This window comes from Neopsephotus bourkii, unplaced genomic scaffold (genome assembly GCF_033783945.1).
Source record: "Neopsephotus bourkii isolate Nb327-2 ecotype Australia unplaced genomic scaffold, CSIRO-AGI_Nbou_v1 NB_882, whole genome shotgun sequence".
Classification (NCBI taxonomy): domain Eukaryota; kingdom Metazoa; phylum Chordata; class Aves; order Psittaciformes; family Psittacidae; genus Neopsephotus; species Neopsephotus bourkii.
Window position 1 is genome coordinate 2,702,987 of NW_026901376.1, and position 61,450 is coordinate 2,764,436.

The window sequence follows — 61,450 nt, forward strand, 5'->3', positions numbered from 1 at the left end:
AGAAGACATAAGGTGAAACAAATTACAGTTTTGAATTATAGTTGTAATGCACATTGTCATAATAAATTCTATCCTCACCCAAAAGATCGATGAGGGATTCCTTCTGTGCCACACCATGTTTTCACAAGTCAAATGCAGCCACTTGTTCAATTTATAGCTTGCTTTCTGCCGCACATGATTCAAAACTATCTGGTTAGAAACACCGTGTTTCTAGATAATTCAGGCTGAGATTCTCTAGGTAGCACAAGGGATTTTCTACCTAAGTCAGAGGCACTGAGGTATCTGAATCCTCTGGGCAGCATGTCAAGCCATAATCTTCTCAAGGTGTTGCTCTACAGCTTCTTTCTACAGCTAAAACTGCAAGAGGAAAGGATGCTGAAATGATAGTCAAAACAACGCTTTCATAAGGAAGATCAGCCATTTTCAAAACATTAGTCCTTACCGGAGTTGTACTGTACATTGATCACCAATCACTTTAGCTCCATTTGCTATTGCTACAAAAGGGGATGACAATTTAAACAACTGCTTCTGGAATAGGTGGCTGGTGTGCACAGCTTTGCTCTGAACAAGATTTCCAGTGAAAAATTAATCCATTTAGACACAATGGCTACACATTTTGCCATATCTTTATTGCACTTTTACCACGTTGCAAACAATTCCACAAAAATGCTGCAAAAGTAAGCCTAGAGCTGCTGAAAGCAGCTTTTTACCCATATATGTATATATTTACACAAAACTATCAAAAGCAAAGTTGAAAAGTAGCAGCTTAGCTATGATAGTCTAGAAAGATAAAAGCTGCCACCTCCTTATGGACAAATGGTACAACTTGTCATTTTACATCACTTTGTAAAACCAACATTCAAGTATTCCTGTCAATGCACAATTAGTGAAATTCCCTTCTGGTAACCACTGTATTTATTATTATTATTATAATTATTATTTTTTGCCTTTAAAAGTTCATAGTGCCTTAACCCTTTAAATGCTGAGTAGCTGGAGAAAATAAAAAGCATTCAATTCAAATAAGATACAGTGGATTAGAGCACTTAAAGGGTTAACACAAAATACTAAGTGGACTGTCACCACAAATAAAGTGTGAGTCACAAAACTATGCCGTCCCTCTCAGTTAAATTTGGTAGGTAGGTCTGGGGTTTCATAGATATAGCATATATAAATACAAAATATTAAGTAAAGGCCTCCTTTCTATACAAAAAAGGACAGGAGGTGTTTTGCTATCAGACTGTTGCCTGTCAATGATCTGAGTATTTTCTGAATCTTTTCATAATCTCTCTTTACGAACTAATGAAAAGCATCACATTAGACTTATTTTTCTTAATGAACTAATCCTTTGCAGAGTCTACACTTTACCTACTTTGGGAACAATTATATCTCATTTCTGAATTCACTGAATTCACAAAATGGCATACACAGTCTTTTGCAAGACTCTATTTTTTTTTTTCTTTTTCCTCTTTGAATCTTCTTTACTTGGCTGGTAAAAAAGTAGTCTTGCGATTTCACTACCTCTCAGTCGTAACAGTGTTAACATCAGTGTTAAAGTCATTTTCAACCACATTGTCATAACCATCCTTTTCTATACAGTCACTAACAGCCTTGAGGACAATCCGCAGCCGCCTGTCCATTGCCTCCAAGTGAGGCTGGTAGAGAATGGGAGCTATTTTATCTTTTAGTAAAGATTCCTTCATCAAGAGACTGAGTTTGTATTCCTCCTTGGCTAACAACTGTAATCGCAGATAGGTAGACTTCCTTATTCTAAGAGAAAAAAGAGAGAAAAAATGCAAATTAGTGCTTTCCTCACTATTGATCTTGACAGGGCTAAAAGGCTTATAGTTAGCATAGCAGTAATAGCTTAAAAACCTTATTATGTGATCTGAAATGATGAGAACCAGGCACTGACACAGTCCTAATGAGCAGCTGGCACTGTCATCTGGTCAGTGACCTTTAGGAGCCCTTTGAGGTGGAGAGGTTTTGGAGTACAGCTCTACAGCCAAGTGCAGACAGCCTTCTGGTTCCTTGGCTGGGTACAGCACCAACTGCATTCGGAGCAGCATTCATATGAACATGTCCACCTTGGCAATGGCACACATGACACACGTGGCATTGAGCTGGGGCATGGGAGACAGCAGTGGGGGATCCTGATAGCTCACCTTGCAGAGACACCTAGAGCCCCTGCAGACACAGAGCTCACCCTGTGTTCCAGTTGTGCTAAGCTAAAACTCTAATGTTACCTGAAAATCCTGGCCACGGGCACTGAGGAAAGCTGCTGTGAAGCACCTGAACAAGCCGGACTAAGCTTTGCCACTTGGGTTCCATGGGATGTGTATTTTGTCTTAAAGCCTCTCTCACAGCAGCTCACAGCCATGCTCCTGCAAGGTCCTGATCTCAAAAAAAGCACTTAACCTGCTAGTGCCAACGCTAAGGGTCAGCTCGGGTCAGGGTCCCTGTGCGGGATCATAACATCTCTGCCTCTTCATGGTATGCAATGAAAGATTAACTTGAACATTTCAGTGGGAGCAACTGTATAAAATAGGAAACAACTCCAGAGGTGAGGCGTACCTGCAGCACTGGTTTAAAGGCACCAATATGGAAAGTTCGTCATGGGAATATTTTCCAAACCTATTCAAACATAAGAGCAAGAACATGATAAAGGCTGTTTTAAAGGCTAATTTCCACCCCCCCTCAAAAGATTATTAAAAGTATTTACCCTCTTCCATTATCTAAGTGGATAATAAATGTGTCATTTCCAAACTTCTCAAAGGTTTCATAGTGATGTCGATCCATGTTACCTATGGAATAAAGAGAGAAAAAAAAGACCTTTCTCACTGTGGCCTGCAGGTCAGGGCTTTTGCCATGGTTCAGGAAGAAGCCCAGCACTCCTCAAAGCTCTGCAGGGCAGAGAAAACACTGGATCTACTAGTTTATTTGCTTCTACTGTGGAAATCCCAAAGTGTTTGATAGTGGAAGATGGGCTGTTATGCCTCTGGAAGCTTTTCAAGCTCTCTGTAGCTTTTATACTTAAGCTCTAGAGGACTTATCAGAAGACAAAGCCAACAATCCCACCTTCCAGCAACCCCTCCTAGGATACGCCAAGGAAGTCCTTCTCAAGTACGATGGCATCTCAACTGTTTGGGGAGCCTGGTCATCCATAAGGTAGCTATGTCCTAAGCCAGCAGAGCTTCACTGGTGAAAATGAGCCCTGCTGCTCCAGCTGTGGGTCAGTATGGTGTGGAAAGGGGCCATGGTATAGATACTGGATGTGAGGCTTAGCTTAGGGAGAGGAAAATATATCCTTCAAGCAGGGATGTTAATCCATAATATTGTATTAGTATTATTGTTTGTCAATATTGTATTAAACTCTTTGAACCATGACTAAACATGGTTCCTGGTTTTCCTCTAATAAGAACTTTGGACAAAGTTCTGTCTGCCTGCAAAGCCAAAACAATGTTATGGCTCTAACATATGGATCAGGGTGCTATTGCAGTGATAGACCTGAACAGTTCTCTTTGGGCACCCATGACAGCCAGACACGTGATCTGCTTTTTAAGGTCAATGTGCAGAGCACTGGTGCCAAGTTATGAATGGTGGGGGTCTTGAGCCACTTAGAGATGCCACATATGGCTCTTGAGCTGTGATTTAGCCTCTCTTGCTGCTGCCTATTGCAGAAATCTCAGTATTGGCAATGGCCAAGGATATGTCCATGCTGACATGTGTCCAAGGATCAAGTACGTATGTTGGCTTCTTACAGGTTATAATTGCAGCAGAACAGGTTGTGTGTTAGAATGTCTTGATGTTAACCACTGAGTAGGTTTGGAATAGGTCACTATCACCTGCTTGTTAATAATGTATTTCATTCCAATCAGGTTAATAAACAGAAAAAAACCTGATACGTACCAGAGTTGCTTTTGTGACAAAGCAACACCTCTTGTATTTTTTTTCCCCTCTGACAGTTTATAGAACAAACAGCAGTGAATGCTACTGCAGGCTGAAAACAATATGCCAATAATGAATAGACTTCGCATATACATCTAGCAGCTATACACTACAATGGTAAAGCACTCACTAAAGCCAGCTATGAAGCCCTTAATTGTTGTGAAGGAGACTAGCCTGACCTGGCCTCATCATCACTCTGCGTTTCTGAACATCTCTGTTCCTTTAATCTGCACTGATGGGAATACATAACCATGTAAATCTGCATTTTCTCATAATCACCCAGAAAAGCACATACAGTAAATTCATCTTCAACCATGCTTTAGCAAAATGCTGAGCTATGCAGAGCACTGTAGAAAGAAATAGTTCTTATTCTAATCAAATGTTGCATTTAATTTTTGAAAGAGATGAAACATACCCATTAGGAAATCAAAAACTGTCATATCCATTATATCCAAAATTCTGGTCCCACTGTCATACGGGGGTGTTTGTTTAACCTCTTCACAGTAATCTGGATCAACTTCCCATCTGGAAAAGCCAATGTTTTGATATTTTATGTGACATACAAAGCTTACTGAGTATTAAAAAAAAATGTTGTTTTGCAAACATCTAGTTGTATCATGTTCGATTGAGGACAGGGTCAAGTAGCAGCAGCAAATTTTGAAGGCTGCTTCCAGTAATGCAGGCAACTGACAAAGACTGACTGATGAAAAAGGAAGAAAATCACAAGACTCAAAACTATCTGGCTAATAGCTTCAAGATTTAGGAAACCAGCTGCACCATCAGTCATATGATGAAAACATCTGAGACTTTTGTTTAGGGCTGCTGATAGCAGTGAATCTTTCTCCCTCTTATAGGACTCAAGCAGGTCCCGTTGCATCCTGTCAAAGCCACTGGAGATTATGCCATTGAAGGTCCTTTCAGGTTCAGGACCATAAGCTGGAGCTCCTTGCAAGTGTAAGCACTCTGTTCCTTCCCAGAAGCTGGACCAGGTGAAGAAATGCAGATGTTCTCCTAAGTCTCAATGCTTTAGACCAGGCAAGGTCATGAACCACTGTTGTATTTCCCTATTGCCCTTTGCAGCTGGCAAACCCTTTGCTCACCACTACTCACTCTGCTTTCTTGCGCTTGTGGTAGGAACGTCTCCAAGGGTTTCTCCAGGTTTTCCTTTTAGCTAAAGACAAATCAGGTAGGAAAGCAGCCAGGGACCCTTCGATCTGATCTGGTTTTCCACACAGGGCATGCTCTGTTGAGCAGTAGTAGGAGCATTCCCCATAGAAGCAGATGTTGTTGGCTGGAAAATAAAAGAGTTTTAAAACTTATGCTTAAATTAGTGTTCAAGAATTCATAAAAGCACTGAAGTTTGTATGAGCAGAAATAAATCTCAGACCCAAAACTCTGCTACCACACATAGTTTTCTTCCACTGAAACCACTAGAAAGACATTCATTTCGGTGGCTGGGATCATACCCTATGCTGAGCTCTCTCTGACTATTTCCAGTCTATTTATATTCCAAAAAAACAAATGTAAGGGTTTTGGGTTTTTTTTATTCTTTCCCTTCTCCTTTCATTTTCCCAGACTGATACATCCTTTGGGAATATTTCTTATGCCAGGCTGGAACCCCAAATCCCACAGCTGAACAAGTGGCACGTGCCCAAAATTAAGTCACCTTTCAAAATCTTGGCTCGTTTAGGACAGAAAACAATGTTTCATTCATTTACTTGCTGGTATGAGAAGAACTGGCAGTTTTACTAAGGAGAATTATTTACCATGAAGGCTCATGTGGGGGTATGTGTGGAAGGTGGAAATAGCACAGATGTAATTCTGTCAGCATGCATCCCAAACACAAATTTCTTCTCCAACAACCACACAAAAAGAACTTGCAGCAGGTTTTGGAGCATGTGTTACTTTAAAACATCCCCAAAGTTGCCACCACATATTTCTGTACCAACAGGAACAGCCACTTCTTTAAAAGAACACTCTTCCCATGTGAATTCACTGATGGTGGGAGAGATCAGCTCATCCCCCAGTCCCAGCATTGGAATATGAACAAGAATAGGAGCACACCACTGATATTCTTGTCAGTGTGCTACAACTCTTTTGGCATTGCTTTATGCACATAAAATGTCATTAGAGGAAGACTGTCCCTTTCCTTATGGTTATGCATGAAGCTGAGAAGTCACATTGCTTCCTAATTCCCCACAAGGCCTCTAAATTCAAACACTGCTTCTGAGCTGACCTCCCTTTGGGCAAGCTCAGCATAAATGAGGCAGGAAGGGCTGGTGAATTTTCTGCCTGCCACAGGAGACTCATGGCTTGGAGAGGTAAGCTGGTGGGGTTTCATTGCAGTGATGTGCATCACAGCACCCTGCACATCACTGTGATGTTCCCCCCCGGCCCACACCTGACCTGTGGCCAGCAAAGCACCTGGTGGAGACAGTACACTGCTGGTGGGCAATACAAGGGAGACAATGAGTCAAGAGGACAGGGAGCAAGCCTGGTCCCAGTGCTCTGGAGATCACAGAAGGGAAGGAGAAGCACAGCAAAGAGCTGCAATCAGGGAAGGAGGAGCGGGAGAACCTGGAAAAACTGTAAGGACTTGTGATGTTTTTTATTATATTAATTAGCTGCATTATCTGGGACTGACTGCTGAGCATAGAATTACTATAATTGGACTATAAGACTGATGTGTTACTTCTGGACAGTTTGTCTCAGCTTTTCATTTCCAAGCCTCTATTGATGGCTATCGGATTTGTCCATTAAACTGTGATTACTTTACTGTGGAGACAGCCTTTTCAAATCCTTTTGCTGTGACTGACTCATAAGGACCACCCATCTATCTGTGCTCAGGAACAACTCCAACCCAAACTGTATATTTACATTCACAGGGTTGGCTCATACCAGTTAAATATATCCTGACTCAGTCCAGAAATACTTACCCTGTGGTCAAAAACCTTGTTGACAATTACTAAAAGAAAAGCATTTCAGGAAAGAAAATGAAGAACAGAAATTACAAAAGGAAGGAAGGGAGCACTCAGCATGACTGTACTTCTAATTTTGTAATTTAAAGTGTTTTAGCATGCAGAATATCCTTAAAAATTCTTTCAAAAGCTTTTCATTACATACAAGGCATACTTAGTCCCTTAACATTTTAATTAAAAGCACAGTAGTTTGAGACTTCCCATGAGCTAAGAAGAGATCGTGTCCTTGGCCAATAAGCCACTTGGCTATTTCCTATGAACCCCAACACAAGTCTTGTTGCTGCTCATCACATAATACACCTAATAACGTCGAAACAGAAACCCCACTCATTTTTCATTTTAAGTAACTCAGTAATACATATCTCTGAAAGCGAAGTTTTGAGAACTTTTTACAAATTGTATGCAGAAAAAAGCCAATCACAGTTAGGGAAACTTGGGCTGGAAGAGACTCTGGAGGCCTCTGGTCCAAGCTACAGCTTCAGGACAGCTTTTCCAGGTTAAAAACCACCTGAAGCCCTCAGTTTTAACTTGTTCATTAGATGCACGAGCTCCAGGACCATCTCAGTGGCTCTCCTTCAGACTTGCTCATTTTAAAATGAAGTATAAAGTCAACATCTAGCCAAATCCAACCTAACACAAGCTCTGGGCGCTCTGCCCTGCACTTTATGACCTCTCATGGGTTTCCTTTTCAAAAATGCTATCACAGCATGGACTTGGTATAGCTTTTGCAAGGCTAACACAGGTGCCTCAACTCTGCCTTTGATCATCCTGGCAGAAACCAGGAGGGCTTCAAGACTCCTCTGAACCTCTTCCATAATTCAGGATGAAAGCAAAGAGTTGTCCAAGCACTGTGGGCAGCACTGCCAGCTACAGGTGGCCTGCAAGCAGAGGATCATACTGGACCTTCAAGAAGGTTGGGATATCCTCAGCCAGTAAAAACTGGGGAAAACCATCTTTGATTTATACTCTTAGAAGAAATGACTGCAAAGTATTTCAAGGGCTGCCAGGCTCCCATAAGGGATGATTTATAAGAAAACGCACACAAATAATGCTTGCTGCAGGTTAGCACAGGAGAGTTAGGAAATATAGAGCTCCCTTATTTCTCAGGTGGTGGGAAGGGCTCTCCCTTGCGCTTCAGTGAGGGTTTATGCTTTCACTGAATTGAAGCTGCTTGTGCTTCAGTTCAGCTGTGTCAGCATCACCCGCTCATCTGTGGAGGGAGGGAACCCACGCATATTTATCTTGATCACCTGAGACAATTTCTCTTCCCAGGTTTCTATGACCTGGCTTCCACCTGGCAGCTGGAAGCCAATGCTGGGTTATCTGCCACCGTAACCAGCAATGCCCCTTGCATGCTATCGCAGCCTCTGCTGCTCACTATGTAAATCTGACCTTTCAAAAAAGGAATTGTATTAAACACAGCATTTTGCACAGTGGGAAGATAAATACTGTGTTTAATAGTTTGCTTCTGACTTTAGCATTAGGAAGAATGAAGCCCTGCTCCATATTGTCAACAAAAGCAACTGGGACTAATCATTTGACAGTAATCACACATTTGTACCCAGATGAACCTTCAGGAAGGTTCTGGGGCTATGGCAGCGATGGCATTCGCTGCTGCAGTGACACAGCCAGCATGTGTGCTGCCTGTACCATGCCGGGCCATTCATCCCTACTCCTGCTGGGCTCCTCTAGCTATTGATTTTCCCACAGAGCCCCCAGTGCCTGCAATGGGAGTCCAGTCCTCCAAGCTACGGTAAAATGTGTCTTGTCATTAAGACAGCAAATTTGCTGTAAAACCACAAATGTATTTCTTAGTGAGAAGTTACTTTCAATGGCAAAGCTTTTTCTGCCAGCTGTTAACTCTCCCTGTGGTCCCAGACCTGTGGTACTTACTCTCCACTGCTCCCATCCGATTTCTTGGGGTAGTGGAGTTGAAAGGATGCTGCATCTCAAGTTTCTATTAAAGAAATGAATTGCTTTGATTGATGCAGAACAGGCATCTTGATATGTCTATCCTAGTTCTTCTATACAGGCAGTGAGATGAAGTAGCCTGAATTCTCTGGGGAAACATTCATTTTTAAGGTTTCTCAAAAAAAAAAAAAAAAGAAAAAAGTACCAAATATAGAAAAGCACAGTTCTCATTTAAGACTTCAAGGTGCGGTAGCAAGTCTCTCGAAACCCTAAGTAGGTGACCCACATTCTGCACAGCAGGCTGAGGGTGAAATTACAGCTACAGACACAAGCCCAGTGCTGCACCAGCAAATCCATGCTGAGAGCAGGGTTTGTCCTTTTGAAGGCAAAAATAAGAGGGAAAGGGGAAAATGAGTTCTATTGGATTGTGGTCTTTCTCCTCCCGTTAAAATTGCCCAGCCCCTACAGTCTTCTCTCATCCAGTAGAGGTGTTTCTGTACATAACCCTCTCCCTAAGAACACCTGCAAAAGAAGCAACCACCAGAAATTTGTGCTCCTGCAGAATGGGTAGAAACAGCAACAGCAGCAGTGCTGGCAAACCAGAAAGGAGGGATGTTCATACATGCTGAAATGTGCAAATTTGCAGTGTGCAAACTCCTGCTTCATCACAAAATGAAACTGTTTCTCCAAAGCACTAGAGAGGCCAGAGAATCCCAAGCAGTGTTTTAAATGTCTGATTTTCATTACCTGAAGATGAATGGATGCAATTCGTAATGATATCCATGCAAAAATCATGGTCTGGTGATTGAAACTCCAACTAATCGCAACAATTAAAAACCAGAGCGTCTGTGTACTCATCTGCACATTTTCTGTGTGTTATCCCCATAGCTGAACAATAATTCTTCTCAGGAAGAAAAGGAACAAGTGGAGATACCTTAAAGCAAATTGCTTGGCAGAGCAATTCTTTTATTGAGATTTGCATGACTGTTAACAGAGAACATTCAGCAAGCTTGTGCAATTGGAGTACTGGAAAGAATCCTGAATATTTACTAAAGCAATGCATGAAAAGATCTTTCTCTTACCTGCTCAAAATAATAGGTAATTCAGAATTGCTATTGTTTGCTGAGAGGGAAAAAAAAATCCATAATCCCTTGGAATTGGTTAATATGAACAAAAACATAGCGCTTACTAGCTGTGTAACATTGATTTCTCTAAGCTGCTGCCTCAATTACTTCCAAAACGAAGGCTGACATGATTAATATGTCTCTTTTTTTCCTAGCAAATTACCATTCATTTGTAAGAGTAGCAGGGCTACTGCAGTCTGCCCTGCTGCAAAGGATGTAAAATTAATTTAAATAATTACTGACCTAATTCCATTTCTCATGTTTAGTCCAAACTGCCTGGAAGTGCACTTTTCTGCAATCTGCTTTCCCTCTGATTGCAGCCTAATGCATCAACCGACCTGCCCATTCACAGCCATTTCCACTTTCCAGTGGAAGAAAGGATGCTGCTTTGAAGCTACAACTGCCTTCAGCTTCCTGGCCCTGATTTCCATTCCGGATGGACAAGTGAGATGGCCCAGGCATCAAAATGCAGTGAGGCTTCTTCCAGTATGTTGCCATTCTGGTCCAGGGAGTAACACAGTGTACTGATGAGCATCATCAATATTTACCTTTTGAGGGTTTCCACTGCAAGCAGTGGTCTCCCAGCCCAATGGGAACAGCTTTCTGTAAAACCCATTACATTTGGTGCTCCTTGGGTGCTTGGAGAGGGATACATTGCCAGCAGGCCCCATGTGTCCCCGTGACCATTGTCACTAAGCACCTCTGGGGATGCAGATACAGAGACACAGCCACCTGAAAGGGAATCCCAGAGTGGCCTCAACAGCTTAATGTGGGTGCACAGACTTGCAAGTATCTCTGTGTCATACCTTGATTTCTCAGCTTTGTAACCAGTTCTCCCCCAAAACCAACTGAATTTGCTGTCCCTCATCTACCAGAGGGACCAAGTCAGCCTGTTCCAGTCTTCCCCCTGCTCCCTCTCCATCTTCACCTTCCCAGGCCATGTGGCTCTTCCTAGCATCCTCCTCTTTCTAGCCTCAATCTGCTGCTTCAGCTGCCTGCTAGGTTTATGAATTTGTTTCTAAATGCTTAATTTAGGAAATTTATTACTTCTTCATTAAGCATTAATTAATGCCTGCCTTTTAAGGTCAGTACAAAATACAAGACAGAGGTTGGGCATATATTAATGAAAATCCGACTAATTATATTAGGGGCTTGTAAAGAAGAACTCTGACAAGTAACCAACATGATTTAAGCAAAGTATATTGATTTAGGAAATGTAAAATTGAAAGAAAAATTAATTGCTTAAGTGTTTTGTTCTCCAAAAAAGCCTGATTAGCTAATCAAATGTTTTAATTAAATTTATCTGAGGCCTCTAAATAAATCTGAATAAAGGATTATGCTTGGATCATCCCCTCGATGTCTGGAATTTCATAATTACAAGATAAAGATCTTCATCCAAACCAACAGCCTTAACTCTGCATTGCTCTGGCTGCTGTAAGCTGCTCAGTACTTGAGCACAGTTTTGTACTTCTCAGATCTCATTCAACTTCACCCCTAAGTCTTGATATATAAGCTGGGAAGACTAAAAAGGAAGCAAACCTACTAATCCATGCCTTACTAGCTAAAACAGGAGTAAAATAGCTTATATTTCAAATGAGTCAAAGTAACTTGTGTGCATAAAGCTACAAGGGTTTTTTTGCCTTGTTTTGTGTGTGACTGCCTACAAAACCCCAAGCAAACGCCTTCATCACGTACTGTCACCACATCTGTACATGTAAAATTGGAGCACTCATAACACAGGGTAAGATGAAGCCTTTTGTAATTATGTAATGTATTTTACAAGTGAAGTTACTGGAATAAATAACTGCCTGCTCAACTGTGTCCTGCACAGCTGAACATCAATATGAGGCTAAAAGTGACAGCCATAATAATGACTTTATTGGTGATCACACAAGTGTGATAAACATTTTAAAAGTGAAAGCTCTGCAAAGACAGGGCTCTGGTTTCTGGCTAACAGCAGCAAATTACAGTTACATCAGGAGAAACTGTAATTAAGTCTTTGGACCTTGACTTAGGGATAAATAGCTTCTGGCCAGTCACACACAGTGTGAGGGAGAGATCTCCAGAGATTTCTGCTCCAGATTGCCAGTTACACAAGTCACAGCCTGAGTTCAGCAAAGCACATTTGCACACAGCTGAAATAATATGAGTTGCACCCACTGGAACATAGCTACATGCTTTACATTGAACGTTTCCCTATATATGCCCCTATATATGCTTTCTCTAAGAAGATACTTAAGCATGTGTTTTTGTGCCATAACTCAGATCCTTAATTTCTGTACCTCTGCATCCTAGCTGCTAAACAGAGATGGTATCACTTTCTCCCACCCTTTGCCCATCTTTATCTATTCCAGTTGCATATTCTGGTGAGCTGGGCAGGGTTTTACCTTGTGTCTGCAAAATCCCCACCATGTGGAGCTACATCCTTGGCTAGGGCCATGAGATGTGGTGAAACAATGAAGAATAATAGAGAGTGGTGTTGGTTCCTGGGGTCAGCCCGCAAAACAAGAACAAGGACTGGGAACAATTCAGGTCATTCCCACCCTGGCCTCTACCCAGTGGAGAATTTGAGCTGGAAGCAGGACATCTTACACATCTATTTGCTTGGGTTTTTTTTTCAAACTCCTGTTGTAAAAAAACCTGAAGTATGTGACTTTGAGAAAATTAGGTTTTGGTCCTCCAGTCAAAACCAAGAAATAAATGCATCTGACCAACAGAAGTGATAGATCACATTGCAGTAGAAAAAAGAAGTTCAAATAACTAATGGGGTAAGTAATAAGATTTGGGGTAAACTGAGAGTAACAGAAGAAATCACTTTAGAAATTGCTCTACATAAAACATTTGTTGAATACATTGCTTTTGTGAACATAAAAGCCTGTCTCTGTGGATAATTTGTCAAGGGGAAAAGGCATTCAATTCAAAACAATAAAGTCTTCTTTGTAGGCTGTGTCTCCACATTTATTTTTATTCAAAGGTCTAGAAGACAGTTCTATTAGAAATATCTGAGCAATTAAGCAATCTACACATCGTTCCCTTAAGTACGTGTTCAGCACGATAGAAAGAATATAGAGTTATTTTGAAGACTACCTGGTGAGATGAAAAATGTTCTCCACAGCTTCTTGTCACGAGTAACATCTCGTATTTCTCTCGTCATGTTAACCAGTCTACCTGCAACTGGTGGCACACGACGGAAATCCAGGATCCTGGAAGTGAAAGAGAAGAGGTAGTTTATGTAAAGGATTAAACTGTAATGATAGTGATAGTTTTTAGGAAGGCTCATTACACTCTGAAGGGACATTTATCTGTGGTCTTCAAGGAGTAAAAAGCCCATCAGCTTTAAACTAGATAATCCTTTGTATAATATATTACAAATTATGTCCTGAATATGATTAGCTCTGACTTGCCTACATAGTATGGAGAAGATGCAAAATACAGAAGAGTATGAGGACACATTGTTCCATGAAAAAGGTGAAGGTACATAAAATTCCAGATAGTAGAAACTTATTTTTGTCTTTTTGCTGCTTCAGGATTGTTATAACATGCACTTTGCTCACCACAAGTGACTTGAGGAATGGGATTTCAGCCTCTTTCTTCCATAAGCTCTTTTCTGACAGTCTTAGTAATTGTTTGATTTATTTCTTTCTGCTCCTGTCTTTTAATACCCTTATACCAACCTAAACAACCTTCCTGAGACCAAAGATTTTCCTGCTGGCAAAGGCTGAGTGAAGAGCCTTTTTCTACTCCAAACTTCCCTGCCTTAGTAGATTAAAAATTCCCTACAAAGCATTGCTGTTAGGTACAGTAAATGAGCAAAGTCCCTATACAAAGCCTCGCCACAGGTGGTATTTCTATGTCCGCTGTCCGCTGGTAAGATTTTCTACATTGGGTAGCAACTGCTTTTTCTGCTTAGTGTGTGGATATTTAACATTTCTTCCTGTAGGTACTCCATTAATGGTTTTCTCCTACAGCACCATCTGCTTAAAATGGCAATATAAGATGTAAAGCAGAAGGGGTCAACACCAAGGTCAACAACAATAATATATGGAAGATCCTTGAAGAATCAGACCAGCATGGCTCTTAATGGCAAACCTACCCTGAGTCAGCTGCTCATAGTTTTCCTCATCCTAACCATCAACCCAGAAGGCAGCAATACTACCCCCCAAATAATCTGTGGCCCTGAAGCCTCAAGCTTTTGAAAGGATATTTCTTAGCACTTCAGGGTGTGAAAGAAGCTTCAGTTCTAACAGCCTGTGAAATGGCATGGTTTCTACCCATAGTGTCCTTACTTCATCATTAATTCCCACTCCTAATCCAGGTAGGCTGAGGGGACTGTAGTCTCTTGCCAGTCTTGGGGTATTCACTGTACCCTGCACTACCTCTGCCCAAGGGGACATTTTCAGCAAATAGGAGTATGGGATGACTACCATAGCCCTCTCCTTCCCATTGTCTTGTGACCTGCTCCTGATATGGACAGCCCTAGCTTTTTGCTGTGAACCCAGACCTCCCTCCCTATCTCAATTATTCCTCTTTGAACACTTACACCATTCCCCATGTCTTGCTTGGATTTGCATGCCCTGGAGCTAATTGGGGTGAGCCAGACTCCTGTTACACTTATGTGACATATTCCCCGGGAGATGGGTCCTCTCCGTATGCACTTCAAGATCACAGGGGAAATTCATTTTTCATCTTCCCTTCAATATAATTTCTCTTTCTTTTTGAGAAGTACTTATTGCCAGGTTTCTCATTCCCAAAGAAAGTCACACTTCCTAATAATTAATCTACCCTTTCATCAACTGCCATTTCATTTATTCATGACATTTGCCCACATTTGTTTCATTTTCCCCTCTTTTAAAAGTAATTCAGTTACAGGGCTGGCCAACTGTAGAACTGATCACAATATTTCCACTTTTCTTTTAATGCAAACCCGTTTTACTTGCCTGTCCAAATGAAATGCTGCTATTTCTGCATTATGTCTTTCATAGTCTGAGAAATAAAAAAAGTCTGGTGGGGTTTCTTGTTCTCTGGTTTGCCTGCAAAGAAAAACAAGGAAAGTGTTTTAATGAAGGGTTAGCATTTCTAAGGAGCAGTACTCAGTCATTAGCATGTTATTCAGGAGTTCAGTATTGTTTGCTTAGTGGAAGGCCTTTAAATACATCATGTGTGCATTATTTGCCATGTAGCCTTCATTTTATCTACTTTTTTAAACTACTGCAACAAAAAATAGGAATTCAAGACTTGTACATGCGGGCCGCTGTCACAAAGCTATTCCACTCAAGACTCTTCGCTCTATTTAACAAGATCTGCTTTATCACTCTCAAACATTTCATTAGTGGTAGTGGTGAAGACAATGTTATTTCATTAAATCATCATTAACTGTAATTATGAAATATCCAGAAGTAATAACATTTTTCTTTTGTCTTTGGCAGCCATGCAACTGTTATCTAAAATATGACTCTCCCTTTGTATTAGGAGAGCCGAAAGTGACATGTTTTTCTTATTTCAGAAGAAATGGGATCATTGCAGTTTGATGGCCACGACACATGTCATGTTTCAAAGAACATTAACAAGAACATGCTCCAGAGAGGATGAAGAATTTGTTGTTTCTTCAGTTTGAGAACCAATAAAATATGTCATTCTGATGGAAATAGGAAGGCTAAGGATACAATACTGAACACCATGGAAAATAGAAAGCTCTGCATAACAGACGAGCAAACCTGTCTCACTTTAGGCAATTTTCAGTTCTGATGGCCTTTGAATGGAGCACGACTCGTGAAGTTGACCAGTACAATGTCTGTGCCTCACCTCAACCTGCATTGTGCCCTCTTTTGAAATCTTAAATGGGAGACAAGCACTGCAAAGCTGCTCTGCAGAGCATCTGCAAGGGAGGACAGTTCCGCAGAAGAGGAAAACGAAGCTCTTTCTCATTCCCCACTGACACAGGTGGCCAGCTGACAGCTTGTGCGTCACCCATGTTATACACTTAAAACACAGCAGTTAAAAGAGTTTCTGCACTGGAACCTTGTTGCCTGGAAGGCTTTGGGCTTGTTCAGAACTTGCTGGTTCAGAGCGCAAACCTTCAGAGAATTCGCAGTAAGTCCCAATTATGGGGCTTGTTGGGAATCCAAAGCTGTGCTCATCCACCACCATGACTACCAGGACTGGTATCTGCCCAGGAGCCCCCCTGTATCCACATTGTTGAAGTAACTAGGTAAGTCTTGTGTGTTTTGGCTATATCAAGACTTTGCTATGCAACCATCAGGGTTTGAAAGGCTGACATCCTTTCTCAGACATTCTTCTTTATATTAGTATCTTGGCAAGGTATTCTATCTCACCCTAATTGATGAACAAGTGCCATCATAGAAACAACATCAAGGTACTTGACTTGTATCCAATGTAATTCAAGGTCAGAGGGGCCTCCAACACCCCAGTGATGCTCTAGCCAAAGTAGCACTGGTTGCTGTCATAGAAGTGGTCTCAGAGGTGGCCAACACTTGGCAGAAGCCCCAGTAGGATTCTGCTGCGGCTGCAAGGGGTTCACAAGCAGACAAGCTAAAAGTAAGCCTGGCATAAAATAAAAAATATTTTGCTTTGTCTTCCTAATAAATGCAAAAATGGAAGGAGCTCACCCATAAAGAGAAACAGGGCAGAGCCAGAAACCTATGGCATGTTACACAACACACCATGCAACCAAGCCAAGAGCTAGGAGAGCTGCAACCTTGTTATGAATATACCCTTCAAAAATGAAGAAACAAGCCCTAAATATAAATTCAAAGGAAAATATTAACATATTTCTGTTGGGCAGAAAATTACGCATTTGTATGTAGCTTTTCTCCCCTCCAGATTTTAAAATATTTAATTACATGAACAAGTCAAAGAGAGAAAGATTCATCTGAAGCTTTTGCAAACTTTACAAATATCAGCACAGCTAGTAAGTTGCAGAAAATATTAATGATTAGTTAATCAATGCCATCTGCTTTTTATCTCCCGAAGACTTTAAAAAAATCATACTGTTCCTTTACAAGAAAATCTTGCTCCAGAAAATCAGACTTAAATAAGGGCTAGATCTCAGTCTTGCAAGCACAGCTATACCCCCAGCCCAGCTCCTCTGAGCCGCAAACTTGACATGCTGGGCAGTCAGTACATCACCTCCGGGATAGTCCGGTCTCTCTAATTTCATTTTTCTATTTGGTCCCTGCCACCCCCGGCAATGGCCGAAGATTTTATTCATTTGTGAGCAAGTACAGCTGTCCTGCAGGCTTAGGCTTGTTTGTACTTATTTCTCTCCTGTCATAATGCATTATTAAGTCACAGCACACCCTCCTAGAAAATCATGAACTTGATTGTCCTAAAACCTTGAGAAATGAACACCAGATCCACAGTGCTATCCAGACAATGGAAATAGCAGTATTTTTTGAACCTGACTATACATCATGAAACAGATTCCCGAGATTCTTTGGTGCTTCAGGTGCTTGGTCGATACCCATGGCAAACCACTATGGTACTCACTTTTCTGTGTCCTGGAAATATTGGGTTATTCTGCACATAGTTAGGAAGGAGGATTTATCAAACTCCCAAACTGCTTTACATTTTTTATGCTCCTTTGCAAAGCTCTAACTAAGATGTAGCGGATACAAACATGAAACCTTCTCCTGAAATAATCTTGAAAAACCCTTTCTGCTGACTTATTCCACATGCATGGAACAGGAACCTTGTTGCTTGCATCTAACTTTAGCTGATAAGTTTTATCTAAATATACATTTATTGCTAATTGATGTCTGCAAGAGCACCTGAAGAGATTTGTTGGTAATTCCTCAGCCACAGTAAGCTGCTATACCACCAGCAAACACTAAGACATGTGATGATTACAGCCCAAGGTGCACACTGAATTTAAAAAGCCACATGAGCCTAACACAGCTTTTGACTTAATGGAATTAATGGACTGCAATGAGAATGCCTTTAACACTGTTAAAAGAGCACCTACATCATCATCTATATTTTTCACTTTACCCGAATATGTTTATACATAATGTTATTTCATCCATGTTAAAAAGTTGCTATTTCTTCGTGTGTGCAATCTGATCAATGCATTGCCTGGTTTGGTGCTAATTCTTCCAGTGATTTATTCTGATGCATATGTATAGACAGGTGGAAGACCAAATTCCACTCTCAGCAACGTGGATATACAGTCAGCAAGTCCTATCAGTTACCCTGATCGTGGTAACTGGCCCTTAGTCTCTCTCATGCACTCTAAGTCCCTTCCAGATCAAGTCAAGTATCTTATAAAACAACACTGGATGTGATCCACCCCCCAGCATGTTTTCAATCAGCATTGCGTTTTATAGGGGAAACACCACCCACAGCCCCCCAACTCTCAAGTTATTTTGGTTTTACTAACTGATGGCTATTGAAGGTTAATAATAAAAAGCCATGAATAACGAGGTATGTGAACAAACAGACCAATACACTGAACCCTCTGCAGAAGTGTATGCTCCTGAGGGACAATAAAGAAAGCAAGGGTCAGAGGTCCCCAGTGCCAGCAGTAACATCTCACAACATCCAGGACACAGGTTCTGCACAGGTTGCAGACAGTGGGATAGGCTGGCAGTGGCTCTTATTTTGCAAACAGTTGGAATCTGGTGATCCTTTCTCTGGAGAAGGATTTGGCAGATATTTATAATGGCAGGCTGGGAAGCTCTGGAGGAGAGACAGATGGAGGTCTGTTGATACTGCACACAGTTAAAAATTACACAGTGGCACCAGACCAATTACAGCATGAGGAAAAGACAAATCAGCACGGTAACACTAGTAGAGGAGAAATAAGAGCTATGAGGAAACCAAACCCCTTAAAAAATTCCCCGCCATGGCACAACTCAGAGAAAACACAGGAAGTAAGGAATGACTTTAAGCAGGACATAGACACGCTTGTATTGACACAAGATGAGGAGCAACTGTGATCTCACGTTGTGGCTACAAAAGCGACTCATGCTTACAAGTAGAAGAAATAAAGCTACTCTGATAAATGAACAGTCGTGAATAAATCTGGTGAGTTAGCTCCATTCTAGCTATGGTTGGGACATGTTTTGGTGCTCAGTAGTATTCGGATAAACCAACGTGGTGATTTGCGTGCAGAAATAATTGCAAAGCCTCAAGCTTTTCTTAAATGTTTCTGTAAACAGTATTGGTTTTTTTTGCCAATTACTTGATTCTGCCAAAGGCAACGTTAATAATTTATTGGGGTTTAGTTTGGGGGTTTTTTTCTGCCATTTATAAACCTTAGCACCAGGATGAGCTCTGCAAGCTCTCTGGCGTTTCAGAAAACACTGTTATAGAAACTAAACCCTTAACATAAATCTATACTTAGTTTCCAGGATCACTTGCTTACACCTGCCTAAATTACCAGGATTAATACCCACCAGGGCCATGTATGACTTGAAAGAATCCTGCCTCACTGCCAGACTTCCTCTGCTCCAGAGGGGTCCTCTTACCTGTACAGCAGCCAAAAAGCTAGAAAATAGGGCAAACAGCCCAATCTGAGTTAAGTGTTATCCTGACAGACACATGCTGTCTTCCTATGCCGCAGTCCAGAGATATTTCAGAGATATGTTTTGTGTCAAATGCGGGTACCTTAACTAATGAGCAGACGTGCTGCTGATTTGAAAACAGCTCCTTTTAAATAGGTTGTGCTCCTGTTCCGACACGTAATCAGGGGAATCAGCCACAGGGATTACGGATGATTATGGATCACAACAACAAGCTTTTTCTGCAGCAGGAAGCAGGTTTGCTTGGGTTGGACAATTCTGCAGGCAGCTACCTTGACCCCTCTGGCCAGGGAAATTTGGCAGCAGAAAAGCCACTCAGAGACATAACAGGCCAATAAGGAATGGTAATTGCACTGGCAGGGACAGGACCAACGTTGGTAAGAGTGTAATGTGGCTATCAGAACAGGTAACTGGGGATTACCTGAGTCTACCCACAGCTATAGGTTGCTATTCTTCTTTGGAAAGCAGTTTTCCTCTCTTTCCATGGAGTATTTAAGGTGTTTAAATACATGTCCTGGAGCTGAATTGCAGGCTCAACAGTTTATATACAGTGCTACCTAAATGCTAAAGTGTAGTTAATACAAGACTAAAAGGCTGCCACTCGGCAGTGGGCTGCTGTTTCAACTACTCTGTAGGGACTTGGGGACCTCTCGCATTTGGAAGCACCATGGTAGAGCTTTGTAGGCAGCCCCTTGCTCTGGCAAACAACTGAAGCACAGATGTTCCATCAAGTCTGAAGAGCCTTTCTTCCAACACAGACAGGCATGAAATCTCCCCAGCCCTCGCCTGTGAACTTTTTCTTCATACTAGTCGAAAGCTCAGACTGAAAGTCCAGTGTCTGCTTGCAAGTTTTTCTGCTCCCCCCGCCCCAACACTTACGTCAAGTTGGATTGTGCGGCAGAGGGATCTAGAGTGCCCTGAGATAATCTAAAGCTTATTATTGTAAGTGAAAGAGGCAGCCCGTGGAAAACAAAACAATGTCTCTGAGGCAGCTGCAGACCTTAGGAGGGTGCTTAGATTTTGCATGCAGAGTTGTATCATCCAGGAAGGCTTTCTGAGTTTGCCACCAGTTGGAACAGGTGGAAAAAAATGCCACTTAATTTTATAATATGTTTCAGTGGCTTAGTAAATCCTTAGGAAGATAAATGATATTGCTAATGCGGCTACAACTACAGTAGCAAGGATATCTGGTGCCTATTCCTGACTCCATAAGGAGTCTTGGCAGCTGATGGTTTTGGCTTTATCAAAGCATTCTGCTACAAAGAGCACTCCCATACGAGCTGTTTACAAGAGCAGAATACAGGCCAGCAAATGAGCGGCCAATCCATGAATGCAAAGACATGCAATTTAAGTGGTACAGAAAGGATGTTTGGCCCATTTAATCACTATCACTGAAATGACAATATGTGCCTCTGCAGGATATTCCGGCTTCTCCCATTAAAGTAGCAGTTCTGCAGCTAGAAAAAAATGAGGAAATATTTACAGTGGCACAAAGACAGAAATTCGCACGGGGATGTGATAGCAATAGGAATAATTAGCAAACCGCCAAAAGGATAAATACCAAGATCATGCTGTTGCATGCCAGCCCCGGAGTGCTCTTCTCTTGATAAGACGAAGAGAGCTTGACAAGAGCACATGCTCAAGGACCAGTTAGCTTAATATAAATCATAAACTTCTGATGAAGAGAACAACAATAAGCTTCCAAAAAAGCATTCTTATATATAAGTATCTTGTTACCTGGCACAGGAGCACAGTGAGGGGAAGAGGGAGAGAAAATCCACAGGGAAGCAGTTTATTAAGGTGGTTTTCTTTCCATTTAGGAGTCAAAAAAGCATGCAGGAGGTCACCTAAACCAATCCCTGGTCCCAGGGCAACATCAGCTAGACCTAAACCATTCTTGACAGATGTTGCTATAACACGATCTTCAAGATGTCCTTCACAATCCTGTAGCTACAGCCTTCTCTTCCTTGTCCCCGCGGTGCTGGCCTTACTCCTCTGCTAATTTACAGTCTATTTTCCTCCTCATTCCATGATCAAAGCAAAATCATGACTGTAAGACCTGCTGCAGTTGATGTGAGTGCCTTTCTGAGGAAGGAATATATGCAATAGACATGCCAGAACAACTGACTCCCATTCCTGAAACAAGCATCTCCAAGCCAAGACCTGGGAATTGAGCATTAATACCTTTATACTGCATATTCTTCATCTCAGAGGCCCTTTCTTTACAATGGACAATTCATTTATTTTTAATTTATTAAAAATCCAACCAATCCAAAGCTTTGAAAGCCTACTTTAGGCTTTCCCCTTAAAACCAGCACTGTTTTGAGAAGACAAGGAAGCAACCTCTGATTTCTGTATGTAGATTAGGGCATTTGCAAAGAAGCTGTGCAAAACCAGTCCCTTGTTCGGAGGAGCACCAGGGAAAGGTTCCTGACATCTCACATAGATGTATGCGCGTGTGCATGTGTGTGTATATATGTGTGTATATATATATATATATATTTAAAAACAGATTTTCACCTGAGCAAAACACGAGTTACCACTCCTGACTACACAAGCAGATACAATATGAAGGGATGAATAATCAGGGTAACTAATATGCCCCAAGAATATGAAATATTTATTTTATTCTGCACTGAAATATAAAAATAATAATAAAAACAGACATATTCCTCCTCTCTGGGGCTTTTCTGTTCCTTCTAGTGATCTGAATTTGGTATTAATATTGCAAAATGTACCCTCTCTATACCGTTGCCTTCACTGACATTGTGCTGACAGTAAAGTCAAGGCATAATCTCACCAATCATCATTTCATTGTCTACCAGCACAGAATAGCTCTTTTTTCCATTCACTCTTTTGTGCTTTCAGATACATAAGACATGAAGAGAATCTCTGATCAGCACAAACCACATAAAGAATTTGATCAACTGGGAAAATTTCCTTCAGCAATTCAGAATATTACTTCCAGCTCTGCCCAGTAAGTAGCTGCCTGTCACCATAGGAAAAACAAATGGGAGAAAAAATACCAGTGTAAGCACATTTGTCAGGATGTCTTCCTCACCCGTGCTTTTCAGCGTGACAGCCAGAGGTCCCCTTCCTGCTCCCAGGGAACATAGCTAAAGAGAGGGGGTCCATGTGCTAGGGACTGCACTTTCAGCCTGGTCAGATCTCAGATTCACAGTTGTTTATGAGTATTATTATTATTATTATTATTTACAAGCTGGCTGAAAAGAAGGCAAAATAAAATGCTCTTACAAAGCAGGCAAGCCAAACAAAACCAGAGAGATAAGCTCCAGTGCTACCAAACTGATGTTTGCAGGTGCACCTAATGTATAATCCAACACTTACAACAGTATCTCATACTGCTGCTGTGGTACTGGACATGATGTGAGCAGACAAGTAGGATCATTCTTTATCACATTTGCCTGTATTTCTCCTGCACCCCAGAGACATCTCAAATTTAAGAGGCAGGCACATTGTTAGAAAGCATGCAAGTTAAGATGAGGTTTTCCAACACTACAGGATAGGGGCTGATCTTGGTAATTACCAAAATGTTGACGTAAGTGCAATAAGGATGCTTTTCACAGCTGCTTTTTTAAGCCATGTACAGGGCTGCTTCTGTTGTAAGTAATGACACGCATGGCTGCTTTTTGGCCAGTAGTGGGGATTGAAGCGTGTATTTCCAAAATTAAAAGCTCTGGTCTTCGTACCTTGATTTAAAGAAGCCTACACTGCACAGGGAGCTTGATGGGAGATATATAATCCATACTTGTGTATGCTGATTGCACAAGAGGCAGCACACGCATGCAGAAATTGCAGGTGCGCAAAGGTATGGGTCTTGCTACAAATTCATTGCCTCTTTTTTGGGATGCTGGTGGGAAGAGGGGATGTGGCATGAAGAATAGATAAACATCGATGCCATGGTTGGCTAAGTGGCAGTACCTGGTGGCTAGAAATGTTTTTCTATCATCCAAAAGAGCAGGCTTGTACAGAGAAACAAATGAGTCACAGTATGAAGAGAAAGGAAAGCTCTGGGAAGCTCCTGTCACTAATTCAGTTTGCAGACAAAAGAATTCTTAACCCAGAAATAAGGTTTGGCTCATCTTTGAGATAGAAACCTGACTTGGCATACAGGAATTGAAAAATTGAAGAGGTATTTGACATCACAGCAAAAGAGTTCCCAGTGCCAATGTTAACATAGTTAATGCTGTTGCCACAGCAAAGAGAAAAAAGCCTCACAGCAATTAAATAAGCAGGAGGCCTCATTAATGAGGTACTATGATGATATTTTGTGCCTTTCTGTAAGTTATATTAATTAAGAAACTGTAGCACTATCAGTATTTTCTGCCCCTGTGTGGCTAGCATTCCTTTTGCACTCTTAAACAAGTGGCATGAGCATTTTCGCCATGCCAAGCCCATGATATCTGTCATCTTTCCCCTTGATGTACCCCTTTGAGGCTCTGTTGTACATCGTCTGCTAGCCATAAATTGCAAACATGAAAAATGATACGTCTGAAAAGCCTATTTTTGAAAAACAGGCAGCGCAAACAGAGTTCCCAGGTACCTTCAGCCTTTCCTCAGGAAAAAGACTGCATTAATATTTTCTACAGAGGTTTTTCAATATATATAATACTTGTAGAGCTTGGAGAGTGCAAGAGGAAAAATATGTGTAAAATTAGAAGTCTGAAGCATTTCTTCAGCCCTGAGAATGTTATTTAGTATGTCTGGGGTCATTAAGGGCAGGGATTTAACGGAACAATAACATTAAACATATTAGAAGCATAGCAGAGCTCAAATTTCTTTCAGCTTGCTGGATTTTTTCTTTCCGCTGAACGTGATATATGTGCCACTGAAATTCCAGAGTTCACAATACATTCCAGTTCAAAATAGGTTGGAAAAAGTAATTACTGTGAATCTGATATATAACTTCTTCCTTTTTATTCATAGGTTTCCTTGCCATCATTACGAGAACCATGAATGCAAGTAAGCTTGTCCTCAGAATCTCCCAAGAAGCAGGAAAATATTAGCCCCGTTTTTCAGCAAAAGAGCTATTAAGGATTCAGCTCTGCCCTAAGCGAAGCACTCTAGCCTCATTAAGCACATGCTTAACTTTGGGCACACATATAGCCAGTGAACTATGTGTGTCCTTGACAGTCAAGCATAGACTTAATACTTCCTTGGAGCTCTTTTGTGCTCAGCACTTTGCAAGAACAAGCCAGTGATAAGTACCAGATCCCTGCAGCAGCTCTAGCTGCTCACCCCATCCACTTCCAGACTCAACACTTGTTTTTTATTTCTTCTTCTTCTTCCACGACAGCAACTACTTCAGGGGAGAAAAGTGTCACTCTGCCAACAGTAACTGTTGGTTTGGCTATGGGCTTCATTGGATCCCAGATGTTATGTTTCAGGTTGACTCTGAGGTCTCCAGGTCCTAGGTGTGCTCAAGACTCGTTGTACCTGAATATCTGCACCACAAAAAGCACTGCACCACCTCTGAACAAAACAAATGCTTTTCTTACTTCGGTTGTCAGATTAACCAGAAATAAGACTCAAATCCTGGCTTTCAACGTGTCTCTGCCCGACCACAGGGAAATAAAAATAGATCCAGTAAAGCTCAGGCAAATCTTACGGCCTCTTGTGTTCCAGAAACACCATGTGAGCTGTACCAGGTACAGGAATGGGCTGAAGGGCCACAGGCAGTACATATGAGCAACACTTTCCTCTCCGGCCCAAGTGGAAGAAGTTGCTTGGATGGAATACTGACACAGTTACAAGCACCACAGTGTTTGCACTCTGTATTCAGCCCACTTGGTACAGCTCCCTCTTCCAGTTTGTAGTTTTCTCCTCTCTCTCTCTCAGATGAAATGTTTGCAGTTCTTAAGATCATATAATAGGGATAAAATCTAACATAATCAACCCTCTCTATCAGCCATACAATGAGGCTGTCATTTTACTGTAGCTTGGAAGAATAAATAAAAAGATGCTGAGGTTCCAGCTACGAAAATGAAAAATCCTTTAAAATTTCACTGTTTTCTGTCACAGGTGACCTGTATGTCTGCATTTGTATAGAGGAGCTCCACTTTCCCAAGGACCCCAAAGGCGTAACCATGCTAACTTACAGCATGCTCCCTCCTCCCTTCCTGCCTACCTATGCGGAAGTCAAACACTTTGGAATTTTTGTTGGTAATTTCCCATTCGAGAGCTACTGGATAATGAATTGCACTGGAGTTAACCAAGTGCCCAAGATTTTGCAGATAAATAACTACTGTCAAAATTGTTACTAGGACAGAGCCTACGTGGGGTGTGTGTGTAGACCAATACATAAGAAAAAGCATGAAATTCCCATTTGTACAGTGAGCTGCTTTTATCAGCTATGGATCTCAAAGGCTGGATACTGTTCTCACATCCAGTACAAAATGAGAAACAGGGGATCAGAGCAACAAAGCTTCTTGCACAATTTCCTCCTGCAAACCCCAGGTCTTCTGAGTGCCAGCAGGCAGTTCAGCCCAAGCCACTACACATCAGTCCTCCACTATGGGTGCCACACACACAAGGATGTGCTGGCGCCCAGCTCTTCTGCTGGCCAGAGGGGAAGTTTTGCTTTTCAAGCTTGCTTTAATCCCAAATCCTGAGAATCTTCCATAATTATTCCAGTGAGGACAGCAGTCATTTGGTTACTGCAGGATAATCACTCCCCAGGGCTGAGTGTTTCTAATTCTTCGGAGGTGTGATTTCCCAATAAAGCACACCCACCCCTGAACTCACCTTACTGCTGCTATTAACATTCCTTAATGTGTGGCAAAGGGTGATGTGCCTCTCTGAGCTGGAAAGGAGGTGTAATTGCCTGTTTCAGACTACTTTGTGGTTACAAATGAAACAGGAATTGCTTTGATATGGTGTGGTATTTCATTGCTCTAATAAAGCAAACTGTGTAACCTCCTTCTTTTATTTTTACTCATGTGTCATTACTACTCCTGTCAGGAAACACAACCTCCATGAAGGGTGTCTAGCTTATTCTTTGCCTGAAGCTGGTTTGGCAGTCCACAGGTAAACCTCCCTGTTTTCATGTGTTTTCTTCCCAACCAGAATTTTGCCTGAACAGGGAATACAGAACAACGTTTGTTGCTCACCATTTCCTAGCTGGCACTGGCATGGGCACTGGCCCCATCCTGCTGCCAACACCAGTGGCTGGCAACACACCTCTGAAGCCAGTTTCCCCTGACCAACGTATCCCATGTGGGTTATGTCCATCTGCATCATTGGGAATGTGCTGGCATCACCACTTTGCCATTTTGAGCATTTCTCAGGTAGTTACTTTCTGGCCAGGGGCTGCCAAGGTGATTTACAAGTGCAAATACTCTAGGGTGCTCTTAAACCTCTCCATCACTTGAGAATAGTGTTTCTCAGCCTCAGAGGATACCATAACTTTTCAAGAAGAAAGAATCCATGGACCACCCTAGTATCAATCCAAACGTTCTACTCCCTGGCTACATTTGAATTAACTGTATCTTTCTCAACCTTGGTTGCTCATTTAAGAATACATAAGAATGTACTGAGTTGGGAGCCTTTTTTTGTAGCCATTTCACAGATTAATCACGCTGATTTACAAAACTATAAAAAACTTTACTTTCCCTCTAAACTTCTCCTCTTCCAGGCTGGAAACCCCCAGTGCTAATCCATGCTTTATTTTAAGGACACCACATGAGTCACAAATTACATTGGAAATCGCACATCAGGGTCCTTTTAGCTTGCAAACGTCTCGATAAAGGGTGGGTTAACGCTCCACAGCCCACAGGGAGTCACTGTGCTACTCCAGGGGAAAATCAAGCTATATTAGCATCTCTTCCCAATTCTGCATCTCGATGGAGAAGGAGGATTTTAACCTCCCGGCCTCCACATGGGCCCCACTGCTGCGAGCTGCAAGTGCGGTCCCCACTCTCCATAGAGCATTATCTCTCTCCTCCTTTAATCCTAGTTAGGGACACAACATTTCAGGAAAAAAAATAATACAGGAGGAGGTCTTGAGGAGCATCACTTAAAAAGTCAGTAGATACAGGACTTTAAAAGGGCTCAATATTGGCCTAAACTGCTCCTCTTAAGTAAAAATAAGGACCTATTGAAAACTCTGAAAAATATCCCATATGAAAAAATGAACACCAGAAGGATGTTAGGGGAACTGCTCCATGGCACTACAAGGAAAGAAACACTCACTGGCTTGGCTGCTCAGGGCTATTGCTGTCTTATATAAACATCTCCCATCAAGTGCAATGCGTTCAGTGAACTTATGTGCTTAAGGTGCAGAGAAATGTTCACGCTTGGTGGATCACAAAAATGCATCCACTCAAACCTGGAGTGAAGATAAAGAGGGGTACATGCATGTGTGTGTGTGTACCGGTAGAGGGAAACACTTTTTGTTGGCCAGACCCAGCTGAGTTGTTCAGTGTGAATCTGGTGTGCTCCCATTCACACTAGTTAGAAATCAGTTTAAACTTCAAAGCCTACCTATGTTGAAGTTCCTTGGTAAGATAAGGGGAGATTACAATATAGTATGTAAGGGTTGACAGTAAAGCAGATCTTAGAAGAAACAGCACAAGGAGAAAGAGTCAAGAATAGAGGACAGGAGAAGGGAACAAAAATCTGCAAAAGATGTGCAGTAAAACCTTTAGTGAAATGACATTGTTGCCAAGATTTTTTTAGATGGAGCTGATTTATGACATGCAGCTGCTTTTATTTAACAGTGCATGTCTGGTTACCTCTCCTTGAATTTTTAGCTGCATTTAAATGTCTGTAAGATATGAAGCTTATCTACTATACAATGCAATAAATACGTGTGTGCATAGCCCACGGGAGTTTTGTAGGAGCCTGGTTTCAATGAGAGGACTATGTTTTTCATAAAGCCAAGGACGATTGTATTATATATATATATATATTCTACCTTTTAATATTAACTGTGAGTATAAGTGTATGGAAGAGCAAAGCAGTTGCATGATTTAATCATTGGACTTCATCATCTCATTCCTTCAGCACTTACTGTTTTTCTCTGAGTCTAATCCAACTTTCCTTCTACTCAGTGCAAGGTCTCCCACTGATTTCAAGGTGAAGTAGATAAAGAAGGACAAAGCCAGTTCATAAACTGGGAACCAATCTGCCTGTACCCAAATTGAAAGGCCAGCCAAGCCACAGGAAAAGCCTCCTCTTGACTTCAGTGGAGGGTGGAACAGATGCAGATTAAAGTGAATAACTAAACATATTGTCTGTGACAGCAAACACCCTGGTCTTGTCCATGCCTGTATGTGCAGGACAGAAGATATAACCTCTGTTTTTAGTGTTTAGTTTAAGCACACCCAAGACACCTTCCACAGCTCCCACTAATATCAAAGCGGATATTGCAGGATTAAGCAAGTGCAGGAGTGGAAGAGTCTTGAATTAATATTGGAATTTCAGCTCTTCCCAAAGCACACTGCGTGTCTGACACTTTCAAGGCTGAGATCTTGGATAAAAAGAATACGCAAGCCACCTTCTTGTGTTTTATCAGGTCTCTTGAATTCCCTCCTTAGCAGTCTCCATTCGGCTGCTCTTACTAAATGCCTGAGTAAATTCCAGTAAAGTTGAGTGAAGATCTTCATTTTGTCACAAATATTGGTAAGAATGGAACCTGTACTATTTTTTTTCCTGTGCACTGTTTTCCATGCAGCTCATGGGCAATGACTGTTTTGACATAAATGCTCCACAGCAATATGAATGTCAAGAAAGTATTAGGGATTACTTACAGTCTACATGCTGACTGAATTGGTTTATTGGTTGAAACAGGTAGAAGAGAAAGACAAAGGAAACAAAATAAAGTGGGTTCATTGCTCACCTACAGGAATACCTGCAAAATGACCTGAAAGTGTAAAGCAGGATTAAATTTGCCATTCCATTTTCTACGCATGTATAGATCTTTAAAAATATTAGCTTCATCCTCTGACTTTCCAGCACTGCATACACTGGTGCCATACTATCACATCAATCATATTCTTTAAACTATGGATGTCACCTACATAACTACTATGCAGTCTGAAAGTGAGATATGGACTGCCCCTGAAATCTCAGGCATTGCCACCTCCTGCTCCCACCACCTTGCTCTGGGCCACCTCTGCCAACAGGGAGCAGAAGACAGAGCAGTGCAAACACCTTCTGTAAAGTCCTATGAAAATTAACCCCTCAATTGTTCTTAATCTTTTACACGCAGAGGAGAAAATAAGAGGAAAAGAGGACAAACCACACCTCAAAATTATTAGTCTCCCAGCTCAGTGCTATTGGACGTCACTGAAGAAACCTATACAGACTAGACCAGGCTGAAGCAGTCTGAGGCAGGGTTGCAGAACGTGCTTTCCAAAAGCTCTGCACTAGTACAGGTTGCTTCATAGCTTGCTGGAGCGATGGAGTGAGCCTGTCCCTAAGAAAGTACATTCGGTACAACATTCATCCCCACTAAAAACCCAGTTCATCCCCAGTAAAGGCTCTTCATTGGACACCACCTGTGAAGTCAAGCCTTTTAGGACATGCTTCTAGATACAACTTTTCCTCCCCCAACATAGAGGAAGTCTTTAAACTACCTCCTAAATCCGATTGCCTTTGTAGGAGGCCAGTAAGTACTGCAGACAAACAGCAGATCTATTTTTGATATGACCTTAATAGTTAAATCCTGCCATTAGGTACACGCACACAGCTCCTGGGGACATAGCAAGACTTCCCTTGCATCTTGCAGTGCTGGTTTTGCTAATGATTAATATTCAGTTCTGCAAGTTTAATGAAGACATTGTTTCCACTTATCTACAGGTCAGATGGCAATTGCAAAACAACTTACTTGTTAGACGGCTATGGATCCCCTGCTGATACATCTGATTATTTATGCACAATGCGCATTTTTAAATAGATGACCATATTAAATTAGATGCTTCTGCCTTATTATTTTGTGAGTTTTAATGGTTTTCTATTCCTTTTTTATTAGAAAAAAGGAATAGTCACTCATGCTAATGATGTGCTGTAGCTATGTTTCACGTCTTCAACTTTAAAGTTACTGGAATGCCTTTCTAAAAGCATATCAAAGAGCAACTGCCTGAAATTGTTGATTTTTATCATGAAAATAAAGATGAGAGAGCAGACTGAGGCTTCTTTTCAGAGACAGTGAGAATTTGGGGCTTTTTGAACTGTTCTGAGAGATCCAGCAAAAACTTTTCACACATGAGCCTCATGCTCAACTGAATCCACTCCTGTACAAAGTCCCTTTGTACCAGTTACACCTAACTCCAACTCTGAAAACTAATCTCTTCCAAAACCACCAGGCAAACATGCACTCCACGTGGGTACCACCTTTGAAGGCTGGGAGAACCTAACGTGGGTTGCCAGAGAGCAGGCATGGTCCACTTCCAAACCAGAGGGGGTGGCTCCAAGTTGGCAAAACCCATTTGAGTGCTCTGTGCGCATCTTGGAGGGAAGAAGGAAAGGCACAAAGACACATAAAGCTGCTTCGTGGTTGTTTAAAGTCTGTCTCTGAGCTGCAACTCCTTGATCTGCAATTAGACAGGCAGCCCCATACTATTAGATTTTCAGCTTCTCCTCCAGGGAGCAGCTGAGCATGGGGCCATTAAGGTTTAAATGAGACCCAGCAAGAAAGGTCTGCAAACTGCAGGAGAATTTTCTTGGTTCTTTATAAAAGCAACTACAACTGTAACATTATTTAACTAAAAATAACCAGGTCGGTGCTAGCTCAAAATGTGATCAGCCCATAAATAGCTAGATAAACTCTTTCCAGGCACATCATGTACTTCATTTCCATTTGCAACATGTACTAAAGCTCTGCTTATGCATAAGTAAAGTGTATGAAATGGTAGATGGTAAATTCTCCATCTTAAACATACAGAACATTCTTACCTTCCTGAGCAAAGGGGGATGACTTTGTTTTCATACACTGGATGATCTTTGCTATCTGAATACCGCAGGAGCAACCACAATTTTTGCAGAGGAGATTTTTTAATATCTGAACTGAAGATTTCAAATAGCAACATGTGCTCACATACAAAAGCAAGTCTGTCAGGAATTTATGGGGACCTTTGATTTCCAAAACTGCTCAAATGAAGCTTCATTTTCACTACAGTTATTGATTATACAAGTTTGGGGTGGCAGGAGAGGCTCCAGCGCTCATCATTTCTCTTCACCTTATTTTGCACCAAGTCCTAACTCTGGGTCACAAATCCAGAGCCCACTTGATGGATCATAGTTTGACTACCATGATGTTAAGTTAATCAACAGTCTCATTCTACACTATAATTACCACAAATAACTCCGTGGTCTGAGGTGTTCTTTGCAGGGTTAGGTTTTAGCTGATGCTGCTTTTGTCACTGTTCATCTCATGAATATTCTCTTTACCTGCTGTGTCTGTGTGTGCCTGAAAGAAGTGTGGCATTTTTAATGGCATAATTTCCTGGGATGAACTGAAAAGCAGCACAGCATGGACTGCATTATTTATATGCTGAGTCCTACAAATGGCAAGGAAAATACTGTAGATTTCCTGGAAATTATACTGAAGCCTTGTGCACAGTAGACTGAATGTCACTGAAGGAATTTAATTACTACTTCAAAAGTATCTTCGTTTTGCCAGATTTGTAACAAAAAAGAGTGTCTAGACACATTTTAATTCAAAGACAAAAGACTCCTCCCCCACCCAAAAATATCCCATGCCTATAAATCTAGAAACATGCCCTGCTGTTGCTGCTCATCAGTAGAAAATTCTTAGCATTTTTACAGCATGAAAGAAATTGTAGATGGAGCCAACTGGGAATACTAATGACAGAAGCCATAAAATATTTTGTAACATCAATTATGACTAAAGGAAAAGGACTTGCACCACAGATCAGCAGAATATTTTGCAGCCGTGCTTCATTTAAGACTATGATTCCCGAACATGATTTGCGAGTTGATTTGCCAAGAAGGATGTTCAGGAATACGTAACTGGAAGCAATGCAATTGTGGTGCTCCTACAATTCAGATGTAGCTGCAGAATTAGTTTAGATGGGAGGATGCAGGTCTATTGAACCTACTGACAACTCTCCAGACTCCAGCTGAGTTTTCCAGACCATATTGGAATCATTAATAAATAACCTGATCTAAGTTAAAGCCTTAAAATAGTATGTTTGGTTCATTCCAGACCTAAAAAGTGATCTGATAATTAACAAAATGCTCTTTTTAAAGCTCAGATTTGTTTTTACATGTTCCTTTATTGTTATGCACAGACTGCCTCCTCAACCATGCCCAATAGTCAGATTCCAGGGAAATTACTATTTTTGCCTTCTGATTTACCAGAGGAGGCCACTATTTTCTACTTCACACACTATCATATGTGGTAAAATTAATTTCAAGTCATCATTGTAATTTCACTGTCTCGTTTTTTTAGAACCCTGCCTGTAAGGGTCCTTCCATCCCGACAGATGTGCCATTTTGAAATGAGAAATGATAACCAGAGGAATAAACTGAAAGTGGGAATGTGACAACGAGAAAAGCTATAGAGAAAAAAGCAAAGGCCAGGCTTCCCTTCCCTCTTCTCCATCATATGAATTACCTCCCTACCCCCCAATAAACAAATCAGTAGATTCTGAAACATGTTTGAAAGACCTTCTTTTCATCCTGCTGCAGAATACATTTCCAATAGCTGTACACCACAGGAAAACAATTTCCCACCCAGACACTGCTCATATTCTTCACACTAGACTTGCTGCAACTCCACACTCAGGAGGCAATACGTGGTCACAAGGTGGTTAAATTGAATCTCTCCTCAACAGAGAGGAGTTATCCATGTTCAGCCTACAATGTTCCAGCCAAATAATGCTTTGCTAATGATGTCTGCAGTTAGATGACAAATCAGGCTATTTAAATTGCTCCAGCACATACATCCTTTACAGGCAGGGTATCCAGGTAACCATTGTAGCACATCTTCAAGGTGGGAGGGAGAATGCAGTAGCTAATTTCTTCAGCTAGGTGGAAAATTAATCCTGAAGAGATAGAACTGGTTTGTTATGGTCAATTTGAAGAAAAAAAATAAAAATTAAAAATAATTATTTTAAAATGTATTTTTAAATGTGTAGTTATGCAAGAAAGGACAAAATAATTGCCCTTCAAAGATACAATAATGGCTAGGTTTATTTCTGAAAACAATTAAAGATCTTTTAAAGCCCTCAATAGGAAGGTTTTATGTACTTTAATCCATGTCAATATCAACATGCTTCAAATGACAGAAAAAAATATCAGTGCAGAATTTCAGATTCTGCAACCAATCATGTTTTTGTAGGTTTAATTCTAATTAAAATACAAAATACTAGCTCATCTTTTATTTTTTCTCTAAAGCCAGCTCAATAATAATTTTAATGCCTGGATAAGAAAACATTATTGCTGAGCAATATTAAATGCTATTATGGCTCCACTTGAGAGCTGCTTGCTCACGTCCTTGAGAGCCTTTGCAGAGGTTTGGCTATATCAGTGATGCTGGTTGGAGTGGAGATGGGGGATACGATGCCTTTTTTGTGCCCTGGCCTGGGATGAGGCTTGTTCAGGGTTTCAGAAAGGGTTTCTCCAGCAAGAAGCCAAGTGGAGAGGCGGGATATGAGCCCTCACCTCCACTATGGTCTCTCAGTTTGGCGGCTCTGAATATAACCCCTTCTGTGATTCCTCCCTCAGGCATCCTGAATATTTTAGGTGAGGGAAAGGGGATTCCTCCAGCTGATTCACAAACAGAAATGCTGAGGTAAGACAAGAAACTCAGGAGAGTCCTTCCACTGCACCTGCAGAGACATGATAGCCCCAAACCCCTAAAGATCGACATGACCCTCCTTGGAGTCCACCGAAGGGGTGAAGGAGCAGGAAAAGGGCTTCTGCTATGCCTGCAAACCTGCCTAGGGTAGGAGACATGCTGCCCTCCTCCACCCTTCACTGATATGACTCTGGCCCCGTATCAATCCAAGGTGCAGCCACATTATTTGACTGCACACAGGACAGATAGGTGAGACAGGGAAAGGATCATTACAACCTGCACTGCCCCTGGGATGTAAGGATATACACTTTCTTGATCCATGCCAGCTGTAAAGGCATTTGCCAAGGCAATAGAAATAGTCACACTCTGGTGGTGTTTCTCCTGTGATGCAGATCATTTTTAAGTATTCACCAAAGCCATTAAACAGGAAAATACAAACAAGATCTGATATCCTTTTCTTTGAAAACTGTTTTGGAAAATATGACTCATTTACTTCTCTTCTAAACAGAAGTAATATTTTCCAGCATTCCCTGAGGATGTGTTTAAGCAGAAGCTAAGCCAGAGGTAGAAACGTCTGCAGAGGTTTCAGTTTCTTTCATAAAAAAAGAGGAGGGGAAAAAAAAAAGAAAAAGAAAACTGTAAAGCAACAGTCAAAGTATTACTGGGTTTTAAAGCACTGCTGGCCTTTTGATTACCCTTAAAATTAGATCAGATCACAGAGAAAACACAGCATATGACCAGCTAGAGAAGGTCACATTGCAAAAGAATGCAGGTGGTCTCATTTTTTAACAGCTAACATAATAGAAACACAAATCTTCTAGCCACCGAAGAGCCTCTCCTGGTTTGGCAGTTGCCATGTATAATATCTGATGAACTCCGATGTCTCACTGCTTAAGGACAAAATCCCATCAGGCAGGGGCTGAAGGAACAGCTACACAGTCAGAGGGAAAAAAATCTTTTATTATTACAGCAGCCACTTATTTTATTCACCAGAATTAAGACCTCTTCACAGATAAAAGTGGAGATTTTTTTTCTATTCCGCAAAGCAATTTTAGATTTCTATAGAATCATTCACAAAACAATTAAAATCCTGCTCCTGTTGATGGATTTGTATTCCTTGCTTGAAGTGATGTCAGGCTTTGAAATTCAGGGTTGTTCAGTGTAATTCTTTGGGGCTTTGGAGTCATTGCTGACTGTCAGAAAATACCTGCTGTAAGTTCACAGATACTAAATGCATTTGGTAACACCAAAATAGTTTCAAAGCCTGTAGCTATTAAAATCGAGAAGATGTTGCAATAAAGAATTGGTGCAATATCAGGCAATTCAGTACACCACAATTTCACTCTTTTAGTGAGGGAATTTTTAAGGGAAGGGAGAAAAGAGAGAATCCAATAATCTAATAACAGTACCGTTAGATAAGAGGGACCAGGGAGCTTTTCCAAACTGTCTACTGCGTCAAGAGTGACAGACTTCCATTGCCAGGGGAAAAAAATGAAACAACAAAAAGGCAACAAACTCCTTCACAAACAAGCAAGTAAACAACCCAAAACCTACACAAAAAATGATTCATAACCCTCATCCATTTAAAGGTCCATGTTATTTAAACCAGAAAGTGAGCCTCCAATGCCAGTGTTTGTTTTGGCTCCAATTTAATAAACAAAGGAAATTGTTGTTAAAAATGTAATTCAGATGTCAGCAATGCGAGGCTGTTCCCAATTGCAGTGATGCGAAATGGCAGGATTAGTATTGCTGTGGCTGAGATTGCACGGGAGAGATGAACCCTGATACACAACTCTGAATAAAAAGAACAAGCCATGCCAAACATAATGGGGTTTAGGCACCTCCTGCAGTATAGGTACCATTATGATCCCTGAGAAGGTCATTCTCTTGCCAAAGGATACAGTACACAATAGGAAAAGCACAGGGTCAACAATATTGGACACAAAACCTTGCCAAAACATCAGCAAAACACTTATCAATGATTATGACTATTGGCTTATCAGCACCACCGACGTCTTATCAAGATAGGCATCCTCCCAAGAATCTGGTATTTGTGGATAAACAGGAAATTTCTTTTCTAAGGCCACATTTAGCTTACAGAATTGCTGCATTGTTGCTCCTTGAAAGGCAAATGCAGACAAAGTAAGTTAAATAAAGCTATAATCACTCTGCTGCCTGACATATGAGATTATTAGAGGCCACCAGGCAGAACTGGCAGAAGATATGGGCTGGCTCAAAATGATTTGAGCAAAATAAAGTCTTCAAGGACACTGGCAAAGCCCAACTGAAGTCAGCACAGGAAGAATTTGTCCCTTCTGCTGCTGTTGAGGGTGTAGCTCAGCACTTTAGCATGGCTAAAGCAGAGAGGCAAGAGTGGTTTTAACTCTGAGCTTTCACAGCATGACAAGCCTGCAAGGAGGTGTGTGACCATCCACACACGGAGCCAGCGTTATGTTACAGATGGAGCCCGTATCCTTCACAGCATCATATCCCACACAGCAGGGAACAAGGGGAGGCTGAATGGCAACAACTGATTTTGTTTCCACATTTCCCTTCCTCTAAACTCAGAGTAATAGATAAAATAGTCTTGCTCCTACAAATCATGTTCAAACTGCGGCTGTCAGGAAATGAAGGTGGTTGAAGGGGGGCTGTAAAAGGTTGTTCATTAATTCTGTCTTCTTTATGAGCTTCTTCAGTCCCAAAGACAGATGGATTCGGAAGTGCAGCAGAACAGAGGACTTGCGTTCAAAGAAAGGCCTGCAAGGAATTCCTCCCCCATCCCTTCAGATTATGGGGTTAATTAATAACAGTTAATTAATGATGTGTCAATCATCGTGAAACCTATGCCTGTGTGAGAAAAACTGCCCCTCAGGCCAAGAAGCATTAAGGCCTTCTCTGGAGTTATGTTTTAAAGAAAGCTCTTGTGACAATTTCTGTGAAGCCTTTTTTAACCCTTTTATCTCAGGATTCACTTTTGGCAAGAGCCAGGCTCTCATTGAAAAGCCACCTAGCAGAGGTAGTAAAAAAAGAATTGCTGTGCTGTTGCCTTCAAGGTGTGTCTCTGGAGGACACAGGAAAGTGCTGGGAACTGGCTGATCCCAATGGAATGAGGAACTTGGGCTGAAAGCAGCTCAGAAACTAGCTTGTCCTCAGCGATGGAGTAGCAGCAACCAGAGGGAAAATGTGGGGGTACCATCTCTGCTGTGAAACATCCCATACCCAAACCAGACACCCCATTGCTGTACCCAGTCTTTCCATGATAACTTCAGGAGGGACAGGCATTTGGACACAAGCACTGATGAGCTCTGCTCTTGCTCCTCTGTCAGATGAACATCCCAGGCTCTTGGCAGCCAGGACATTCATGCCCATCTGCTTGCATGGCACGGTGCCTGCTCACAAGTTGTCAGACAATTTCACGGGTTTCAGAAGAGCCTGGACTTGAATAGGTGGCCTGGATATGCTGCAAAACCCATCTCTTCTACATGGCCGTGCAGACTGCTAACAGAGCAGGACCTAGCTATACCTCATGCCTCCTGGAGCCATGGACTTACTTCAACTGGCACTGCCCCGTGGTACCGCAGCACCAAAAAGGAGGCTTCATTGATGCTTCAGGTGAAGCATTAGTGCCCTGAGTGCTACAGAAGCTCATAAAAAGCAGCTTCTGTACCAAAATATCCAGTGCACACCAAGATAACTTCAAGGTACCGTGATACAATCAGCAGCACAAAAGCTTGACTCCAAAGCAAAGGCATGAGAGGATCAGAAACCCCGTGGCTCCCTGTGGGCAGTGACAAGTAGGTCAGGCAAAGCAAAAAAGGGCATGTTTTGGGCTAAATTCCCAGTTACCCAGCTCTTGTACCCAGGGTCAGAAGGCTGCAGAAAAAGATGGTTTCAACTTGGAGCTGGCTCTGGGAATAGGAAAATTAAGCAGGCAATGGTGACCCCAGGCTGTCCCTCTCTTTGTGTACCCTGTTTTGCTGGTGTCAGAGCCCTGAGATGTCAAGTTGGCTGCTACTGTGAATGGTGGGAAACCTGGAGGCTTGTGGTGGCACTGGGTCCATGCTGAAGGGGACAGATGCTGTCCCTGCTTTGCACAGGGCTGGCATAAACCCTCCTTACTGCACCCTGTCCTTCTGCTGGCAGCCATCCCCAGCCCCACATTTCAATCTTATGGAGAAAAGCAGGATTATGCTTTAAGTTGTCTCTGCCATCTTCAGCCCCAGGAGGCAGAGCTGCTGATCGAATCACAGCATCGCTCTCCCCTCCTCCTGGCTGAGGCTCACTCAGGGCCCTGACACAAAACCTGGGCTTATGACATGAAAGGCTGAAAAACCTCTGGGGTGTATGCCCCAGGAATCAGATTTTCTGCTTAATAAACCCCTAAAGAATCAGATGCAAAAGAGGTTGGCATGAAAATTTTGGATGGATTATGATACTGCGGTGATTCAAACAAGCACAAAAGAGATGGAAACGCAAATACGCTGGGTCAAAATCTTCCGTTTCAAGAAGTAGAATCAAAATACAAGCCAGTCGTACTGAAAACCAAAGGAAATACACCAGTCATTGCTAGATTTCCCCCTAAATCTACAGATTAATTTAATATCTTCATTTATTTTGATGCTTCATGCCAGCTAATCAAAGTAGTTTAAAATCCATACACAGACTGTGTACATCTGAAGTCTGTATGCAATATTTCTGCTGTTGCAGGTCTCCATGTACAGCCATGGCGTTACTCTCTGGCTGGTTGACCACCCCTACATGAAGAATTTGGACCCCCAATTAGCAAGGTTTACAAAAGGAGCTTGAAGTGCTAACAGGATCAGTTGGATTCTGCTGCTGAGAACAGTATCTGGCTTACATGCTGGCTTGGGGTGTTTTATTATCCACAGCGCATAATCCAGCACTTTAAACTGCTTCTATTTACAACAGCTTTGCTGTCCCCCCCCCTACTCTCCAGCTCCCACACATTTGCAGATGCTATTTACTCTGGGTTTCTGCTACTTCTTCACATGCAAATGTGAAGCCTTCCAGGCTTTCTCACTTGTATTTACCCACATGCAGGAGAGTGGAAAAATGTTAACAAGAAAGGTACTAACACTATTGAGCCAGACACTGCAAATGAAGAAATAAAAAGCCAGAGATACCCAATGTGTCCTACAGCCATATTATTAACAGGTATTATGCCTATTTCAAACCTGCATTTTTGTTTGTTTACAGTAGTGAGTCACCAATAGCACTGTGCCAAGAGCACAATTTGGACGTGTGCTGTGTGCACTCTTAAGCCTCTCAGCTTTGTCAAAACCTTCCTGTCTCAACCTGCAAGATGCTCTTACTTCGGTTGTGAGTTTCTCCCAAACGCCACCCTGCTTTCACATCATCACTGACCATGGGGCTGTGTTGCCTGAACCAGTGACCTCCAGCAGAGCTGGACGTGGGTCCTAGCTATTTCATCAGATCCATTTTAGTGCTGCTTATCTCCTGCCCTTTCCAACTGCCAGCTGCCCTAACTCAAGAAACCTGCAGAAATGTTGAGAGCTCTTGTAACAAGAGAACAAGCTTCAAACAAATCTCAGCGCAAGTGGCCAAATCCCCATCTGCCTCCTCCAAAGCGGTGGGGATCCCCAGAGCTATCCCTGCGTCAGATAAGACCAGGAGCAGAGAGGGAGCAATTTAGCTCCATAAAACATCTAAAAATAACTGCTTCCAAGGGGGAATATGAGCACAGCACAACTCGTCTCCAGGATAAAGCCATACGTGCTGCTCCAGAGAGAAAACAGCTTCAGCCTCTGGTTTACGCCACGAGTCTTGCACAAATCATTTCCCCTCCCTGAATCTCAGTCTCTTGAGCCTAGTTTAAGGATTATAAATTTTAGAGAAATGGAGGCAAATTGCCATGAAATATTTCAGGGTAGTGTTGTCTGCATATCCCACTGAAAACATTTTGGGCACATTTTTTTGGTTAGATTTACTAAGGACATCTAACCTCACTGCTACACCGAGTCCCCCACGTACCAAGCCCTGTTACTTAGCAGTAAATTACAGGTTATGCATTTCAGGCCAGCTCTTCCCTTGATAACATTTGCTGCTTTTCTGCACTGCCAATGCAGGGTAAAATGTTTTAAATAAGAAACTGAGGAACTGAAAGTGGATCTCTTGAGTAAAAGATAAAGCCATAGGACTGCATTTCTTGGTACGCAGACAATTAAAATGAAGAAGTAGCTTGATTAAAATCAGACACTGAAGATGCTTCTTTCCTAACACATTGCGGTAACATGTAAAAAAACCTGTTAGCTGCTGCAATAACTAGTTTAAAGAAAAAAGAATAAGCACCAGCATGTCTTTGTTCCTAAAGACTAATTAGCAAGAGTCTATAAGCACTTAGATAAAAGGCAGCTAATCAAGCAGAGACACTTCACTACTGTAAAATACAACTGTCCACTCAGCTCTCCCTTAAAATGGTGATAAGGGGCAGGTACAGTCAGTATCTGGCCACTTGTGTCTGTGTAAGACAAGAACAAAAGCAGATATTGAGCATTGCGTTGTCATCTGCTGGAGACACCCCAAATCAGTTGAAAACAAATGCAAGGCTTGAATTATTTTTGCAAAAGGCCCACTCACAGAGACTGTGGGGCTGATGTTTCTGTAAGCTGCAGAGTGAAGACTTCTGTCAGGAGCTGAAGATGCCATGGAGGAGTCAGGGGAGAAGGACTTTAGGGAGAATCCACCAGCAGTGGTGGATAGCAGCTTCCCAGTGACAGGAAGTGGGATGGAGCTGAACCCCATGGACATGGTGATATCCAGCAAAACAGCTCAGGTTTCCCAAAAGAAGGTCTGCTCCCTCCCACCTCTGGGACTCATTTTGTTCCATCCTGGCTCCAAGCAGTTCCTTTAGAGCTCCAGGGATAACCCAGGCCTGAGACTGCACAACTGAGCTGGTACTAAAAGAGAGGGAGGTTTGTTTTGCCCGTCCTGGCTGCTAGCATGATGAAACACTGCTACCACAGATCCCTACAAATCCTAATCGGAATGGACAACCTTTGAGCTACCTGGACTTTGCAGACTTTGACTCTCAGGTCATTTCATAAACATGCTCCCAGAATTTGAGAACAAATTGCTCCTGGGCTGGATGGGATTGATCAGTATTTTAGGCAGCAGTTGCTGAGCTGTTGCAAAGGAAAACGCAGTGCACAGTGACAGACAGACTGGATTTCATTGCTGTCCAGAGCCATCAGTCAGCCTCAATCCTGATCCAGCTCTCCTTGAAGTCACTGCAAATTTTCCAATCTGCATAAATGAGATTTGGACCAGAGGCACTGCTGACTCTTAAAACACAATTGACATTGAAATACTGAAGAAGACTGATGTGATGAACAGGATTAGTTGCAAGAGAAACACAGTTCATGCATAATATACCAAAAATTAAAGAGCTAAAATACTACATGGCAACCTCTACTGTCCTTATTTAGGAGCACATTCAGGTCTCATGTACTTTAAATATCAAGTGATATAATTCGTCCAGTTTACTCCAGACTTATTCCTGATGTAAGTACAATCAAATCTGCCATCAGTCTCACTCAGGTAAACATTTCAGCAGGGATTTGGTAGGTAAGGATTTGAATGCCCTTAAAAAACCCAAATTCTCAGGGATGAGGTCCACAGAATATCTGATTACTGGTGGTTATTTCCAGCAGCAAAAAAACCCTATCTCTTCTTCATGATGTAATGAGACAGCACTCCTTGCAATTTTAAAATAACTGAATGCTGGGATTAGCAGCTTTAACCTTTCCTACCAGTTTATTCATAGAATCAGAGAATCAGAGAATAGTTGGGGTTGGAAAGGACCTTAAGATCATCTCGTTCTAATCCCCTGCCATGGGCAGGGATGCCTCACCCTAGATCATGTCACCCAAGACTCTATTCAACCTGCCCTTGAACACTGCCAGGAATGGAGCATTTACCACTTCTTTGTGCAATCTGTGCCAATGCATCACCACCCTCACAGTAAAGAACTTCTTCCTTATATCAACCTGAACTTCCCCTGTTTAAGTTTTAACCCATTACCCCTTGTCCTATCACTACAGTCCCTAATGAAGAGTCCCTCTCCAGCATCCTTGTTAGGTCCCCTTCAGATACTGGAAGGTTGCTATGAGGTTTCAACATTAGGTCTCCAGTAACACACCTTGCACATAACCAGTGTTCTCCAGTGACTGGTACAGTAACATGGATTAAGCCAAGTGACAAAACATAGCGGCTGGGTTTGTACTTTGACCAGCCACTACTCAGTAACGTCTTGCATGGCACATTGCAGCATGCTGAAGTGTTAATCCTGGAAGGCTTCTAGTATAGCAGCTACTGGATGCATATCACTTCTCTAGCTGCTCAGAGAAAACATTGCAATTTGATTTAATTGCTATGTTGACTTATAACAGTGTGTTTATACTGGATGCCTGCCAGCTGAAATGCAACAGGTTTGAAAAAATGTATTTCCTCAAAACAGCATGATATGCAATGTAATAAGGAAAGCAATCTTCCAGTGGCCCTGATTCTGAAGTTCATTTCAACTCCTCTGATTTGGAAGCTTTGGTACCAATTCAGAAGAATTACATCAACCTAATTGATATGATAATCAGGCCTGGAGGCTGCATTTCACAGGTACAACAGTCACACTGCAGCTTTGGAAAGGGAATATAACTGTAGGAAATGAAAGCGATTAACAGTTGTTTGTATAACAGGGATTGTTTGGCCTATTTAATGTCCCAATCAAAAAATGCATTATTTGTTGAGCAATCCTGAAAGGAAATCAAAGAGAAACTCAAAGAATATTGCTAATCTTTGTCACTATGACATTTAAAAGCCAATAAAGAGCTGTGCTTTGCCAATGCAAACAAAAATATTATCTTCCCCATGACCTTGACTGCTAGATTTCAGCCCAGCCAACAGCACCTTTGCCTTCAGCCAACAGATATGCTACAGGAATGTTACAGAAGCTCAATGGTGAGTTCGCTTGGTTTACTTCTGTAGAGCACTAGCTTTCCACTAGACCATGACTACCAGCTTATTAAGTGGCTGGCACTGGGGTTTCTTGGGATGATCGGCTGTGATTCAAGGAGGCTAGATTTCATGACCCCAGAAGTCTCTTCTGTCCTGATACTGCCCTGCTGCTAATTAAGAGCACAAACTTCAGCTACTGAAAGAAACAGCCATGTGGCTTTTAGCAATCCTGCAGTGTGACTTGTAAAAGCAGAAGAAAAGAAAAGCAATGTTAAAAATACCAAGCAAAATCTAAAGCTGGAACAGAACTGGCTTTTACCTGTTTCAGTCCAAAGTGAGTTCACTGGATACAGTATTATTTCTTTGAATTGAACAAATAAACCTCAATACCCTTTCTACACATTTCTACAAGGCAGTCTATAAAACTGGGAATGAGAGGTGTCATTCTTAAACACAGGCCATAGGACACTTTTCTCACAACCCCAATAGCAAGGTATCATTTTCTATTTGATCCTATTTGGCTTTTCCATAAGGAACTGTGAAAACCTCTCAAAATCCTGGCACCAGCATATACAAAAGGAATTCTAACACTGACTCTGCTGGAGCAGTTTGTCCCTTCAAGAATAAAGCTTGGGAGTTAAAAAACAGTGTGTTGGTTTTGTTGCTGAGCCAGCTGTCTAACTCCACCAGCTAGCAGAAACAAAGGGAAACCAAATAAAACTATAAAGCACATGTTCCTCTTAGACAAATAAGCCAAAACCCTTTGGAATTTATGGCTCTACTCTATCCCTACCTGATAAATCATATACAAAGCTGCAGCTGCAGATATCAGTGATCATGTAAATAAATTTTATTATGCTGTACAATATTAGTACAGTTAGACAGACTAATCATGGGAGAAGGGGAGGTTGCTATTTTTTTCCTGTCCCATATGGCAATAATTTTGTATGATTGAACTGTTATGAGCTAAATAAAACTACACATTAACTATAAGATACATTGCAAGTACATTAAATCTTCCCTGGAGTTTTAGCAAATACACGCTTTTCCTATGATGCATTTGGAATTAGCAAAGGAATCTATGCAGGGCCATAGGCTTTATAAATAGATTTGGCTTCCTCTGCAATACTTTCTGGGCAATTATTTCAGAAATGAAGATGCAGAGCCACGAATAAATAAAATAATTGCAGCTGATCAGGCTTTATTTACCACTATCACATTTCCCTGACTGTTAAGTATCCCTCCTCTCGTTTACTCCACTAGCCTGAATCAATGACCAGATGAGGAGTTGTCAGTTAATGTCAAACACTGAGCACAAAATATGCCAAAGGCAGATTCTGGTTTCCCCATTCCCAAATCCTGCCTGGGCCTTTGTGGAGCTGGCTTACTTCCTGGATAAATTCAGTGTGGAACTGGGAGGCTGGAAAGGGCAGAGCAAGTAAGATGAGTTCTGCAGGGTTTCAAGCTATTTGCCAGGGAGCGCATTTTGCTGTGACTGCCCTGCAGAAGTCACTGCCAAAGGTATGGAAACCTGCCCTTCCACTAGCAGATGCCCAGCTGTATCAGGAAAGGGTTTTCATTGTCTCCCCTATCTGCCACAATCCTGTTCAAACTGGTATTAACTCAGTTTGGAAGATGCTGAGTACCGTTATCTATAGCAAAACCAGCTTTCCAGGTAGTGCAAATTAATCACAACCAAGCAGAGACTGGCCTCATGTCTATGCATTATTCTACATGTACCTCACATCATTCAGCTTTCAGAATTTCACATCCCAGATGGGAGGGAATCTCCCGATTACCAGTCTTCCTTGGGATCAGGCCTGAAATCCTACTGATGCCAACAATATTTGCTAAAAACAACAGTGGCTCAGTTTAACAGACGCAACTCTTATTGCTCCCTCCAGCACTACGAGATAAACTGAGGCCCCACTTTTTATTTGCAGATGGACACTCAATACTATTTAATGGTTGCATTATCTGGGGTTCATGAAGAAGGGTGCTTTTATGATGAGGTTTATCATCTCGGGAGGAAAAAAAGCATTATTTCTGCTGCTTTGAAAAGCCACGGAGCTGATAACACAGTAACACATATGGAATACACAGGATACATCAAATGGAAACATCCTGACTATCCACCAAAAGCTACCTTCAGCAAGCTGACCTCAGGAGCAGCTGCCAGCATTGTATTTTATGGTCCTCAAGCTAAGCTATATAGAAAAAAATGCCCTTTACGCTGCCAGAGATGGCTGTCCCTGCTCTGTGAGCTCCCGATAGTCCCCTGTCCTGGGAAGGCACACCCAGCTTTATGAAGCCTGGATCAGAAGGATACCCTGCAGTAAAGAGGGTGCACCAGAAACAGCCTGGAAGGTATCTAGGGACTGAAGAAGGTCTTATAATAAGATGTCTCATAGCTTTAAAATCTGATTTTATTTTTTATTGTATTTCTAGGCTGTTTATGTCTGTAGAAAGAAATGATGCTGCAAACCTCTCGAAGGACTTCATCAACAACAGTCCATAAGCTGGTGAAAGAGGCCAATGGGAGCATATGCCAAAGGACCTAGAAAGATTTATGCTAGCAAAGCATCTGTCTCCTTGTTCACTGTTATTAGAATGAAGACAAGTGCTTGCAAACATCCTTATTCAAAATCACTAATGTGTTCAGGGATGCTCTGCACAAATGCAGCACCATTGCTACTGTAAGGTGTGGTGACTGGGAACACAGATGCTGAGTGTACTAATGCTGCTTTTTCCAGTGGTATATCTAATGCAAACAGCAGTGAGAAAACAGGGCATTGCTGCCCTTCAAATCAACCAAAGGGAATGATTAAGACATCACCAATTTCTGTTATTGTTCTAGTGGATGTTAGTAACTGCTTCTACTCAGGAACATAGCTGTGCCTCTGTCATCATCCATCATCTGCTGAGGCTGTGTATAGTGCAGCAGAAACGGTAAACTTTTTATTTGACCTCATTAGCATTCCCAGAATTACAGTGTCATACCAATGATAAAGACTGAGGTTATCTATATCTGAGCAAAGGGAGAAGAAACGAATCACGCACTATGTAAAAAGCCAACAGCACAACCACAGTTCTGCTGAATACTTAAAGGCTGCTTTAATCCACCTGGTTCTTGATTCTGCATGTGGGATAAGACACAATTAAGAACTGTGCCTATACACAACAAACTCGCAGACATAGGGGATGGACCCATTCATTGGTGATCTGATGATCTCAGCATTCGAGGAGAGGGCAGAGAGAGGAAGGGAAGATGTTGGAGTAGGTGCTCTGACACCTCCTTCCTGACTCATCAGTATTATCTGTGCTTCCTCTGACCTCTCCCAGGTAATCACCGATCCACTAGAAACATGGAGAAATTTGTGTGCAATTTGGGAAATAGCACAAAGGCATTTGGCCTTTACAAAAATGTCTTGTGATGCCTGGAAGTTCATGGGATTTCCTCGCTATTCCCAGGATGAATGCACTTAGGGAGGGGTCCCGCTCAAACTTGGGTTGAAGGAAAGCGAGACCAATTCTTTGGCTGTTCTGGCAGTCAAATCAGATCAAGTCAAATCTGTATTTGTCTGAGGTCAGTCTATAGCAAAATCTATACTGAAACAGGGAATTTCTCAGTCTCCAGCCAGCAGCTGTATCCCCTCTATGGCTATAACACAGTCCCAACACATATTCCAAACCACTCGTTCTCAGTTACTTTAGTCTTTCATGGACCATCTTAGAGGAAATTAACTGAACTTCCCTACAGTGGGAACAAAGGAAGGAAATTAATTTATTATTCCAGTGGTACCCTCGACACAGATACTGAGTAGCTTCATTAAACATTTTGCAGCCCCAAGTGCCTTTGCTAAACCCTCTACAATAAGCTGAGAGTCATTTTCCTTATTACAACACAAACACACAGGTCAGGATTCAGAACTCATTTACATCTGCTTTGTATCTCAATAACTTCTCTCATCTCAATGGGATCTGGGCAGGCACAAATCAAGGCTGTATCATCCTACTCCTTCCCTTTCTTTCTAGATTCATTACCTTGCAGTACCACTCTCAGATAAACTCATTTTCAGAGAGTCAGCAGAGCCACAGCCAAACGACTAATACAGTCCTTTAATACAAACAACAATAAATCAACGGATTAAACTATAATTTATCAGACAAATACTATTTAGCTCTCTCAAAGCTGCTCTGAACCATCTCTCTCATCTGGCCATATTCCAGAGGAGCACTGACACTAGATAAAGCTCAGATCTGCAGAGTAAGTTTATATAAAATAGAAATGCTGAAAACATCCTGTATTTATGATGGGAGATTTGACAGAGATCAGAGTGAGTAACATTCCTGAGAAGACTGTAATGTATCTGAAGCTTTCTCAGTATCTCTTCCAAAGACCAGTCTAGCAGGGCAAGGTTTCAATAGACCCTGAAGCTCTGCACTTAGCATCAAGCCTAGGGAACTCAACACATTAATCTCCAGAGATACTACAGCAAACTTTTAACGACTTAGAAAATAGCAACAGACTATCCCAACACCATTTCACTTTACAACATAGACTTTTTTTACTTACTTCATCGGTTTGAACAATGCTTGTCCATAGTTCTGGAACGTCATGATCAGCTTCAGCTGGGTGCCTCCTGATTTCATTGCTGTGGGAAAAAAACAAAACCCCTTTAAAATGCTACATGTGGATCTACTTACATTCAGCTTCCTTGAAACAAAATCATGTCTCTTTTTCTCTGTATTAGATTCAGCACTGCAGTATCTGAGCACCAAGCAGAGTAATCCTAACTGGGGAACAGATTATTCAGCAGGGGCAGAGTACAGGGGAGGGCTTTGAGCTGCCAAACAGGACTAAAAATGGATTGTACTTCCCAACATTTCTTTGTCTTCTTCAGTTGGCCACTACGGGCTCTGTAAGAACCTTAACTGAACAGCACGTATAGGAACAGCCATTGGAGTCTTGTTTTCTCCATGTTCAGTCGCTTTTGGAATTCCTTTTAAAAAGGGATTCGCATTGGGAAAGGAGATAGGGTGCTACTGAAGACAACTGCAGCTGGGATGTACAGTCCAATGCTCAGCAGACATCTCCTTAATTAACAGTATGAGCAGATACTACAGCAATCTCTGATCTCTGCTGCGATTTTAATAACTGCTGCTGAGCAGTAGAGATGTGTAAATTCATCTCCTCTATGCACAGTGGATACGTATCCAAGCCCATCCAGTAGCTTCAAGGGATCCCAAGGTAGTTCATACATGAAAGCTGAGCTGTGCAGAGTGGGTTGCTGGCTCTGCTGGGAGGGTAGGACAGGACATGTGGAGGCAGCAAGGACTGAGGTCCACACTGCACACCAAGGGCCATCTTTGCTCAAACATTAAATACGCTCACTTCCCAGCTGACAGCTAATGGGAATTTAAGACTGACATTTATTCAAATCAGTTTGAACTATTTGGACAGTATCATGTTAACAGACAGATCATGGTGTTTCTAAAGTCAGAGAGAAGTTTTTTTTATGTAAGAACTCATAAAAATGCATCTTACTTAATTATAAGGCTACTTAAAAAAGATAAATATATACTTTGGCAAACTAGCTGCTTTTCTACTCAATCAAAACTGCTCTGAATAAATGAAATGACCTATACCCTGTCTCCTTTACTCACTTCTGTGTTCAGATAGGCAGGCCATGGCAGTTCTGTCTGTGTGGATGAGTTAGTCCTTTAAAAATGTTTCCTCAGAAAGATCACATAATTAAGCCCTTTCTTTACAGTTCTGACAAAACCCATGTCAACTGGAGAATAACAAATGTTAAGTTACCTTGCTCTGCAAGTTTTACCTTAAAGCTGCCCTTGTTGCACCTATATAGCTTGTACATTTTTGTCTCTAACCAATGTTATTAGCTGCACATCCTTTTAATTACTCATCTCTGTGCTTTATTACTGATAGGTCATCAGCTCCCTTTCAGCACTTGTAATCTATATTTTTGCAAGAAAATGCTATGCAAATCTGGTGAGTGTAATTATACTTTTCCTAGAATAAAAACCCTCCTGCCTTGCTGTTTTGCTGATCCCAGCCTTCTCTTGCATTTCCACTTTATCCCAAAGGAACAAATAAATAATTAGAAATTAAAGGGCATTAAATAGTTTGCACTGAACAGGTAAAGCAGAACATGGCTTTCACATATTAAACTCCCTCTCTTGTGAGGAGCAGGTCAGTTGATATGCACCTGAGGGAAGAAGGAGCATAGGCCTTCAGCAATCTTCCCCCCACAAATCTACATGTGGACCATCACAGCCCAGCTATGCACGCTGGAAACACTCCTGGTTAGTCTGGAGAGCAACCAAGGAGCTGGAGCTGCCCTTGCCTCATGCCTGCAGGGACACATGGTCCTGCCTAGGAGATCCCCCACCACCTTCCTGGCCCAGCCTCTGCCGAAGATACAACTTGCCCAACTCTTTTAAGGCACAACCATGCACTGCTGTTTGCATGGGCTATCTCCAAATAGGTCAGTAATATCAGCCTCAGAAACAAAGGGCAGAATTGCCTCCTGTCTGTCAGATATAACTCGCTCCATCCCATCGATCTCAACACAGCTGCTTGTAGACTGCTCACACCAACTGAAGTCTTTTTTTTTTCTAAAAATGACGCCATTTATCTTTTTCACTCAATTTTGAGGAGCTCAGGGCTTGGAGATTGGCTCCATCTCCTCTGAGAGACATGTATGTCCAAAACACACCAAAGATCCTGTAAGCCCGTGAGAGAAAAGGCAAAGATAGAGCCTATTTTGGGGTATGCCTGTGAAGCCAAGCTTTTGGGAAATCACAGCAATGCCAAGAAGAAAGGATGTTCCAGCATGCCCTTTCATAAGCACAAAGTTTCAGATACACTAAGAGACTTGTTTCTCAGAAAATTGAAGCCACTCAACAGATGATTTTATTAGCAGACGAACTCAACCACCAGTGTGTCATCACCAAGCAGGGAAATGTATGAGGATTAACAATTCAGAATAATTCTTCACAAAGGCCTGGTTTCCCGACAGAAGGAATTATGCTGAAGTAAGACAAAAGCATCTAAAAAGCATGGTCTTTTTAGATCCATCTTACTGTATTATTGCCTTAATTGGTTGCAATAGTAGCCTTGACCAAACACAAGTTTTGCTGGCAAGTTGTCCCTTTGCTGCTGCTAGGACTAAACTTTGGACCTCCCCAAAACAGAGGGTGACATTGGTGGGAATTGTGTTCCATCACGCCTTACGCAGGCATCGTGAGCAACAACCCGTGCCAGAGGTCCATGTTGGCTTCTCCCCATATCAACTGGATTCACATGCAGATATTCCCAGTCTGGCTGCTCATTCAGTGTTGCAGAACTGCTGGCCAGGCTGGAGATGATTCAAAGCCACCCTCCAAGTCCAGACTAGTTACAACCTAGCATTGTAATCCCTGCAATCTCCTCATCTAACCCAGTCCTTTTGAGCTCAACACAACCCTTCATGCACCTCTAAACTAAACTGATTTTGGGAGCTGCCTAAATCTTGGGGATAGAAATGTCAGAAAAGAGCAGATCTCTCATTGAAGATGATTTGCTCAGACCTCTAGGTCAGATTATTTCCCTTGTCCTAACTTAGTGTTACATCTGCATGTTGGCTTCCCTCTCATTTTCTAAGCTGTATTATTTCTTCAGTAACTCCCTTTCCTTCTCAGACCTCAGTTAAACCATTATGGCCAAACAGCAGAAGCCCCGTTGTCTTCCAGGAGCTTATTCCCAAACACTGTTTGCTCACCTAGAGACGCTCTTGTGCCTTCACCTACTGCCCACAGGAACACTTCTGAAGAATTCCTAAAACCCAGAAGCAGCATATACGATTCTCCAAGAAATGCCACATCTATGTGGCAGGCTGAGGTATTTTTAAGGAGGCCTTGCAATGTGGAGCTGCACTGACTCCAAGGGAGCCGCTAGTCACACTCTGAATTCACTTTATTTTAAGGTTTCTGAATACACTTTAACATCACAGGTCATGAACAGCTCTGTAAAAGACTTTATAAACCTAGTGGCTCACAGCAGGTACCTCAAATCAAGCCTCATACAGCTCCTGGAAATACTGGCAGAGTGTTAAAAACAAATCCCAATACCATCACTGCTTTTTATCTTCAGGTTATCTCAAGTCTCTCTCTTTTGCCCCTAAGGTAGAAGGAAATGGAAAGCAGGGATGTGACCCAAAAGGATCTGGAATTTAAACTGATCTGGCAATCGAGCTCCAGCTTTGCTTCATGATAGCCCTCATCCTACTGGCTTGTCCAGACCTTATGGTTTTCTGATGGAAAGCAAGAGTCCCAACAGGACCTCTGACACTGGTCAGGATCCACAAACTTCTTAAAATGTATTTAATTATGCTACGCTAATGCCTGAGAAGTGAGATCCAGTTGAAGCCTGGGTTGCAGTTAACATCTGAAACAGAGGACATACAGATTCATTTTGGATTCCTATTTATAGGCCAAGCTTAAATTTAATATAAATGTGCTGGTTGGCTTTAAAATGTAATACTCTGCCCCCGGCTAGAGACATGGCCCTGTACACACTGTAAAGAACATATTTCAGAACAAATTCAGTCCATCATCTCTTAATTTGTTCTTGTTGAGCCAATTCTTCTAACTTGTTTTTAAAGGCCTTTCTTGGTTTAGTCGAGACAGTAAAAGACTTGTAGAGGGGAAGAGATCTGTGAAATCATTCAGAGGCTTTGTTGTACATGTTAAGTCCCTCCTTTCATCTGGAATTGTACATTAAATCAATCTGTTGACTCTTGGCAGATTCATTGTTTTCTTATACAGTAAATCAATGGTGCTACATTTAGTTATGTTTTTCACATGTTCTCAACAGCATTTTTTCCCTTCCTTTGGCTGAGATTTTAATAATTTCCTTTAGCACCAGAATTTACATTCAATATTAAGCATCTTGTCTTTTTTTTTCTTTTTTTTTTCCCTGACTTGAAGCACAGTCCACCTCAGTTAATTGCAGCATTTATTCACTGTGTGAGTAATCTTGCATGCTTGCTTTCTAATCACTGCTTGTACAAACTGAAGGCATTGCAGGTTCAGAAATTAGCTCGGTCAGGTAATGTTTCCAAACCCTACCAACCAGTGAATTTAAAGAATCAAAAAATAAAACCCAACTAAACACAGGAATTATGAAAACCTATTCTGCTCACAGGCAATCCCACAACACAGCTCCTCTGGACATCAGTACAATCAAGACCAAGACCACACTCTCTCTACAATGCACCATGCCATATTTGTTGTTAAACTGCTGACAGTGCTACCACAATTATGCACAGACGTCTTGTAAATATGCAAGAAAATAGCTAACTATGGTTATTTATGCATGCAATAAACAGTTATGAAAGGCAAAGGAAGTATGTAATTGCCTGTCCATGTGCTTCTTCTGAAAACTGTGTTTCAGTGCTCAATGAAAAACCAGTTCTCTCTAAACTCCTATTTCTGGCAAGAGGAAATTTTCAGTGAATTAAATCAAATTAAGAGCTATCCCTTTTATGCTGAATAAAATGAATTACAAATATATATATTGATGCAGGGCACAGAATACATCCTCAGCTTGAAAGCTCTGGGTAACCCTGTCCTTTTCAAGGCCAGCTGTAGGTGTCACTGTGGGAGCTGAATGTGATGCTCCTTCCCATCCATGGATTTGTTCCATTTAAACTTTAACAAGAAAATGTCACCTTGGCGCTCCCTTCTTTTGGGAATTGCTTCTGTCACCGTATTCATTTTGAAATAACACTGCATGTTACAGAGCTATGTGAGCCGTTCTAATAGATGGCGGAGGACCAATCTGGTCACCACTCTCCTCCATAAATAATGTAAGCTGAGCAGAGAAAAGACAAGGTGGCTAAGAAAGCTGTTTAGCTGCAGATTGGATCTAATTACTATAGGTATCAAGAACTCACACAGCAAATCACCTGATTTTATTAGAGCCAAGGCAAATCTGGACACTGGAAAGAAACTGGATAAAGCAATATCCTACCTCATCTAATACATGTAAGCCTCTATATTTAATTGCCCTGATTGAAAAAAGAAGCCTGAAGATTGGGCATTTATGAAGGCTTCAATTTATTTTATACTTCTAACCTGGCATCTTCGCAGCTGCCTTAAAAACATAAAACCAGCAAAACAATCAAAATTGACTATAAGGAAAAAAAAGACGAATTAAAAGAAATGCAGGAATATGCAAATTCTATAAATGTCCTTTGGTCAAATATATTAGTCTCCATTAATCAGCTTACACACTTTTGAATCCCTGCTGCTGCTCTGCAGTAAAGCTGAAAAGTGGCAAGTATTATTTTAAAACATGTACATTTAAACACCCAAAGAATTTGCCACATAAAAGTTGCTGCACTGTGCAATAAAACCAAACAAAAAAAAAGAAGTATGGTGTACTCACAAAATGTTCTTTCTTGCTTTGAAACCTGACAAAGCTCCTAAATCCCCACAGGGACAAGAAGTAGATGCTACCTACCAGCAAAATTCAGATACTGGCATTCTACGTTGGCAAAAGTCCCCTTTCATTTCCATATACTTGATTTTAGACTGGGATTGATGTGCAGAAATAATTCCCTGTCAGTTCCCACAGTGACCAATACCAATAGCAAATGTGCCTCATGTTTTAGTTTATGGAAATTATACTGAATATATACTGATAGAAACCATGTCTCTGTGCTTTTCTTATGTGCATAAGAGGCCCTATCATGTTCTGAAGAGCCTTCTTCAAACATTAACAGAGATACAATCCCACAGGAAATCACTAAAAGCCAACCATAAATCCTCCTCTGTGGTCCCATAGCCGTTTCTCCCCGCTGATTTGAAAGCTCTATCAAAATCATAATTAATGGAAACCTCATGACACATCTATACGACACATTAGTGAAATCATGGCCCCAGGGAAGCAAATGGCAAAGCTTCCACTTACGTCACCAGGGTCACGACTTCACTCCTATTTTTTTGATAACCATTTTGCTGCTAGGTTAACTGAAGCATACAGAGGTTAAGCAACATGCCCGGAAGCATAAGTGAAGATCAAGTGAAGAGTGAGTACTAAACTATTATTTTTCGTTCCTACCTCCCTTTTTCCGCCACCAGCTTCTATGTCCCTACATAACCTTAGCATCCCACTGCTCTGCAGAAGTGACAGACTTCATGGCTCAAACGCTGCCAAGTGTGCTGCTAACACTGCTCTCATCCTGCATAGACAACACAGCTGAACTTCAAAGTGTTGAAGAGGTAAATAGAGATCTATACTCTTAGCACTCATGCAGTACAAAACACTACTATGGCCAATGCATTTTGTGTAAACCTCAATAGGTGAGCCAGGAGATGGTTTGGCTGAGCATCACCTCTGCCCAGAGCTGGGGACAGGCTGGTCACTGCCTGGGACACTGCTGCTGCCTTCAGGGGATGGGCAAGGGTACAGCCTGCATCTTTTCTTCCTCCATGGATGTGCTTGAAGATCAATGTTAACTCATGTATTACCAAGCACTGGCTCAATCCCCATTCTCACATGTCACTAATATTCCAGAAATCAGTTGGTATTGAGGGAAGAGGTCAAGAAAGGGCTCATGTCAAGGAGAAAATCACCAGTGCCCTTGTTACCCTCCAGCACAGGCCAGAGGAGCATGGGCAAAGTCTGCTGCTACCTACATTGTCACATCTGAGCTACATGGCTTGTCAAGCCTGAGCTCCTTAATGATCACTCCAATCCAGAGTTTTGGGACAGAAAATGCATCACAGGTTAATAATTGAGCCTGTGTTTGTAATCTTTCATAAACTAGGTGTTTATTGACCCTTGAATCCAACATGTGAGATAGCATCTGGGTACCACAAACTGCTCTATTCCAAATCCTGCCCCAGCAGAGCTCAGAGCAGAGCTGTGGGCTGAGTACAGCCACCGGGCAGCTCAATTCATGGAGGTAAAACTCTCCTGTGGCATCCTGTGTTTCACACCTACTCCACCCTGACCAGCTAAATAAGCCCAGTCTTGATGACCCAGGAGCTCCCTTATTCCTGCCCAGCAGCTGCTGTGATTCACACAAAGGAAAATGTAAACCTTAGGGCTGCTCGTGCTATTTTTGCCCAGGCCATTTCCTGCTGAAGCCAGGGGAATTTTTGCCTTGCAGGGTTAAAGACCTGCTGACCTCATCCCGTGGTGCCAACACACCACCAGCACTTTTCCAGAGCTCATGCTATTTCATCCCTCTGAAACAGACTTTGTGGTCAGCACAAGTAACTTCATTTTCTGCACGGCCAACGGAAACCACTGCATGTGCTACAGCTCTCCACCTCTGGAAACCACTGGCTGTGCATTTGTTTAGTGTCCCAGAGCTTTCATTTGGGGTTGAGGTTATTTTTTCCCTGTGCATCTACGCAGCTAAATTCAAGGAAAGACACATTGTCATTAACCAGCCCTGGAGAAAAGCCCCGAACTGTGTCACCTTGTTTAACCAGAGCCAAAGGTTGACATGGGCTCTTCGCTGTTGTGGATCTACAAGCAGAATAAACAGAGCTGAACTCTGCTCAGCGGGGGGCTGGAGCTTCCTGCACGATGCCTGGGGAAGCTGCAGCTCTGCTGAGCCGCAGAGCCCCGCGGTGCTGGATGCTCCTGCAGCCATCGCTGCAGGGCTGCAGGTCAGCTGCCTTGTTCCTTCCTTGGGAAGAGTAGTGCTGCCAGACACAGCCTTTTAAATAATAATCAGCTAATAATACCAGCCTATCTCCTGCAAGATGCTACCTGCTTTTTGCCATCTTTTTTTTTTTTTTTTATGACCCTATTTATTTTAAATAACCAAATTGGGCACTGTCAGTGTGATCGTGTCTAAAATATCTCCGAAATGAATGGGGTCTGCCTCGCTGGCAGACTTTGCGGTTATTCAGGTAATATAGAGATGGCAATATCTCTTTATGTTTAACAGGGAAAATGAGCACAGAAGTCGGGAAGCAATGTTGTAGGCACGCCGGAGAGAAGCCATGCAAAATATTAATATTCAAACAGCAATGAGATCCTGAACAATGAGCAAATAATGGTAAAAAAATTATATATATATATGTATATATGAACGTACCAACACTGGTTATCTTTTGGGAGACCAGGTCTTGCAGTAAAGCCTCAATTGCAGGATTATGTCTGGAATACAACTCGTACCGATTAATGCCAATGTGGAATTTTAACCAGTTTGGGTAGGAGTCTATGGAGGTTTCTCCAGTTGGCAAAAATTCTTCATTATCTTCATTTTGCCTACCACCAAAAAAAAAAAAAAAAGTAAAAATAAAGAACAACATAACAAAAACCCAAAAATGAGGAGAAAGAAATAATGTTACAGTTTGTAACAGGCATCAAGAAACAGGGCTTCAAAATGTGACAACCTGGAAAGGCAAAGCACTACAAGGAGGGTAGAAGCCCCCAGGTTGTTCCTGTGCCGGCAGCACACCAGGAGCCTGTTCCCACCTGGGGCTAAATGGGAGATGGGTTTTCTCTTCCACTCATCATGCCTCATTTAAAGCCCATGAAAGTCACGAGCTAAACTCAGAGTGACATCACTGAGCGTTAGCAGAGGCCCTTATATAGCAGAAACACAGAGCTGCAAGTTTTGTATCATCTTTAGGTTTTATTATGTTGCATGTATCTTTTACAAGTTTGACTCAAAGGACAGCATCACCCTGAACCTTTATTTAACAGGGACCTGGGTCGAAATGGAGAGCGCAGCAGTAACCTGACCTGTTGTACCAAATGCTCCCACTCTCTCCTCTTTTTCTAAATAGAGAGAATGAGAAGAAACTGGATCATTCCAAACTGGTTACTAAAGAATAACTCTGGATGGTTTTGCCCCTTCCCTAGCAGTAGGATACTGTTACAGAAAATGACTGTTAAAATGGCTTTTAACTCCTAAACTTCATGTTAGTTCTGTGAACTTTGGCTGCAGCCACCAAGGAAAATATGTACAAGAGGCAGCTGCATTGTGGACATCAATGATAGTTTCACTCTCCACCTACTGCACAAACCATCACATATCTTCAATCCAGAAGTCCTCCATGGTTTTAGTCATCTCCATATGTTCATATAATTATGACTTTTTATTTTCCCCCTCAGATAAACTAGAACTTTTCAGGATATTCCACTTCACAGCCAGCTTTTTTCATTAGATGGAAGGGGCCTGGACAATTCAAATGCTCATGGGGCAGAAATCAGAAATACTTCTCCTCTCACACTGGCTGCTCTGTGGCTTGACAGAGCTTTTGCACAGTACAATGCAGCTGTTTAAACATTACAGTGTCAGCGTGTTTGGAAGAGGGTGCTGTTGTATTAGACAACCCTTTTATTTTTCAGTCATTGAAATTTCTCAGCATTTCTTAACTAGCCAACAGGACATAGGATTCACAGAGGCAACCAACTGCTTTGAAGGCTGGAAAGCAGAAGAGGTGCTAGGACTGGGAATTAATTGAGAGTGAAAAATGGAGCACGGATCAGACCCAGAAGGCAGAAATACCTGCCAGGATGAATGCCTTTGTCGTACCAGACCTTGATTTTGAAGGAAGTTCATGTGTTACTGCCTGGTCCCACGGCTGGGAGACCAGGAAGGTGCTGGAGAAGGAGGCTCACTCCTCTTTCTACTTTTTACTGCTAACATCTGCCTCTGGCTACAGCTGGGGCATACAGACCCTTCGGCCTTGGCACTCCAGCCTGTTCCTGTGATTATTCTGTATTTCACGGCTTTTGGGCTTTGTTTTATTTCTTTTTCCAAGAAGCACAACCGGTCACGCCTGTGTACAATCCCTCTTTTTACCCGGTGACACCGAATCGTTCGGTTCAACCCTCTGCTCACTCCAAACCCGCTATGACATCCATTCTCCTGACCGCCCGGTGAAACCCTACGTTATAAGCGGGAAGGCAGAGACCCGGGGAAGCGCCGCGCCACGTTTCCACACCGTCCGCCCAGCACCCCGCTGCCTTCCTCTTCACACCCCCCCCCTCAACCCCGGGGATACCCCTACCCCGGCAAACCGAGCCCAACCGCGTCCCCGTGCCCCGCCGTACTCACCACTCGGGGTGCTCGGCCGCTCGCGGGTTGAACCTGATGTCGCTGTTGACATTGAAGAGGAGGTCGCCGTCGGCGAGCGGGGGCAGGGCGGCGCGGTACAGCGGGTGCTGGAAGAGGGCGGCCAGCGGGGCGGCGGCGGCGGCGGCAGGGGGCGGCGGGCGCGGCGCCCCGGGGCCGATCAGTCTCCGCGTCCGCGCCGCCGCCGTGCCCCCCCCGCCTCCTGCGCCGCCACCGCCGCCGCCGCCGCCGCCGCCCGCCGCCCGCTCCGCCGCTTCCCGCGACTGCGAGGAGAGGTTGGAGCCCGGCTCGGCGCTGAAGTCCTGCAGGATCCGCAGCGTGTGCTTGCTGGGCCAGCGCGGCGCGGCGCGGGGCGGCGCGGCGGCGGGCGGCGGGCAGGAGCAGCCGGGGCGGCCCTCGGTTCCCCGCCGCTCCAGCCGCGGCAGCAGGTCGATCATGATGTGCATGGTGCAGGCAACGAGGAACACCATGAGGATCAGCACCCGGAACTTGCGGACCAGGAGCATTTTCATGGCCGGGGCGGCTAATAAATTACCGGGGAAGGGAGGGGAGGCGGCCGGGTCGGTCGGGAGCGCTTTGGCGGAGAAAGCCCGGGCAGGCGTGGGTCTTCCAGCTCCCCCCCCGGGGCTTCGGCTGTCTCCCTTCGGATCGGGAAGCGAGCGATCAAGTCAATAAAGTTACCTCCATAGGCGCCGAGAAATAAACAGGCTAAAAACAATAGGTCCTCATGTCTCAGTATCATCAAGAACTTAGGAGAGGGAAGAAAGAAAAAAAAAATAAAAGGAAAAATAAAAAATAAAGGAGCACCGGACCGGGCTTTTAAAATCAAGAGGAAAACAATGCCAGAGGCATTGCAATGTATAAAGCCATCTGCTCACGATTTCTCTCTCTTTTTATTACAGGGATCACAACAAACAGGGAAAACTGATTCTTGAAGAGAAACCGGCATCAGACACTAGCTCTAATTAAATAAAATGTAAAAAACTAAGAAAAAAAGACGGGATGGAGGAGGGGAGGAGAATAATATTAAGAAAACCTGTACGGAAAGGCGACAGAAGATAAAAAATCATCCATAATATTTGGCTGTGCTGGAAACGCTGACTCCCTTCCTTTGAATGTGCCCAGTGATGCAGCAGAAGCGCTCTCCCGCTCGCTCCCTCTCTTCTCTGAGACTGTTTAAGAACATTGGCTGGAAAATCATTTTCTTTGAGCGGCTCCAGTTTCTTCATCCATCGCGTCCAGTGCTTGGGAGAGATTAGTATGTTCAACTGAGATCAAGTCTGGGTGGCTGCTGTATCCAAGCTGGGCTTTTGCTTTGGCTTGGGTTGGGTTTTTTTGGCAGCAAAACTGTCTGGTGGCACAACTACAACATAAAGGTTAAATATGGCACAGAAAAAAAAAGGTGGGGGGGAAGAGAGGAAGGACTAGAGGAAAGAAACTAATATAAATCAGCAGAGGTTCTTTTAAGCAAAGAGTTCCCGTCTTTGATCTCTGCTGGGTCTTACAGATCTGCCTTTTAGAGAGAGAGGGAGAAAGGAAGAGAGAAGGGGGGAGAGAAGGGAAGAGGGGGGAGAGATCTTTGGCAGGTGCAGAGTGAAAACCTCTTTCAGCTACACTGAATTCTGGAGACTGGTTGGACTAGTAGCTCTGCAGCTCCAGCTTCCAGTGGGTGTGTTAAATATTATGAGCGAGCCATGATTCCTGCCTTCCTCACGTCATAGTTAGGAGATTGGCTAAATAAACGCTACAGTGATAGTAACAGGAAAACCTCAACCAAAAGCGTTTTTTTTTCTCTCCTCCCTCCTTCCCACCCCCCTTTTCATTCTACTGCAGCTCCAACTGGGGCAAGGAGAGGGCGTCTGTTCCACAAAGGTTTGCAAAAAAATAAAAAAGGAAGGAAAAAAAGAAAGTGGTAGCGGCGAGAGGAATCTGCACGGATGGCATTGCAAAGTGTCAGCGTGGTCTGTGCCCAGGCCGGGAGCTGCGAATCTGCTCTGTCATTGTCCAGCTCCCCCTTGCTCCCAGCCCCTCGCCAGAGCAAGGTCATCAAGGAAAGCCGTGTGCTTTGCTTCCTCTGGAGGAGCAGCCCTTATTTTTAATCTGAGATCCTATGGGCTGTCATAATCCGTGAGCACACTGCAGGGTAATCTGCCCTCTTTCCCACTGCTGTTAGCTGTGCAGTTGGCTCCGTGGCTGGGTGGCTTTGGTCCTGGCACCAGGGCAGCCTCTGGAGCCCAAGGGATGCTCTTGGTGGTTGTCTAAGTCTGGAGGAAGGGAGAAGCCACTCCAATTGTCTTCAGGTGACGAGGCAGGGATGCTCTGTGCTGCTGATTCTGACTTTGGGCAGGGGGTCCCAAGGATTTTATGGTCCTTAGCAGGGCTCAAACAGACGTCAGAATGGCTGCAGTAGGAATGAGAGTGGCAAAGTGCTTCTGCGTACCCGCCACCAGCTATCCACAGAGTCATCTCAACGCTGATCATGCTGGCCCATTTTTCCCTGGATTAAACAATATCAAAGTATTTATTTCCCCCCAAAAAGTATTTCTCCACTGACAGACTCCATCAAGCACTGTTCCCTCACTGGGTGCTTATGTAGCCTTGTGCTATGCACTCCCCTGAAACACATCCATGGACTGTTACAGTGTCAACATATTTTGCACAGTGGAAGTAATGCTTTTCCCACAGAAAAAGAAAATTCATGAACAAAAAGAGCTGACAGGGCCATGATCCCATGGACTGCTCTGTACCTTTAGGGAGGAACAAGATTTGCTCTCCTAACAGGGACCTTGTAATACTGTAGTTCAGAGGTACAGCTCAGTGTAGGTGCAGCACTTTGATTCTCTTAGAAGCCATTCTTTCACCCTGGATCCTTCAAGTACTGGTATATTAATCATAGCAAGCCATTCTGCTATGAAGTCAAAGGCATGGCTTCCCATCTTTCATCAGCTTTTCCATTTTTTTACCAAGATCAGTTCAGTCAAAGGGCACCTGGTCAATGGACCATGAGGACAGTAACACTTGTTCCTTGTGTGTCATTGCCTTCCACCACTTCTCAAAAGCA

The 61,450-nt window shown here is 42.5% G+C and overlaps 1 protein-coding gene across 2 annotated transcripts; it reads right to left on the reverse strand.

Annotated features, from left to right (window-relative positions):
- Window positions 1-608: 608 nt before the first annotated feature.
- FAM20C (FAM20C golgi associated secretory pathway kinase) lies at window positions 609-60,113 on the reverse strand. 2 transcript variants are annotated; one of them, XM_061357076.1, is made up of 11 exons: window positions 58,372-60,113; window positions 56,398-56,570; window positions 47,850-47,928; window positions 41,128-41,220; window positions 14,896-14,988; window positions 13,046-13,161; window positions 5,056-5,236; window positions 4,361-4,470; window positions 2,720-2,801; window positions 2,572-2,631; window positions 609-1,767 (listed from the first exon to the last, which is right to left on the reverse strand). In XM_061357076.1, exons 1-11 carry the CDS (start codon window positions 58,899-58,901, stop codon window positions 1,515-1,517), a joined length of 1,770 nt encoding a protein of 589 aa, XP_061213060.1. In that variant the 5' UTR covers window positions 58,902-60,113; the 3' UTR covers window positions 609-1,514. The 2 variants fall into 2 exon arrangements, with proteins under 2 accessions (XP_061213060.1, XP_061213061.1); XM_061357077.1 differs by lacking the exon at window positions 41,128-41,220 and having other exon boundaries at window positions 58,372-60,108.
- Window positions 60,114-61,450: the final 1,337 nt, after the last annotated feature.

Bases quoted from the DNA above. Each gene is read 5' to 3' on its own strand.
- FAM20C (XM_061357076.1), bottom strand. From the start codon at position 58,901: ATGAAAATGCTCCTGGTCCGCAAGTTCCGGGTGCTGATCCTCATGGTG. The intron at 41,221-47,849 runs GTAAGTAAAAAA...CCTCTCTTTTAG, and splicing joins GCATTGTTCAAACCGATGAA to TACCAGCTCAGTTGTGCAGT. The intron at 13,162-14,895 runs GCAAGTAAAACG...TTTCACTTCCAG, and splicing joins GCAGCATTTCATTTGGACAG to GATCCTGGATTTCCGTCGTG.